At 42.7% G+C, this 53193-nt stretch overlaps 1 protein-coding gene and 1 pseudogene across 1 annotated transcript; both read left to right on the top strand.

Moving 5' to 3' along the window:
* The first annotated feature begins 8162 nt into the window (after positions 1-8162).
* On the top strand, positions 8163-52982 carry LOC147919745 (uncharacterized; annotated as a pseudogene).
* LOC147919746 (inhibitor of trypsin and hageman factor-like) lies at positions 45589-46662 on the top strand. The gene is made up of 3 exons (XM_087505699.1): positions 45589-45663; positions 45757-45823; positions 46384-46662. Exons 1-3 carry the CDS (start codon positions 45589-45591, stop codon positions 46590-46592), a joined length of 351 nt encoding a protein of 116 aa, XP_087361825.1. The 3' UTR covers positions 46593-46662.
* Positions 52983-53193: the final 211 nt, after the last annotated feature.

Below are 53193 nucleotides of genomic sequence, written 5' to 3'. Positions count from 1 at the left end.
TAGGTAGATATATTTTAGGAAATTTGAAATTAATATTTTCAAATAAGGAAATGATTGTGTTTGGTTGTAAGGATTGTAGAGAATTTAGCTGGGACTTGTTTGGATACAAAGATAAAAAAGATGGCACAAAAATGTACTCTAAAATTGTTAAGATAGATTTCAGCATAAAATGTTTGAAGTATATTAACCTTAATGATTTTAGATTAATAGTGTTTAAGACCATGGTTTTTTAGAAAATCGTTACAAAAAGTTATTGCACAAAAATATACTTCAAACATTTTAAGAAAGATTTTTAAAATATACATCTATTTATAAAAATTCAAATCACATCATATGCTGAAAAAAAATCTAATATTTTATTAACTGTAGAGAAAACTAAGAAATGTGCCATGTATAGTGAAAAAAGTTGTTAAATGTGCCATAACCGCTTCAGCCTTTCCAAATGTGCCATACCGATGGCATTCTCTCCCGTCAAATTACTCTATTGTCCTTTCTATCATCCGCAGTTAATATTCAAAAAAAAAAAAGTTATTGTAACCCGAAGAAGAGAAACTCAAACGTCTCCTTCGACTTCTTCTTCTTCCCTGCTTTCTCTGTCTCCGACATTTCTCCCTCTGTCATAAGCTCCAATCATTCGTCCACTGGTTTCTATTTTACGCTTTGCTATCGGCCAGTAACCTTCCCCCGTTACCGCAAAAAACGCTGATGAATTTCTCGACACTGTTGGCCGCCGTCGGAGGGTAATTTTCCCAATTTCTATCCTCTTAATTCGATAATTTTTTCTTCAAATTAACTGACGAAAATGTTTCGTCCACAACAACGCAGCGTGATGTGACCCGCGGACGCGGCTATGGATCGATGGAGGAGTGTGTCTTCGGTCAAGTCAGAATCGGTGGGACTTTCCTCAGCCAAGCATCAAGGGTTCGAATCCAGAAAGGATTCAAACGACAGAAACAAGAGTTGAGGAGGTTCCAACGAACGGTTTGTGAAAACGGTCGTGAAGCCTTCTCGGAACATACGGACGCGGCTGAGCGGATACGGCTAATGGCAGGACTCGGTGGGAAACGGAGGTGGAAACGACGCGAGATGGTACTGGGAAGTCTCGAGGACTGATGGTAAAGAACTCAAGGCTGGCGAAGTGGAATCGATGATAGAATCGAGAGCTGGCGGAAGAGAACTCGAGGTTGGGACGGTGGGACGAAAGAGATGGGCGATGGATAGAGGTGGTTTGATGCGACGACACAAGAGGGTTGGCTCTCCTCTTGATACGGTCAACTAAGAGATTACAAACCCGGTTTGTGAATCTCTTAGGGTTTCTCAAGAGCCAAGTCCCGGACTTAGGCTAAGGAGAGAGGTAAGACAAGAACAAAGAATCTCTCTTTGTGAAAATTTCTATTTCTTTCAAGTCTGCCTTTTACAATGAGGGTAGATGCCTTTATATAATGAGGCTTACATAAGGAGACTCTAAAACCCTAGAGACGTGGCCATGATCTAAACCATACACATGGCCAAAAGCAAAAGCAAAAGTAAAGTAAAGCAAAGACCAATCCAACGGTCAAAGAAGGTTCAAGAAGAAATTCAAAAGAAAAGAAGGGAAGGGGATAGGGTGGCCACGTCATTGGCTGAACGTGGATATGATCTTCACTTCCTTGGCTCCCAAGCATGTCAATAAGTGTTTCCAAGTCATGAGCCAAGTGGGATCGAAGTGGAGATGCACTAGAGTTTGCTGCCTCGTTAAAACCTCTTTGGTAAACCCATTGGGACAAACCCAAAGTAGGAAACAGAGTACAGCTCCTTCTAATGGCTTAGGGATGTCTTCACACTGGCGTGATGGTGAAGACACTCAATTCAAGCTTCCCAAAGCTGGTCGCGGCTCAATGTGCCTAAGTGGTGATGCTAAACTTGGGTCCTTTGTGCGTAGGTTGAAGCTCGGCCTTGAAATACTCAAGAGGTGACTTTGTCTTGTTCCCCCAAGTTGATTCTTCTTTGGTCGCCTTGTTGGAGCTCCCTTGGTCACGTTGAGGCTCCTAGGAGGGTCGCCGGTGCCTTGGCCGCGTTCGAGATAGGCGTTCTGTCCATGTCCGAAGCTTCTCGGTCATGCGTCTCGGAGCCGTCTGGGACGTCTCGGGCGTCTTGGTCAGGGGGTCGAACCCGTGATCACATCATTCCCTCCCTCTTCTAGAAGTTTTGACCTCAAAACTTTGCTTTTCACCTGATTCAACATAAGAAGGCCCAAATCAGTAGCATCACAAGTTCATTCGCGGCTTAATACCGGGATCAAAGGAAAATAGTAGAGCCTTAAGAGTAAAGGATAGGACTCCCCTGATAAGGCTAGCGGTGAACGGTGTTTTGATTCCTTCGTAGGCCGCGGTAGGTTGTAGATGCTCTCCAGGATGCCACACGTAGTTTTGGTCCGCACCAAAGTTGATCAAATGCACCGCCATATGACCTTGTGTGGTAAAGGTCTTGGCGCTAAAAATGGAGAGAGATGGCTCGGTCTTGGCGACTCCCAGCTGGAGCGTACTACTTGTAGTAGTCAATAATTTCACTGGATGGACAGACCTTTCAGTGGCCATCTTCGGTGGCTCAGCTTGCTTGAAACTCTCCATTATCAAGCACTCGTCGGTTATGGCGTTAAACACACGGCCTGACTCCTCTTTGGCCTCGCCCAGAGACTTGTCACACTCCCCGAAAGAGGACTCTTGCTCCACGCCTTGCTCCGAAGGTGGTGGTTGAGCGTCAAGTCGGCCTTGGTCTGTGTGATGTTCGATGCTCGTTCTTGGCGCTTCCGGTTTTGGCTTATCCTCGGCCCAAACTCCTCCTTTGGCCGGTCCCTTGCACAGTGTGGGCAGCTCACGGTGCTGAACTAGCGGCACATAGCTCCTTGGACTTGGTATGGTCGCGGCGCTGACTACTTCCTGGAATGGTTCCTTGTATCGTACTGGCGGCTCGCGGAACGGCACTAGGGGCGCATAAGTCCTTGAACTCTCGGCAGGGGCCGAGTTACGGCTTGTTTGCGGGGCCGGCATTGGAACTGGTGCACGGTATTGAGCGGAACGCGCATACGTCCTGCTTGGCTGCTCAACATAGGCCGAATGATGCCTTGATCGCGGAGCCGGTGTAGGAGGTGGTTCATAGTGCTGGCACTGTGGAGTCTGTCTTCGCGTGGGAGCACTTGGAGACCAGGTAGGGATGCCTAGGTCACGGCCTCGATGATCACGCGGCCTTCTTTCGGCCCGTTGACGAGTTGTTGATTCAATCCGGTCGAGTCTATCGTTGAGGTCTCGAAGCGTGTGTTGGAGTGAGATCAGCGCGTCTGCTGTGCTGGGTGGCTTGGGAATAGGCTCCTTTCTTCTTACGGATCGGTGCCTCGGCTTCTTGGTGTACGCAACCCAGTCATCACTATCGGAGTCTTCATATAGATTCGCCCTTGATTCTTCAACGCGGGTAGCTCGTGACAAGGACGGCCAATAACAGTCTGGCGGTCCACGTTCGAGCTCTCCTTGATCTAACTCCTCGCCATAGTCTTCCTCGGACCAATATTCATCTCCGTTGGCCTCTTGCTCCAGTTCCAGGCCAAGTTCTTCATCACACCACGATCCTATTTCAGTTTCATTCTCATCAAACTCCATGCTAGATCAGTGAGTGATCAAGCGATGCATGTCGTTCGCGATCTTGGTGATGGCTTTGGAACAAGGTGCGGTTGATGGTACGGACGGCTGTCGGAAATCGTCGGTGTTACGGTCGGATTGGTCGGATTGCTAACGATGGCACGGCAGAGAGACGAATGGCCAACGGTGGTTGGGTGAAGATTTGCTGACGCGGCTACACGACCGAAGGTTGATCCTTGGTTGTTGACGCGTCTTGGTCCGTACGTGATGTGCTGGCCGAGCAAGTTGTGTACCTCGTCAAAACAAAAGAATATTCGTGAGTATATTTAAATTCAAATGGACCACAAGGAGAAATTTATCTCACCAAAGCAATGATTGAGGACAGCTCACGAAAATTCAAACCTAAGACCAAACAAAAGCAAAAGAGAAAGCAAAAAGAAAAAGAAAAAGCACAAAAAGACAAGAAATGCTTTAAGACTAAAGGAAAACACAAATCCTAAACAAACTCTAGCAATTTCGATCTAGATGCAAACAAGATGAACAATGATGCAACAAAGATGAACAATGATGCAAGCTAACAACCTAGATAAAAGAATAAACAAACTCACACATGCACAAAATAAATCAAATGACGAAATGGAACAAACTAAACAAGATGATGCGAGCTAGACTAATAAACAACCTAGAGAAAGAAGCAACTCTATCTACTAAAGCCAAAAAGCAAAAGCAAAAGTAAGTTGCTAAAAGCCAAGAAGACAACTCTCCCATGGACCACAAGGTTCAAAGGAAGGCTATCCACGTCCACATTTGTTGTGGTCTTGACCAAAAGCACTTTAGAGGTGGCTAATCTCTCTACACACAAAAGCAACTAATCCTAGACCACACAAGAAAATTCAACACGGTTTTGACCAGTTTGAATTTCAAACGCTTGGCTAAAATTGAAAGTGAAAAGCAAGTGGTAGAAACCAAATGACTTTCACTCCTTTAAAAATACCAAAAGCGAAAGGTAAAAACACCAAAACACAACTAAAGCAAAGCACAAACGAATCTAGCACCCTAAAACAACAAAACAAAAAGCAACACAGCCTTTAAAAGATCTAGACAAGACAACTAAGAACACTCAAGAACAAAACAAGAACAGAAAGAACAACTAAGAACAAAGCTAGAAACGAGATGGAATCTAACAACCTAGAACACAAAACGAAACTAACAACCTAAAGATCGAAGCTTTATACAAAAGAGAAGAGTTTTAGATCGACACAACCTTGTAGGAGCGTTTGAAGCTCTGATACCAAGCTGATGTGACCCGCGGACGCGGCTATGGATCGATGGAGGAGTGTGTCTTCGGTCAAGTCAGAATCGGTGGGACTTTCCTCAGCCAAGCATCAAGGGTTCGAATCCAGAAAGGATTCAAACGACAGAAACAAGAGTTGAGGAGGTTCCAACGAACGGTTTGTGAAAACGGTCGTGAAGCCTTCTCGGAACGTACGGACGCGGCTGAGCGGATACGGCTAATGGCAGGACTCGGTGGGAAACGGAGGTGGAAACGACGCGAGATGGTACTGGGAAGTCTCGAGGACTGATGGTAAAGAACTCAAGGCTGGCGAAGTGGAATCGATGATAGACTCGAGAGCTGGCGGAAGAGAACTCGAGGTTGGGACGGTGGGACGAAAGAGATGGGCGATGGAATAGAGGTGGTTTGATGCGACGACACAAGAGGGTTGGCTCTCCTCTTGATACGGTCAACTAAGAGATTACAAACCCGGTTTGTGAATCTCTTAGGGTTTCTCAAGAGCCAAGTCCCAGACTTAGGCTAAGGAGAGAGGTGAGACAAGAACAAAGAATCTGTCTTTGTGAAAATTTCTATTTCTTTCAAGTCTGCCTTTTACAATGAGGGTAGATGCCTTTATATAATGAGGCTTACATAAGGAGACTCTAAAACCCTAGAGACGTGGCCATGATCTAAACCATACACATGGCCAAAAGCAAAAGCAAAAGTAAAGTAAAGCAAAGACCAATCCAATGGTCAAAGAAGGTTCAAGAAGAAATTCAAAAGAAAAGAAGGGAAGGGGATAGGGTGGCCACGTCATTGGCTGAACGTGGATAGGATCTTCACTTCCTTGGCTCCCAAGCATGTCAATAAGTGTTTCCAAGTCATGAGCCAAGTGGGATCGAAGTGGAGATGCACTAGAGTTTGCTGCCTCGTTAAAACCTCTTTGGTAAACCCATTGGGACAAACCCAAATTAGGAAAAAGAGTACAGCTCCTTCTAATGGCTTAGGGATGTCTTCACACTGGCGTGATGGTGAAGACACTCAATTCAAGCTTCCCAAAGCTGGTCGCGGCTCAATGTGCCTAAGTGGTGATGCTAAACTTGGGTCCTTTGTGCGTAGGTTGAAGCTCGGCCTTGAAATACTCAAGAGGTGACTTTGTCTTGTTCCCCCAAGTTGATTCTTCTTTGGTCGCCTTGTTGGAGCTCCCTTGGTCACGTTGAGGCTCCTAGGAGGGTCGCCGGTGCCTTGGCCGCGTTCGAGATAGGCGTTCTGTCCATGTCCGAAGCTTCTCGGTCATGCGTCTCGGAGCCGTCTGGGACGTCTCGGGCGTCTTGGTAAGGGGGTCGAACCCGTGATCACATCACAGCGCGTCAAGACAAACGCCACAGTCACGCGCCCTTCCCTACGCACCATCGAACAAACATAATTCAGGGGGCATAGGAGTAAAATGCTACACTGCCATAATCTATCAATATGGCATATTCCAAAAGTTTTTTTCAATATGGCACATTTTGTAAGAAATTCAAAAAATATGGCAAAATTGCCAAAAATCCCTTAACTGTATGTATTAAATAATAATTTAAATAATAAAATATAAGATTAAATAAAAGTGAAAGAAGAATTATATTTTAATCTAACATATTGCTTTAAATTTAGGTAGATATATTTTAGGAAATTTGAAATTAATATTTTCAAATAAGAAAATGATTGTGTTTGGTTGCAAGAATTGTAGAGAATTTAGCTGGGACTTGTTTGGATACAAAAATAAAGAAAGATAGCACAAAAATGTACTCTAAAATTGTTAAGATAGATTTCAGCATAACTATTAATTCCCATATAAACATAACTCTACTAGGACTAAATACTAAATATATGCCTCTATTTTTTTTTTCCCAAAATTTGATGCCCTAAGCGAATGTTTTTTTTTTCTAACTATCGCATGGCTTTGTTTGGAATCTGTGTTTCTTCTCGGATCTCTTCTAATTGGGTTATTGTGTTTTGTTTGTATTTTTGATGTTCTTTCTGTTTTTTGGTCTATTTTGTTACTAGTATATTTTTGTATCTTCTTTAATTTTTTTGACAATAGTATAAATACTATACAATGATAATTTATTTTATATGATTTTTAAGAAAAGAAAAAACATAAAGGCCCCATTGGTGGTTAGACTTTCAAATATGAAGATTTTTTTTTTCTTTTTAAGTCTTAAAAGTATATTTTTTTTCATTCTAATCATGCTTTTTATCATCTTAACAACCTTGTAAGTGTATCTAAAATTTCTCAAAGTCTAACTTCTTTAATTTGTCTTACAGTGAGTCTTGTTTTTAAAAGCCAACAAAATGTGACTTTGTTTTTCAAAAAATCAATATTCACAGTTCTTACAAATTAGAAATAGTTTTCCGTAAAAATCTCTACCAATCAAACCCCTAAGAATATAGACTTTTTGTGGAATGTCAACCTCAAAGCATTTTAAAAACCTATTAGAGCATAACCATTGGTCATCCTATGAAAATGGGTTCTAAAATAGTATTTTAATATAATAATATCATTTATTTTAAATCTGGTTTGTTTTTTAAAAACCAACCAATCAGATGATGACATTTAGTTAAAACGATGTGTGAGAGTGTCTCTACAAGTGTTGGCGGAGACCTTGTGTCTTTCTCTCTCATCACTTTTTAATTACTTTTTTGTTTTTATCAGTTTGACACCCACCATCACCATAGGATGACCAATGGTTATGCTCTTAATATCTTATACACTGGACAAAAACACAAAAAAACCACAACATATTAGATAAAAGTCCAATGGGCCTTTTTCCTATTAAGCCTATCGCAACAGCTACAAAAAAAACTCTTCGTCCCTCCAATTAATCTTCAGATGCCTCTTTTTTTTTGTTTTTGACAGTCTCTCTCTTAGACTCACACTCTACACGTGAAAGTTGCTACTGCTCAATTCTGCAATTGTCTCTTTTGTACGTCTCCTTTGCTCCTCCTGTTTCATCTTTATTTCCGCTAATTTTGTTTAAAAATTCCTACTTTCGTTCAAAAAGTTAGGATTTTTCAAGAATTGTTCGTATGATATTCACTTTGGTGACATTGTTTGATATCTACCTAAAGTTTTGGTTTTTGTTATCTTTTTGAAGTTTAAGCTTCTAGGGTATGTTCGATTTCTTGTTATTTCTTCGTTTAGAGTTTAGTTTCTCACATTAGTCTAATTTTTTTTACTCTGTTCGTCATTTAGTTAGGAACTGGAAAAAATGATTTCACTGTTAATCGTTGCGATGGAGCAGCATTGTGTTGAGGATGAGTTAACACTCACTGTTACTAGACTCAACAGTGAGTCCAAAAGACAGAAAATTTGCAAATCTTTGGAGAACTACAAAACCAATTCGGCTGGGATACTGAAGAGTTTACTGGACCATATCGATATGCTTGAATCCAATATCGAGAAGAGGGACTTGATTGGCTTAGGAACCATGTCAAATCAGATAAAAACCAGCTTCAAGTTCTGAGCTTATGTTTGGGGAAACTCAAAAACCAGATGAAGAAACAAACCAATGCACTTGACGAAAAGGAGAAAGAGATTAAAGCAGCAGAGATTGAAGCATGTGACAAGAGAAAGGAGCTTGGTTTGATAAACAAACTTGAGTTGGAGAAGAAAGAGTTGAGACAGACGACTAGCATTGTGTTTGTTAAGAACTGTAACATCCGCGAACCAAATATTGCATTTTTGGTCTGAGTGTCGATCGACACTACGTGTTATGGTTTGGTCGTGTTTGTTTTAATTGCTGTTTTGTTCGGTTTGGTTCAATTAGAAATCCTTAATTCGCATTTATAAGTGAAGAAGCGACGAATTTAGGGTTTTGGAAGTTTTGTTTTGTCGCCGTTAAGTGAGAAAGAGAGAAAAAGGAGAGAAAGCGTTGGAGAGTTTTTTGTGAGTTTATGAGTCTGTTCTTGGCGTTTTTGGAGGGATCTGTAGCTGGAGAAGGGAGAGCTGTTGCTGGGAATGAAGGAGAAGGTTCCTAAGGTGTTGTTTCCACCGTTTCTCAACCCAATCTTCCTGTAAAAGGTAAAGGTAAAGTGTGATCGTGGAATCAAGGCGATGAGGAGGAGGATGTTCTAGAGGCTTAATTGACTGTGGTCTAGCTATTGTTAGGTTGCTAGTGTTGAGTTGATAGAACATTGTAGGATGTTGGAACTTGGTTATTGCATTGTTGATTTTGGATTATTGCATTGTTGGTTATTGGATTATTATTGTTGGAATTCTTATGGGTTTAATGGAATTGTTTTCTTTGGTTATCCGCTGTTGTTGATTGTTGCTAGGTTGATAGTGGGTATGGGACCACTAGTGAATTAATATTATTTAAAAAAAAAATGGGAAGGGTTGTTTCATTTTGGTATCAGAGCCCTTACGGTTCTAGGTCTAGGGTTCAATGTGCTTTTGCTGTTGATGTTTAGGATTTCATGCTAGAGTTGATTGTGTGAGTTAGTCAATTGTGTGTGGCATGAGGTCCTAGAACATCCTCTTCGAGCCTGCTTTGTGATTCCACGGTGAGTTGTGTTCTTGGTGATACAGATGGTTAGAGGTGAGGATGCTGTTGGTCGCGGTCGTGGTCATGGTCATGGTCGTGGTCGTGGTCGGGGACGAGGTCAGGTTCCCGAGGCCAGTGAGAGTGTGACCCAGAGCATGGCCAGTGAGGAGGTAGCAGAGTCACAGGTTCATCCTAGTGTGTCTAGAGACTAGGCTGGTTTGGGTGACGGCAGGGCGGATGGGCCCAGTGTCGGTCACGGTGTGGCCCTGGGTGTGGGGGTTGCAGCAGGGGTGCTCCAGTCAGGGAGGATGTCTTGATGGGCTTGCTAGCTCAGGTTTTGGAGCGACTTCCAGCAGTAGTGCCACCAGAGGTTGGTGGGCAGGTTCCAGTGGTGCCGCGAGTGATTGGTGGGAAGGTTCCAGTAGTGCCGCCAATGGTTGCTGGGCAGGTTCCAGTAGTGCTGCCAGTGGTTGGTGGGCAGGTTCCAGCGGTGCAGCCTGTGGCGGGTTTGCAGGCAGGTGTGCAGCCGGGGACCAAGGTAGTGGACGCTCAGTATGTGCAGATGATGGTGCAGCTGCACCGAGTGGGAGCGGGGTCTTTCTCGGGAGGTACAAATCTGAGTGTAGCGGATGAGTGGAGAGAGCGAATGGAGGATCTTTTCCTTTTGCTTCGGTGTCCCAACCAGTTCAGGGTGGATTTGGCAGTGTACTACTTGTCAGGTGATGCACGTGTGTGGTGGAGGTCGGTGACAGCACGGAGGGTGCAGCGGGATATGACTTGGCGAGATTTTATGAGGGAGTTTAACTCCAAGTATTTTCCACAGGAGGCTCTTGATCACATGGAGGCACGGTTCTTGGGGTTGACTCAGGGGGACCATACAGTGCCGGAGTTGGATGCAGAGTTCAGTCGACTTGTGGGGTATGCAGGCCGGGCATGGGAGCTAGAGTCGACTTAGGTGCAGAGGTTCTTGTTGGCTCTGCGGGATGATCTGAGGACTCGGTGCAGAGTGAGGAGCTATGCTACGAGAGTAGAGCTGGTTGAGGTTGCAGCGGGGATAGAGGACGACTTGAGGTCACAAGTGGTTGTGGTCAGTCCTTCGGTACAACCACATTGGTCTCAGCCGCATTCTGTTCCTAGTAAGAGCGGCAAGCCTGCGCATGGGCATAAGCGGAAGTTTGATGATATGCAGAGATCGAGGTATGGTGGTGCGAGATGCTTTGGGTGTGGTAGGAGGGACCACAAGGTGACCAATTGTCCGCAGAGACGTAAGCAGCGGGCAGTGATGGAGCAGCGGGCGGTGACGGAGCCGTGGACAGATACCCGAGTGTGTTACTACTGCAGAGAGACTGGGCATATCAAGCCTCGTTGTCCCAAGTTGCAGCAGATGGCAGTAGCAGCGGTGCAGGCTGGAGGTCAGTCATGAGTGCAACAGGGTGTCCAGCACGGTGTGCAGCCGGTGGGTTGGATTGATCCGACGTTACGGGTGTACTCGACTGTGGAGACCGGTGGCACAAGTGCAGGAGCGATCATAGGTATAAATTCTGAGATTCGAACTTGGTCAATTCAATAGTTCAGATTATGTTTGTTTTTGCTTGTGTTCGAATGTTAGGTTCTCAACACATGAGGTTTGTGTAGGGACCTTATTGGTGGGCGGCTTTAATTCCATGTTATGTTTGATTCGGGAACTTCTCATAGCTTCATCACTCCGGAGTGTGCAGAGAGTGCGGGAATCAGAGGGGACTCTGGGGAGCGTACAGGAGTTGTCAGGGTTGCGGGAGGCAAGTTCCTGAGAGTTATTGGACGAGCTAGAGGAGTTGATATTCAGATCGTGGAGGAGTCGTGGCCAGCAAATTTGCTTATTAGTCCAGTGAAGTTGTATGATGTTATTCTCGGGATGGATTGGTTGCATCGGCATAAGGTGCATTTGGATTGTTATCGGGGTACAGTGGAGGTTGATCGTCCAGGAGTGAAGTTGGTTTTTCAGGGTATTAGACCGAGTTGGGGAGTCTCGTGATCTCGGCCATTCAGGCTGGGAAGATGATCAAGAAGGGCCGTGAGGCTTATCTGGTTACTATATCTATGCCAAAGTCAGTGGGGAAGTCTACGGTTAGTGGTATTCCAGTAGTGGAGGATTTTGAGGATGTGTTTCAATCATTGCAGGGATTACCACCATCTCGGTCGGATCCTTTTACTATTGAACTGGAACCGGGGACGATGTCGTTATCCAAGGCTCCTTACAAAATGGCTCCAGCAGAGATGGCAGAGCTGAAGAAGCAGCTGGAGGATTTGTTGGGTAAGGGATTCATCTGCCCTGGTGTATAACCGTGGGGAGCGCCGGTATTGTTTGTGAAGAAGAAGGATGGGAGTTTCCGGTTGTGTATTGATTCTCGGGGTTTGAACCAGGTCACTGTGAAGAACAAGTACCCTCTTCTCAGGATCGATGAGTTGTTGGATCAGTTGAGGGGTGCTACTTGGTTATCTAAGGTGGATCTGGCATCAGATTATCATCAGATACCGATAGATGAGGCAGATGTGAGGAAGACGGCTTTCAGGACGAGGTATGGGCACTATGAGTTTGTGTGGATGCCTTTCGGGTTGACTAACGCGCCAGCTGCGTTTATGAGATTGATGAACAGCGTGTTCGAGGAGTTTCTGGATGAGTTTGTCATCATTTTCATCGACGACATCCTGGTATATTCCAAGAGTCCTGAGGAGCACGCAATACATCTGAGAGCAGTTCTGGAGAAGCTGCGGGAGCAGAAGTTGTTTGCTAAGCTGAGTAAGTGTAGTTTCTGGCAGCGTGAGATGGGGTTCTTAGGCCACATTGTTTCTGCAGAGGGAGTTTCGGTGGATCCCGAGAAGATTTAGGCCATCAAGGAGTGGCCGAGGCCGCAGAGTGCCACTGAGATTCGAAGTTTTCTGGGGTTAGCAGGTTACTACAGGAGGTTTGTTCGGGGTTTTGCGAGTATGGCACAACCGTTAACTAAGCTTACAGGGAAGGAGGTCCCATTTGTGTGGTCACCAGAGTGTGAGGCGAGTTTTGCAAGCCTCAAGCAGATGTTGACTACCACGCCGATGTTAGCACTGCCTGAGCAGAACGAGCCTTACATCGTGTATATAGATGCTTCTGGAGTGGGAGGTTTTGTTCTTATGCAGCAGGGGAAGGTTATAGCCTATGCTTCGCGGCAGTTGCGGAAGCACGAGGCAAATTATCCTACTCATGATTTGGAGATGGCAGCAGTGATATTTGCTCTGAAGATTTGGAGGTCTTATCTGTATGGCGGGAAGGTACAGGTATTTACAGATCACAAGAGTTTGAAGTACATTTTTACTCAGCCTGAGCTGAATTTTAGGCAGAGGCGTTGGATGGAGTTAGTAGCGGATTATGATCTGGACATAGCTTACCATCCTGGTAAAGCTAACCTAGTTGCAGATGCCTTGAGTCGGAAGTGGGCGGATTCGGCTCAGGAGCAGGATATGAAGGCGTTGGTAGGTGAGATTAGTGCATTGAGGTTGTGTGCTATCTCACAAGAACCTTTGGGTTTGGAGGCAGCTGATCGAGCACATTTGTTGGGCAGAGTGCGGTTAGCTCAGGAGAGCGATGAGGGGCTGGTGAATGCCTCCAAGGCTGCGGGTTCGGAGGTTCAGGTCTCTGCTAATGGTACTATCCTTGTGCATGGTCGGGTCTGTGTGCCCAAGGGTGAGGATTTGAGGCAGGAGATACTGAGAGAGGCTCATTCGAGCAAGTTCTATATTCATCCAAGAGGGACCAAGATGTACCGTGACCTCAAGCGGTATTATCACTGGGTTGGGATGAAGAAGGATGTGGCCGACTGGGTGGCAAAGTGTGATACTTGCCCATTCCAGAGTGGAAGTGGGATTTGATCACGATGGACTTTGTGGTGGGATTGCCTGTGTCGAGGATGTTTGATGCGATTTGGGTCATTGTGGACCGTTTGACTAAGTCTGCGCATTTTCTGGCCATCAAGAAAACTGATGGAGCAGCGATTTTGGCCAAGAAGTACGTGAGGGAGATAGTCAGATTGCATGGTGTGCGTGCTAGTATTGTGTCTGATAGAGATTCCAAGTTCACCTCGGTGTTCTGGAAGGCGTTTCAGGCAGAGATGGGCACATATGAGTACGGCCTACCATCCTCAGACGGACGGCCAGTCGGAGAGGATGATCCAGATTTTGGAGGATTTACTAAGGATGTGCGTGTTGGATTGGGGTGGTCATTGGGCAGATCATTTGAGCTTGGTGGAGTTTGCTTACAACAACAGTTACCATGCAAGTATTGGGATGGCCCCTTATGAGGCATTGTATGGGAGGCCGTGTCGTACACCGTTATGTTGGACTCAGGTGGGGGAGAGAAGCATATATGGTGCGGATTTTATTCAGGAGACCTCAGAGAAGATTCGGGTTCTGAGGCTGAACATGAAGGAAGCTCAGGATCGGCAGAAGAGCTATGCTGATAAGAGGAGGAAGGATCTTGAGTTTCAGGTTGGTGATAGAGTGTACCTCAAGATAGCCATGTTGCAGGGTCCAAACAGGTCATTGACAGAGACTAAGTTGAGTCCAAGGTACATGGGTCCGGTCAGGGTAGTTGAGCGGGTGGGACCAGTGGCATACCGGCTGGAGTTGCCTGAGGTTATGCGTACGTTCCACAAGGTATTTCATGTGTCGATACTAAGGAAGTGTCTTCACGAGGGTGATCGGTTGTTGCCTACGATTCCTGAGGATCTTCAGCCCAACATGACTTTGGAGGTGAGACCGTTGAGGGTGGTTGGGAGGAGAGTCAAGGAACTTCGGAAGAAGAAGATTCCTTTGATGAGAGTCCTGTGGGACTGTGATGGAGTAGAGGAGCAGACTTGGGAGCCCGAGGCGAGGATGAAGGCAAGATTTAAAAAGTGGTTTGAGAAGGATGCCGCGACTTGAGCTTGTCTAGCCGGGTCTAAGTTGTAGTCCGTGGCTGGAGCGGGTATGGAGTATTCCAGCCCATCTCTCTTGATACTTGGTCGCTTAGGGGTGGTTGGTTGTGCGACTAAGTACCAAGATGAGGTGGTGTTCGGGATGCGGATTTATGGCTTGGATTGTTGTATCTTATTTTTCTTTTGTATTTCGTTGAGGTTGTAATGATTATGACATTTTTGAGATTAACAAGATGAGTATTTTTCTTTATGTTTGACTGTTGTTGTCATGGGGAAAAAGAGAGAAATAGCTTGGGTTTCTATTTTTGGAAGTTTCCATAAATAGAAAGTTTCCACAAAAAGGAGGTTTCCAGATTTAGAAAGTTTCTAAAAGGGGAATTTTTGTGGGAAGTGTTGAGGTAGATCTAACGGGAGATACTCTATGGCATCAGATTTGTTTTTGCTCAAGGCCGTGTGGGCCCAACTCATGTGATACCGATAGCTCGATGAACTTTGTGGCCAGAGAGTGGGAGTGGTATGTTGCTTCGGATGACAATCCGAGAGCGCGCTTTAGGGTGACGACCCAAGAGCGGGATATTTAAGACTCCCTGGATACCGTAGCTGTGAGCCGCGGCTCGGTAGTGAGCCGGTATGTCTCGATGGTTGCGACCCAAGAGCGGGGGGAGTGTGTGTGAGTGACTTCCTGGATGCCGTAGCTTAAGGCGGTTGGCCTGATAGCGAGCCGGCATGATTCGTTGGTTGCGACCACGAACAGGGAAAGCACTAAGTTGTGAGCAAATAGTGTATTTGATGTGAGTATATTGGCTAGAGGGAGACCTCATGGTTCAGTCGGAGGTGTGCTGGCTGTTGCGATAGTTGCACGGGAAACCTTGGCTGACGGTGTTTAGTCTGTCGGAAGACGTGCGGGCCGTGTTGACGGTGGCACGGAGGTCCTTGACGGATGGACGGTGCTGCGGGTTTCGAGAACGAATCCTTATTGGTGGAGGAGAATTGTAATATCCACGAACCAAATATTGCATTTTTGGTCTGAGTGTCTATCGACACCCTTGGTGTATCGATCGACACTATTTGTTCCGGTTGGTCGTGTTTGTTTTAATTGCTGTTTCGTTCGGTTTGGTTCAATTAGAAATCCTTAATTCACATTTATAAGTGAAGAAGCGACGAATTAAGGGTTTTGGGAGTTTTGTTTTGTCGCCGTTAAGTGAGAAAGAGAGAAAAAGGAGAGAAAGCGTTGGAGAGTGTTTTTGTGAGTTTATGGGTCTGTTCTTGGCGTTTTTGGAGGGATCTGTGGCTGGAGAAGGGAGAGCTGTTGCTGGGAACGAAGGAGAAGGTTCCTAAGGTGTTGTTTCACCGTTTCTCAACCCAATCTTCCTGTAAAAGAGGTAAAGGTAAAGTGTGATCGTGGAATCAAGGCGATGAAGAGGAGGATGTTCTAGAGGCTTGATTGATTGTGGTCTAGCTATTGTTAGGTTGCTAGTGTTGAGTTGATAGAACCATGTAAGATGTTGGAACTTGGTTATTGCATTGTAGGTTTTGGATTATTGTATTGTTGGTTATTGGATTATTACTGTTGGACTTCTTATTGGTTTAATGGAATTGTTTTCTCTGGTTATCCGCTGTTGTTGATTATTGCTACTTGCTAGGTTGATAGTGGGTATGGGACCACTAGTGAATTAATGTTTTTTTTTTTTAAAAACGGGAAGGGTTGTTTCAAGAACGAGCAGCAGCTTCTCGTAGTGGAGACTGAGCAGTTTATTGGAGATCCTCTCATGCGTTATAAAATCTCATCAGCTTCTCTTGGTCACCATGAAGTCTCCATATTCTTAGAGCTAACCTTAATCCAGCAGAATATGTTCTTGATCTAGTTGAGGGAGAAGTTAGGGATGCTCATCAAAGAAAAGAATCTGGTTTACGGGAGTTAGTAGTGGAGAATTTGGTTCTGTTTTTTGAAAGGCTAACCAAAATTGGAGGATTGGAGAAGCCTCATCTGCAGCTTAAGGCTATGTAGAAAATGATAACTGATAATTCTTATTGAACAAGGTGATCACATATTTATACAATCGGTTGTTAGGATTGCTAAGCTAAGATCACAATCCTAAGATATTCGAAGTTATCTTTACATGATAAATACAAACTATAGATAAACACTATCTATACTAATATGCCCCCTCAAGATGGACAGCAGCGACAGAGTCCAATCTTGTCTGAAAGTTCCAAGAACCGAGCACGAGGTAGGGGCTTTGTGAGAGCATTAGCGAGTTGATCAGCGGAGCAGATGTGAGCAACACGAAGATGCTTGCCTTGAACTTGTTCCCGAACGAAGTGATAGTCCAATGCTAGATGCTTCATGCGTGAATGAAACACCAGATTCACCGAGAGATATGTAGCTCCAATGTTATCACACTAGATAATAGGAACATCAGTAGACTTAAGACCAAGTTCTATCATGAGGGATGTGAGCCATTTAATTTCAGAAGCACCCGCGGTAAGAGCACGATACTCTGCTTCTGTCGAGGACCGAGCAACACCAGTCTGTTTCTTGGAGGACCAGGAAATTGGCTGTCGACCTAAGTAGGTAATGTAAGCTCCCGTAGAAGTGTAGTCATCACGATCAAGCCCAATCAGCATCAGAGAACGCATGGAGATTTTGAGGAGACTTAGCAGAGAAGAAGAGTCCCATGTTCGTTGTGCCTGCAAGATATCGCAAAACACGTTTGACTGCCTCCCAGTGAAGAGTGTGTGGCTGATGCATATACTGAGATAACCGGTTGACAGAAAAAGCAATGTCAGCCCTAGTCAAGCCAAGATACTGGAGGCTCCCAACTGTTGCACGATACATGGAGGGATCAGGAAGAATGTCTCCAGAAGAGAGAGTGATAACCTGACCAGAAGACATTGGCGTAGCAACAGGCTTTGCATCAGCCATTTGAGTTTTGTGAAGAAGTTCAGTAATGTACTTCGTCTGCGTAAGATGAAGACCCTCACTTGTGCGATAGGCTTCCATGCCAAGAAAGTAGGAGAGCTCACCTAAATCTTTGAGGGAGAACTTGTCAGCAAGAAGATCAGTCACACGTGTGATGGCAGAGAGGGTTGTACCCGTTATAAGAATATCGTGGACATAGATAAGTATGTAGACGAAAGAGTTACCAGAGTGGAGGACAAAGAGCGATTCATCAGCAAGCGACTTGATGAAGCCAAGACTCACCAGAATTTTTTTGAGGGCAGTGTACCAAGCACGAGGCGCCTGTTTTAGGCCATACACCGCTTTGTTGAGACGACACACATGATTTGGGCGATCTTTATCGACAAAGCCTGGAGGTTGGAGCATGTAGACCTCTTCTTCAAGTGGTCTCTGCAGAAAAGCGTTGTTAACATCAAGTTGTTGAAGAGGCCAGTTAGAAGCAACAGCAGTACCAAGAACAAGACGTATAGTAGCATGTTTGATAACCGGACTAAAAATTTCCTGAAAGTCGAGTCCATGACGTTGATGAAAGCCTTTTGCCACAAGACGGGATTTGTATTTCTCCACCGAACCATCAGGCTTGCGTTTGATCCTATACACCCATTTATTTCCAATGTTAGTGGCAAGAGATCTATCGACAAGATCAAGGTATGGTTGCGGATAAAAGCATCATATTCTGTGCTCATAGACCCCCGCCATTTCTTGTCTTGTAAGGCTTGTGTGAGATTTTCGGGTTCCAGTTCTTATAGAACTGTGTGAAGACCGTATTTGGTGTTTGGTTTCTTGATGTTGTTCATAGAGCGAGTAACCATTGGATGAATGTTTGTCACTGGCACTGGTGATGAAGTTGATTCAACCGGAGCAGTCGCTTCCTCTGTTTCAGCAGTAACATTATGATCCGACTTTTGTATTGTAGATGCCGCTTCAGCTGGGCTTATAGACAGGTTTTCACCCAGGGTATCGATTTCCTATGCAGTTGTAGTACAAAGGATTATCAATCCAAATGGTTGTCTATTGCTAGCAGGAAGGATATGATCAGAACATTACAAGTCAAGCCAAGCAGATAGGGTTTTGATCTAACAGTCCTAAAATAAATGAAAGACAAGAATATAAACAAAGAAACCACACGACCTAAGCACTCGATGCAAGCAATCGAGTACAGGATCGTGTGGGGTGATCGAGTAAGCAATTGTGATATGAACAGCTCGAGGTATTACTCGATGCAGGTTATCGTGTACCTGATCGGGTAAGTGATCGAGTAAATAAAGGAAATGCATACAATTAAAATATGAAAGCTGCTAAGGATGGGGTAATCAAATCCTAAGTATTCTTGACCATTACAGACGCCTTACATGCCTCAAGCAAATATTTCCTAGACAATGAATCTCTAAAACTTTGTCACCACACTCTCGCACTAGCAACAATCAACCTTGATCATTTCCCTACCCAACTCTCGTTGGAGAAACATGATGAAGCATGCATTAAGATCGATTCATTATTGTCAGTAAACCCTAACTCATCTAATCTCTTACTCAGAGCGAGTGCACCTCTAGCATTGGTTGATTCAAGCATCTCATCTACACCTCTCGGTGGTAAAACACCCTTGATCTAATCTCAACCTCTCGGTCTGTTGACAGCATTAAGAACACCAACCTAGAAGGAAATCTATCAAACATATACAATCAAACTAAGGCATCTTAACCGATCAAGAACACAAAATCATCTATCCCATCCCTAGAAACTTGACTACACTACTCGGACATAACAACAAGAAACAAAGCAACGAATAAGAATGAAAATTACATTATATTAAACGGTAAAATAGAGTAGAAAGAGTACAAGATAGAGATATAAGAAAAACGATAAAAACTATGAAAGAAAATGTAAAACAAAAAGGAAAAACGTTTGAGTCGCTCAGTTCTCTCACAGAAGCTCTCGCTCTCTGGGTTGAGGGTCTGCGGCGTGCTCGTTTGCGAGCTAGGAGAGAAGGGGGTTTATATATGGAAACCCTTTTGACCTAGCTTCCCAGACCTGCCCGATGGTCTACTCGATGGGGTACACGAGGATGAAGTCAGGTTACACCTCAGGTGGATCTTCGGGTTGTTCTTCATGCTCTTGGATCATCCTCGATCATGTTGGGGTTCGGACTTGTTCTTCTAGCTCGATGGCTCCTTCGGGTACATTCTCGGGTTTGTCCTTGTTTTTCCCTATTTTTGGCTCTTTAGCACCTTTTTTCATCCAAAGCATGCAAATGCAAAAATGCAACACCCTAAATGGTCTAAAAGTGAATTCCTACAGTTAATGACCTAAAAATGCTAAGTTAGAGGTATGAACAATGCAAAATATGGACAAAACATGATGCTAAAAACATATAAATTAGAGAGTTATCAGACCCCCAAACTTAAATCTTGCTAGTCCTCTAGCAAGGAAGTAAGAGGATACGGTTTGAAAGTGGGGACTCATAACCTTTATATGCTAAGCGAAGAATTCATGCTATAGTCCTTAAAGATAGTTTAATGGTGCTAAGATCAATCAACATACTTACAAATATTTTTCTATGCTTATTGCCATGCATCGATCTAGTTCAACCTCCAACTAAAGATAGAACAAATCTCTTTCTAATTCAATTAAGTGTTTGGCAAATTCTTGCAAATGGAAGGTGAATCAAGCTCAATCGGTTTCAAGGGTAAGGCTTTTTAGTAAGGTGGTTTCAAACAAGTTCTTTGGGTAGTTTTCTCTCAAAAGAAGGAATGCTAGACAGTTGTAAAAACTATCTAAGAATGAGAAAAATTTGGGCATACAAAGCTTAACTCTTGATGATCTACCCTTTTCTCATTCAATTTTTTTTTTGTTTTAATTATTAAACCCCCTAGAATTAAACTACCCACATCCTTGATTTTTAACTCTTTTTTTTTACTCCCTAAGGTTTAGACTTTTAGACTTTATACTTCTAGCTCTCTTTTTTTTTTTTTCTTTCTTTGCTAAACTCCTAATATATGTAATCTTTTCTTTCTTTCTAGGAGACTATAGCAAGATCTTTTCTCTTTTCTTTTTTTTTTTTTACTTAGAGACTTAGAGCTAATTGATTGTAACCTTAGGACTTTTTTTTTTTTATATTCCATAACCCAACCCCAAATAAGCATACTAACCACCTATCTTTCAAGACCAAATCTATTAGCTAGTTCAAATTCTAACTTAGCTAAATCAAGAGGCAGTTCTTTGTCGTTCTCAATACTTTCAAGGTTTCACAACCTATAGCACAATGAAAAAGGCCTCACTCAACAATTCACAACAAGGTTTGGAAGAAAGGTTTGGGTTCATGGGTAGGACAAACAAATCGGGTTAAACAAAAAGATTGGTAAAAATGGAGTGCTAACCCGAGTTTAGAGTTACCATGAGAAAGTATTCAAGTTTTATAAGCAAGACAATTAAAGTTCAAATTAAGTCCAATAATATAGAGATGTTCTAATGTTCAAGCAAGTGGAGGAAGCATTCAAACGACACAAGGGTCTAAGCAAAGATTTTTCATTTTTTTTTCCAAAGATTGATCTAGCAACAATAAACTGTGACTAAGGGCTATAGCTTCAATCCTAAGGTTTGATTTTAAACAAGGTAGTTTTAATCATTGTCCCCTAAGATGCATATGCAATAATCCTATATGAAACAAACTAGACTGAATCCTAATATGTAAATGCAACTAGACGAACACTCTTTTTTTTTTTTTTTTTTTTCAAAAAAAATCTCAAATTTTTTTGGGTTTTTTAGTGCACATAGATGCAGACTCAAATGAATGAAACTAGCATGCAAAAATTTGAAATAAGAAAAATAAAAAAAATAAAACACAATGTTAAATACATTCTAGGACCCTCTCCCAAACTTAAATTACACAGTCTCTGTGTATATAAAAGTTGGAAAAAGAATCCAAGAAGCACATAAAATGAATTAAATGAAATGCAATGTTATATACAAGGGTTGGATGAAATTGGTACCATATGGGTTGGTGAAGAAGGAGGTTGCAGCAGCCTCCATACTCGCCAACGTGTAGCTAGGGTCGTCTCCGGCTTCAGCAGGTGCCGGTGTTTGCTCGTCAGAGAGCTCAGAAATACGCACAGACGATTTACTCGGACCAGCATCCGAGGGGTTGATCGAGGGTGGGATCACGTAGCTCATCGGGTAGGGCATCAGGTAGTACGATGGAAATGGCGAAAGAGGTCCAGAATGATCACCCGTGTATCCACTTGCAGGGTGCATCGTGTACGGCATCGTGAATAGCATCTGGTAAGGCGGAGGGAAGATACCTGCGTAATCACCCGATTGGGTGCTCGATGGGTGCATCGGATAAGGCATCGTGTATCCCATCGGGTTGGGCATCGGGTAGGCGTCTGAATGGCTTCTCCGCGATGCTTCAGGTCGAGTGACATCTCCCTCTGCTTGGGGCTCGTATGATGCTGCTCTGTAAGGTTCTAGAGGTGGCAGTCCTCGAGTTCCTCCTAGCGGTCCGCTTCTCCCCATCCAAGTTGGTGCTTGTGCCGAGGTAGGAGTTGAGGCACAACTTGCCTTGTCTTGCAGCTCCTTGATCTGACCTCCCATTGTCTTCACCAAACCGGCAAGATCTTTTACCTTCTACGCCAGAAACTTGTTCATCCTCTTCAGCCATTCGATCCTCTTGTGGGCTTCCCTTACTCCAACCGGTTGCTTTTGAGAGCACACATACTCTTCAAAATCGAAATCCTCCGAGCTATCTCCCTGTCTCTGCCCGGTTTCCTCTCTCCTCTCAGCTTTGGACTCCGCCTCCGGGTTGTACAGCTACTCTAAAGGTGGTGCAAAGTCAATGTTGTCTCCCAGCCGAACCTTGGTGCATATGACATTAGGTAGGATCATTTGGGCAGTACAGACGCCTTACATGCCTCAAGCAAATATTTCCTAGACAATGAATCTTTAAAACTTTGTCACCATACTCTCGCACTAGCAACAATCAACCTTGATCACTTTTCTACCCAATTCTCGTTGGAGAAACATGACCAAGCAGACATTAAGATGATTCATTATTGTCAGTAAACCCTAGCTCATCTAATCTCTTACTCAGAGCGAGTGAACCTCTAGCATTGGTTGACTCAAGCATCTCATCTACACCTCTCGGTGGTAAAACACCCTAGATCTAATCTCAACCTCTCGGTCTGTTGACAGCATTAAGAACACTAACCTAGAAGGAAATCTATCAAACATATTCAATCAAACTAAGGCATTCTAACCGATCAAGAACACAAAATCATCTATCCCATCCCTAGAAACTTTACTACACTACTCGGACATAACAACAAGAAACAAAGCAACGAATAAGAATGAAAATTGCATTATATTAAACGGTAAAATAGAGTAGATAGAGTACAAGATAGAGATCTAACAAAGACGATAAAAACTATGAAAGAAAATGTAAAACGAAAAGGAAAAGTGTTTGAGTCGCTCAGTTCTCTCACAGAAGCTCTCGCTCTCTAGTTTGAGGGTTTGCGGCATGCTCGTTTGCGAGCTAGGAGAGGAGGGGGTTTATATATGGAAACCCTTTTGACCTAGCTTCCTAGACCTGCCCGATGGTCTCCTCGATGGGGTAAGCGAGGGTGAAGTCGGGTTACACCTCGGGTGGATCTTCGGGTTGTTCTTCATGCTCTTGGATCCTCCTCGATCATGTTGGGGTTCAGACTTGTTTTTCCAGCTCGATGGCTCCTTCGGGTACATTCTCGGGTTTGTCCTTGTTTTCCCCCATTTTTGGCTCTTTAGCACCTTTTTCATCCAAAGCATGCAAATGCAAAAATGCAACACCCTAAATGGTCTAAAAGTGAATTTCTACAGTTAATGACCTAAAAAAGCTAAGTTAGAGGTATGAACAATGCAAAATATGGACAAAAAAAGATGCTAAAAACATATAAATTAGAGACGCAGGTGAAGAAGCAGAACACGGGATAGTGGCCAGGATAGGTGATTGAGGAAAGATTGGAACAAGAGATGTAGTCACATAATCAGAGGAAGTAGTGTTTGGAGTAGAGGAATGTGTTTGAGCAAGGAGACGAGAGAAGGGAAATACCGATTCAACAAAGTGGACATGAGGAGAGATGTAGACACAAGAAGTATCAACATCAAGGCATAGATATACACTCTGTGTAGGAGAGTATCCCAAGAAGACACACGGTTTTGATTTTGGATCGAACTTGTTGTGACCATATAGCTTGATCTAAGGGTAGCAGAGGCATCCAAAAGTACGCAGCTTGGAGTAGTTTGGTGTATCACAAAATAGGAGTTGGTAAGGAGTGTTGTCAGCTAGATTCGGAGTAGTGAGACGGTTTATGAGGTATAATGCCGCCGCAAAGGAGTAGGTCCAGTAGGAGTGTGGTAGTTGAGCGTGGGTGAGTAGAGAGAGCCCTGTTTCAACAATATGGCGGTGTTTTCGCTCTGCCATTCCATTTTGTTATGGAGTGTGAGGAGGACTGGTTAGATGAGAGATCCCGTTATTGGCAAGAAACTGACGCAAGGCAATATACTCACCACCATTATCGGAGAAGAGAGTAACAATCTTGTTGTTGAATCGATTGTCCACAAGAGACTTGAAAACATGAAAGATATGAGCAACTTGAGATTTGGTTTTGAAAGGATAGAGCCATGTATACCTAGTATAATGGTCGACAAAAATAACATAATACTTATAGCCATCTACTGAAGTAACAGGAGACGTCCATACATTAGAATAAAGAATTTCAAGTGGTTTAGTAGTTGTAAGTGTAGAAGTGGAGAAGGGAAGTTTGTGACTTTTATTGATGGAATATAAATTGCAAAATAGGGAAGACGATACAGAAGAAGAACATGGTAAAGCAAATTTAGAAAGCATAGTACGAAGAGTTTGAATGTTTGGATGTCCTAAACGAGAATGCCATTTAAAAGGAGATGACTTTATTGCAGAGAAAGCTGAAGCAAAAGGCTTGGAAGAGGAAATAGGCCACTCATACACTCCCTCGTTGGCTTTGCCTTTGAGCAGTGTTGTCCCCGTGTGAAGTTCCTTCACCTGAAAATCATACGGACAGAGTTGAACCATAATATTATTTGCTTTGCATAACTTATTCACCGAAATAAGATTATTTTTCATATCGGGAACACATAAAACATGTTGAAGTTGCAAAGTTTTGACATGAGAGGGAAAAGAAATTGAACCAGTGTGGGTAATGGGGAGTCCGGTACCATTACCGATCATGACATTGTCGTTACCGCTGTAAGGTGTCTGCAGAGAGAGGTTTGCAAGATCACTTCTGATGTGATGCAATGTAGCACTATCAAGGAGCTAAGGGGTGTGGTCAGGTGGGTAACCGCTGGTAGTATGATGAGCTTGAGGTCGCCACTTTGTAGCAGGAAGCGGCAGATGTGGAGCCAGGGAAGGAGCAGACCCGCGAAAGGAGTTGGATGAAGGAACTGGGTAAAAAAACTTTTGTGTGGGTTGCTGATATTGTGGACAGCGCTTAGCACCATGCCCTTGGACACCACATAGTTGACACCTGCCAAGATACGGTCGTGAGGGATGAAAACCACCATGAGAGGAATGAGAACTACCACGATATGACTGGCGAGAGAGATGTGTTGTGTTTGCAGTTGCAAGAACAGAGATGATGTTGGTTTCTCCTGCAGCTTTCAAGGCATTTTCCCGAACAATGAGTTTTTCATGGAGCTCATCAATGGAGATAGGTGTGTCACGTCTTTGAACCAGTTCCACAATGGCTATGTAGTCTTCATTGAGACCGGTAGTGATGTAGTCCAGAATATCTTCATGTGGTAAAGTTTCATCAAGCAATGCGATCTGATATGTTTTGTCAATAATACCACGCATGTAGTCATTGACAGACTTGTTACCTTTGAGACTGTCCTAGAGTTGATCCCTGATCTGATGGATGCGACCACGTGAAGACTTCCCATATGTGTTGGAGAGAATCTCCCAGATGTTGCGAGTGGTTGTGGCACGAGTAACAATTGACTGGACGGGAAGCGAGAGAGAACCAAGCAGGACACTGAAGAGAAGCTTGTCTTGTCGCTTCCATGCAGCAAAGTTAGGATTGACCTGGTTGGCAGCAGTAGCAGTGGTGATCGTTTCTGATGGTGTGTTGTTTTCATCAGCAATAAAGCAGTGAAGCTCATGTGCTTCAAGTAAGGAGCGGATCTGAAGGCGCCAGGTGAGGAAGTTGTTGGGTGTGAGCTTGGTGATGTTGCTCATGTTAAGAGAGATCAACGTTTTTTAAGGTTCAGTAGCATTGAAAACAGGGGCTGATTCAGAAGAGGTAGAGGAGGCGTCAAATGACATAATGAGAAAGATGATAGATGGAACAAGAGATTGATATGAGAAGAACAAGGAAGAAGAAGAAGAAGAAAGCGTAAGAAATTAGATTTGGATCAGTTGCTCTGATACCATTTAGAAAATGATAACTGATAATTCTTATTGAACAAGGTGATCACATATTTATACAATCGGTTGTTAGGATTGCTAAGCTAAGATCACAATCCTAAGATATTCGAAGTTATCTTTACATGATAAATACAAACTATAGATAAACACTATCTATACTAATAGGCTATACATGTAGCCAATTTATGGAAAAATCTGATTATAGTTGAATCTCCAAGATCATCTCTTGAGGCTTTGGCTTTTTTTGTTGTTCACTGTGGCATATGAAATAAAGAGTGTGATCAATGAAGAAGAGACTGCGCTACTTGTCACATCTGTTTCTCATTACAATCAGGGTACAAAGCTATTTCATTCGCTTGGTCTCGAACTTAATATATCAGGTTAGGTTCTAAAACATTCATGATACAAAAAGACAGAAGTATGAAGTAAAATCTTATTAAACTTTTTCTATCTTTTGCAGATTATGTTCTAGGTCTCATAAATGACCGGCATTATATTCCTGCAGTCCGACTTATATGTTTGTTTAAGCTTAAAGACTTCTCAGCTCAAAACCTATTAATGAAAGAGGTCATCAATTTAAGACGGCCAGCGCTGGGAAGAGTAAGAAATGGTTTCCATTTGTTTGATCTTTGATATTGATGTAGAGTAGAGCTTACATATGTTTGTTGTGGTATATCTTTTAGGTTAGTGTTGTAATACTAATCTATATTTGAACCGATTAGAACTTACCGACTTTAATTCCATGAAAGAACTAAGATCAGAATGTGAAAGTGATGTTCATATATTTTACCCTGTTTTCCCTTAGTAAATTCACATCTTTTGCATCTTTTGCTATCCATTTTGACAATTATTGCATAGCTTTAGGACCAATCATGCAATAGAGTATAGTTGCATTGCATTTGCATCTTTTCATGCATAATGAGGTGATTTTGGAGCTTAAGGAGCATGGAAGCAATGCTGAGGAGAAGTGAGGCAATCATGAAGGGAAAGCAAGAGAGTTATGGCTGAAGAACTAAGGTCCAGAGTCCCACTCGACCGCCCACTCGACCAGACACTCGACCGTGTGCAGAGAGGGACTTGACCGAGTGGAAGCTGCACGAGAGAAGCCAACTCGACCGGTCACTCGACCGAGCACCGGGTCGAGTTGGCCGAGCCGCCTAGCTATTTTGTCTTTTAGCATTTTTAGGGCTTCCACTACTTTTTCTATTTAAAGACCTTGTACCCATCAGCCACCAAGAGTCCAGCTTTTTAGAATAGTCAGAAACCTAGTTTTTACCCTTTTGGGAATTATTCCTTTTGCACTTTTATTTTTCTTAGATCTTGTTCTCTTTTAAGAGAGAAAACATAAGATTCTTGGATTTTGTTGGTTTCATAACTTTCAAGATATTAAGAATTCGTGTTTGATTCCTTCTTGAATATTGTAGATCTTTGCTTTATCTTTCATTAGATGCAAGTTTCAGTATTTTCTGGGTTTATGACTTTGATGTTCATCATGTGTTCTTGTGAGTAATAGCTTAGGATCTTGAGGATGGGTTAGGCTGGGCTGTGTTTGAGGTTTGTTTGCTTTGGTCAAGCTTGATTGTGGTAGAATCTCTTCTAGGCTAGATGTTCTTAATGCTGATCCTATAACTGAGAGGGTAGGGTTTGATTTCAAGCATCTTAGCATCACACCAATGTTTAAGGAGCATAGATAAGGCTAGATCTAGAGCTTACCATTAGGCTTGCTAAGAGATTAGAGGTCTTGTTTGGTATGAGACATATTGCTTAATGTCTGCTTGTGTAGATTCTTTACTTTGTGAGAACAAGTCTAGAGATGCATAGGTTTGATTGTTTCTTGCCATGAGAGTGGATTAAACTTGTCTTAGAAATATATGTCTAGAGATTAGCTCAAAGTTTACTTGAGATTTGTTGACCAAGTTAGATGACCTCATTCATTAGTCCAGCCCATGAATCCCTCCTCAAGGCCTTCCTTGTTTATTGATTTTTAAGTCTTAATCCAGCTGTCTGATCGATGTTTGATTCGCTTGTGTATTGCTCTGTTTTTCTTGTATTGCTCTGTTTCACGGATTTACCCAGCTCGACCCTGCACTCGATCTACACTCGATTGAGTGCTTGCTCGAGTTCATCCCAAGAACTTTGGTTTATGATTTGTAGTTGTCTTTTCTTATCTCTTGTCCAATTCCAGTTGCATTTCTGTTGCATTTACTTATTGTCCTGTTCATTACTTGTCTTGCATTAGTTCATTAGTATAGTTTCTATTTATGTTCTAGCTTCATATTAGTGATAATCATTATGTTCCATTTACATTTAGCATCTAGTTCTAGTAGCTTTACTTTCTGCTCTTTTCATTTCATTAATAGGACTGTTAGTGACAAACATCCTTTGCATTTTTGGCTTAACTTAGGCTCATATACACATCTTGATTGTTCACAACTCTCAGATTGGATTGACACCTCTTATACTGCAACTGTATAAGGGGAATTGAAACACCTTACCATCTGAAACGACCGATCTTTTTTCTAATAAATAATAAATAATATAAATATATAAATAAACTACAACTAGTGATCCCATACTCACTAGCCACCTAACCACATTCACAATCAACAACGGAAATAATAAACCAATAAATAACCAATAAAACCAATAACCCATAACCAATAAAATAATAACCAGTATAGATTCCAATCTCAATCTAATAGTCCAACAGCATAAAACAAATAACCAGCAATCCTAAACAATGCTCTAAGACTCGACTCTAGCAACCTAACAATGTCAGGTAAACAATCAATCGAGTCCCTAGAACATCCTCCTCTTCATTGCCTTTGATTCCACGATCACACTTTGCCCTTACCTGCACACCACAAACAACAATTGAGATGCGTAAGTATTATCACAAATACTTAGTGAGGCAATCCTCCCATCTACTGGGCTATACACACAAGCAACAATGATTCCAAAGTTCCAAAACAAGCAACAAACAAACACACAAACCAGGAAATCAAACATCGTCTCGCTGGAAGGGAGGTGTCGACCGACACCAGCCAAGTGTCGACCGACACTGGCCTTGGTGTCGACCGACACTACCCCACAGTGTCGATCGATTCCCAATTTGCTGGTGTCCACCGATACCAAGTGGTGTCCATCGATACCAAGTGGTATCCATCGACACCAAGTGGTGTCCATCGACACCCCTTCTGCAACTGCGATCCGCGCGAAGTTGAGAGTCGAATCTGACTCCCATATCTCCTCCAAATCGTCCAATACTCGAAACCCAGGCCTTATACCACCGTAGAAACCTGTATCAACCAATCTCAGCAAGAAAAACACACAAACAAGCAACAACAAGCAAGAACAAGGGAATCAAGGGCTTAGATCAGCCATGGTCATGCACTCACCTCTCTGCAGAAAGATTCTGACCAATAAGAACGAATTCCCTCACTCCTAGCAAGCTCCTAGCACCTTCCCAGCCTTAGATCTCCCAAGAAACAGCAAGGAATCTCACCAATCTCACCAAAATCTCAAGAACACTTGTTTTCTCTCTTTTCCTCTTTCTCAAATGAAAACGGCGAGACAAACAGCAACAACACGACCTAGGTCGTTTCCTTCCTTTTAAGACTCGGTTCAATGGTTTCCTTAAACCAAACCGAACCAAATTGATCAAAAATCCAATCTGGTCGAACAAGAAATAAGCGGTGTCGCCCATCCCCAAAAACCAATTTTTGGTTCGCGGATGTTACAATTCTCCCCCATTAATCTAGATTCATCCTCGAATCTCGAACAACCATCAGCCAAGGACTCCTGTGCAGCCGTCTCCACGGCCCGCACTCCTCCGACCGATCTACAGAAGATCACCTCTAGGCGATAGACTCACGCTCCAGGTGTCATTTGCTCTTGACTTTTTGGACTTTCCTTTACTCATAGGCCTAAACCTTGAGTTTTATTGGCTCCTCATCAGACCTAAGTCTGCATGCCAAATGTTGGCTCCTCATCGGGCCTAAGCCCGCATGCCAAAATATATAAGGAAAAGTCCAAACTCGTCTCTCGGGTTGCCACCCTACAGCGCGCCCCCGGATCGTCATCCGAAGTCGATATACCTACCATACTCCCGAGCCACAAAGTCTCTGAATATGGCAGTACTAGGAGAACCTAAGTCCCCTAAGAGTCGCGAGCAAACGATTCTGAACACGTCTGAATCTTATCCCTATCCAGGTTTCCTTCCCGTGGCTCGCGTAAAAACATCTCAATGTCCTACCAACCACATATCCCCTCACCGGGATACCCCATGACCACAACAGGATCATATACACGCCACAAGGGCCGCCACAAAGGCCAACAAAATGTCCTAACGAGGACCGCCACCAAGGCCAAAACAAATGTCCTAAAGACGACCGCCACCAAGGCCACTCGTCCCGAAGGACCGTCACAAAGACCATCTGTCCCGAAGGACCGTCACAAAGACCATCTGTCCCGAAGGACCGTCACAAAGACCATCCGTCCCGAAGGACCGTCATAAAGACCATCTGTCCTGAAGGACCGTCACAAAGACCATCTGTCCTGAAGGACCGTCACAAAGACCATCTGTCCCGAAGGACCGTCACAAGGACACTCTGGCTAAACAGCCCGCCATAAAGGCCAACAAATGGCTAAAAGCCCGCCACAAAGGCCACACAATTGGCTAAAAGCCCGCCACAAAGGCCACACAATGTCTAAAAAGACCGCCACACACAGGCACACTGACTCGAAAGTCCGCCACAAAGGCCACAAAAGCCCCTCCAAGGCTTCCCACCGCTAAAATGGACAAATTCTAATTCCCGTAAAACTTTCCATATTTAGCACTTTCCATTTTTGGAAACTTTCCACTTGAAGAAACCTCCATTTTAGGAAACTTTCCTCCAAAACTCCCGCCTCACGGAAACTTTGTACCCCGAGCACCACCTCATCTTGTTACTGAGTCGCACAACCAACCACCCCAAATCCTTCTCCTGAGCCAACCACACCCTGCTCAGAAGATCCGCTCCATAAGCCGCCTCCTAACCCAATGGTTCTCGAGAAACCACACACAAGCTCAACGCACTGATCTCTCCTACCAGAGACTTGATCTCATGGTCCTGTAGAAACCTGTCAAACCAAGGAAACTCCTGATCTTAGTAACATTTTGTTGTCTAGGCCAATCCCTGATAGCCTGAATCTTCTCCAAATCTACAGAAACTCACTCTGCAGAAACAATGTGACCCAGAGAACCCATCTCACGCTGCCAAAAACTACACTTGCTCAACTTAGCAAACAACTTATGCTCCCGCAGCTTCTCCAGAACTGCCCTCAAATTCACTGCATACTCCTTAGGACTCTTAGAAAATACCAGGATATCGTCGACGAAAGTGATGACAGACACGTCTAGAAACTCCTGAAACACACTGTTCATCAATCTCATAAACGCTGCTGGCGCGTTAGTCAATCCGAAAGGCATCACCACAAACTCATAGTGCCCATACCTCGTCCTGAAAGCAGTCTTCCTCACATCTGCCTCATCTATCGGTATCTGATGATAACCCGACGCCAGATCTACCTTAGAGAACCAAGTAGCACCCCTCAACTGATCCAACAACTCATCGATCCTAGGAAGGGGATACTTGTTCTTCACAGTGACCCGGTTCAAACCCCGATAATCAATGCACAACCTGAAACTCCCATCCTTCTTCTTCACAAACAACACTGGCGCTCTCCACTGTGATACACTAGAACGTATGAATCTCTTGCTCCATAAATCCTCTAGTTACTTCTTCAGCTCAACTAAACCAACACTCAAGTATGCCGACATCAACTCGCCCCCACCTGAATATCAACCCTCTTGTTCCTCCAAAAACCTCTAGTAACTTGCCAGTTAGGGAAACTTCCACAAGTTAGCTTACTCCAAAGATAGCTTTCCGGTTGGCAATTCTCCACAGCAAATCATCAATACGAACGTAATAAAACAAACAAGTACCATACGCTCGCATATTCTGATTCACCGCTTCAAATGCTTTGCAGGCTGCTAACTCAAACCACTTGACTTATTCCCTCCAACAAGCTTACCAAAACCTTGAATCTAGCAACCCTGTCCATCTCCAATGAACTTCATCCAACATCGTTGCAACGATTAGTTTATCCTGCCATGAAGGCTTTTCGTGAACTTTTGTATCTGGCAAACATGCTTCTCCCGGCTCAATCCTGCTGTAACTCCCCTTCCCGGGAATCCGGCACCACCGGCCTCACAATCCTGGCAAAACAGCCACACATTCATAACCGCTCTAGTTCATAAAACCCTGGCCCAACGGCCAACATAATCCTAAAATCCAAGATTAAACCACCATCACTCTCGAGGTCTACATTCCATCGTTGTGTTTATACTCACCTTCTATACATTGCTTGCTCCCACCACCTCCACTCTTAGGTCGCAACCTTCGAGTCATACCGATCTCACTCTCAGACCAGCGTCTTCGAGTTATACTGTCTCACTCTTGGACCACAATCCTCAAGATCTCGGTATCAGGGGAACTATTCATCCCTTCAGGAGAACAACGTCCCCTCTGCCACTCTCGGAGCCCTTAGCCCCTCGAGCTATCGGTATTCAGGGGAATCACCATCCCCTCAGGAGCAACAAACCTTAACAACTATAAACATCTCCCAACACAAGTACCTCCTGTGGTCCGAGTATAACATTGCAATGTTACACCTGCCCACTAAAATTCTAATATCCAACTGGATTAACCCCCAAACAGAGAAATATCTGCTCCAACTGCATATGTCCACCTATCTGCCTCTCTAGGCTCGATACCTCTTGAGAATAATCTCATACTGGTCATCTACAACTGCTCATTCTCTTAACATAATATGGAAACTCCTCAACATCCGTAGCCCTCGGTTGCACCCCGCCACATGCGGCACGACTGGAGCCTACACTAGTACCCCTCTCGGTAACCGCTCCAACAGCACGCCAGTAGATCCACCAAGCGATCATCTCGACCCCGGGCTCCACCTGCTGCAACCCCACACCTGGGTTCCCAGCACCCCCAGCACGCTCACCGGCTAACCCCCTCGGGTCCCTTCTGATACGCTTGCGACCCTCCGACATACCTCATCATGAAACTCTGGACCACACACTCGCTGGCCTCGGGACCCGCCCGACAATGACCACGACCACGTACCCGTCCACGACCAACAACTCAAACACCTTAACCACTGATGTTCCAAGAACAGAGGCTAACAAGCATAAAACAAATCAATACCACACAAAGAAACATAAACTCACCGTGGAATCACATAGTCGGCTCGAAGAGGATGTTCTAGGACTCCATGCCACACACAATTGACTAACTCACATAATCAATCAAGACATGCAATCCCAAACATCTACAACAGAAACCTAGTAAACCCAAAACCTAGAACCGTAAGGGCTCTGATACCAAAATGAAACGATCGACCTTTTTTCTAATAAATAATAAATAATATAAATATATAAATAAACTACAACTAGTGGTCCCATACCCACTAGCCACCTAACCACATTCACAATCAACAACAGAAATAATAAACCAATAAATAACCAATAAAACCAATAACCCATAACCAATAAAATAATAACCAGTATAGATTCCAATCTCAATCTAATAGTCCAATAGCATAAAACAAATAACCAGCAATCCTAAACAATGCTCTAAGACTCGACTCTAGAACCCTAACAATGTCAGGTAAACAATCAATCGAGTCCCTAGAACATCCTCCTCTTCATTGCCTTTGATTCCACGATCACACTTTGCCCTTACCTGCACACCACAAACAACAATTGAGATGCGTAAGTATTATCACAAATACTTAGTGAGGCAATCCTCCCATCTACTGGGCTATACACACAAGCAACAATGATTCCAAAGTTCCAAAACAAGCAACAAACAAACACACAAACCAGGAAATCAAACATCGTCTCGCTGGAAGGGAGGTGTCGACTGACACCAGCTAAGTGTCGACCGACACTGGCCTTGGTGTCGACCGACACTACCCCACAGTGTCGATCGATTCCCAATTTGCTGGTGTCCACCGATACCAAGTGGTGTCCATCGATACCAAGTGGTGTCCATCGACACCAAGTGGTGTCCGCGCAAAGTTGAGAGTCGAATCTGACTCCCATATCTCCTCCAAATCGTCCAATACTCGAAACCCAGGCCTTATACCACCGTAGGAACCTGTATCAACCAATCCCAGCAAGAAAAACACACAAACAAGCAACAACAAGCAAGAACAAGGGAATCAAGGGCTTAGATCAGCCATGGTCATGCACTCACCTCTCTGCAGAAAGATTCTGACCAATAAGAACGAATTCCCTCACTCCTAGCAAGCTCCTAGCACCTTCCCAGCCTTAGATCTCCCAAGAAACAGCAAGGAATCTCACCAATCTCACCAAAATCTCAAGAACACTTGTTTTCTCTCTTTTCCTCTTTCTGAAATGAAAACGACGAGACTAACAGCAACAACACGACCTAGGTCGTTTCCTTCCTTTTAAGACTCGGTTCAATGGTTTCCTTAAACCAAACCGAACCAAATTGATCAAAAATCCAATCTGGTCGAACCAGAAATAAGTGGTGTCGATGGACACCACCTTGGTGTCCATCGACACCCATCCCCAAAAACCAATTTTTTGTTCGCGGATGTTACATAGACCGATACGGATGCCTTACATGCCTCAAACAATTATTTCCTAGACAGTGAAGCTCTAAAACCTTGTCACCACACTGTCGCACTAGTAACAATCAACCTTGAACATACTACCACACTGTCGCACTAGCAATATGAACAAGCAGGCATTAAGAACAATTCGTTTTTGTCAATATACTTAGACTTATCTGATTTTGTCACTCAAAGTTAGGTACACCTCTAGTATTGACCTAATCAAGCATTTTATCTACTCCTTTCGGCCTGTAGCATTATAAACGCCCTAGATCTAGTCTCAACCTGTCAGTCTGTTTACCGCATTAAGAACATCAACCTAGAAGGAAATTTATTTATCATAACAATCAACTAAAACATCCTAACCGATCAAGAATACCTAATCATCTATCCCATCCCTAGAAACTTTGCTACACTACTCGAACATAGAAACGAATGATAAAGCCATAGAAATAAACGAAAACGACATTAATAAAAAGATAGAGTAGAGTAGAAAAGAGTAGGGGTCAAAGATCTATGAAAAACTACAAAATAAAAGTGCAAAAACAAGAAAAATATGTTGAGTCACTCAGTTCTCTCACAGAAGCTCTCGCTCTCTGGTTTGAGGGTCTGCGGCGTGCTCGTTTGCGAGCTAAGGAAAGAGGGGGTATATATATGGAAACCCATTTGACCTAGCTTCCCAGACCTGCTCGATGGTCTACTCGATGGGGTGCACGAGGCTTGAGTCGGGTAACTCCTCGGGTGGATCTTCGAGTTGCTCTTCGCGCTCTTGGATCCTCTTTGATCGTGTTGGGGTTCGGACTTGTTCTTGTAGCTCGATGGCTCCTTCGGGTACATGCTCGAGTTGTCCTTGTTTTTCCCCATTTTTGGCTCTTTAGCACCTGTTTTCATCCAATATATGCAAATGCAGAAATACAACACCCTAAATGCTCTAAAACTTGATTCCTACAGTAAATGGTCTAAAAATGCTAAGTTAGAGGTATGAACAATGCAAAATATGGACAAAAAAGGATGCTAAAAACATGTAAATTAGAGTGTTATCAGCACACGAACGGTGGAGGAATATTATGAAGAATTTGAACACCTGCGCAACCGTTTACAAGTCGACGACTCCAAGGTGTCACTCATGGCGCAGTTCTTGGACAGACTACAAGACCGCATCGCACGCAAGGTCGAGCGCCAGCCCTATCAAACATTTGAGGAGTTGTTGCATCTTTCGGTGCAAATTGAGAGTCAGATCAAGAAGAAGAACGCCTCCGTGACTCACACCAGGACTCAAAGAACTCTGAATTGGTCTCCTAACGCGTCATCATCAAACCGTCTCCAAGAGAAGCCGAAGGCGACCAATGCTGACACAAGGTTCAAACAAAGAGAACCAGCCACCAATGAGTGCCAAGATCCGCGACGCAACACTACCGACGTCTGGAGCTGCGCTATTCTGTGCTTCAAATGTCAAGGGAGAGGCCACTACGCTCGAGAGTGCCCGAACGCACGCACCATGATCCTTACCAAAGCCGTAGCTGAGCTCGAAGTTGGAGAGCTGTTGATGATTCTCCGCATCCTGAACGCAAGCGTAGCCGCCGACGATGCCAAACAGCACGACAACATCTTCCACACCCGATGAACTGTAAGTGGGAAAGTTTGTGGCTTGATTATAGACGGTGGATCTTGCACCAATGTTGCAAGTTCTAGTCTTGTCAAGAAATTATCTATTGAGACCACAAACCACCCTTGTCCCTATCGATTGAAATGGTTAAATGACAAGATTGTGATCATGTCAAAGAACAGGTCATGGTCTCGTTTAGTGTCGGTCCGTATAAGGACCAAGTCCTATGCGATGTAGTGCCTATGCAAGCTAGCCACCTCTTATTGGGGCGACCATGGCAGTTTGATAAGCGCACCATGCATTACGGCCACACAAACCAATACTTCTTTGTTCATGACAACAAACATATTTGCTTGAAACCCTTGAGCCCCATGCAAGTACATGAAATGCAAAACAAGTTGTCTAAAGATTCGGATGATAAAAGAAACCTTTTGATTCAGTCTGGTGATGTTAGGAAGTCCCTTAAGGACTCTGCCTAAATGTTACTGATGGTTTTTCGAGATGTGCTGCTTTCAGGTCTCGAAGGTTCGATCGACGCCTTACCGGAGGTGATCCGTGACGTCCTTAGCGCTTTGCCGACGTGTTTCCGGAGGAGCTCCCTGAAGGCTTACCACCTATAAGAGGCATCAAACACCAAATTGATCTCGTTCCAGGAGCACAGCTTCCTAACTGGCCAGCCTACCGAGTCAACCCCGAAGAGGAGAAGGAGCTCGAGCGCCAAGTAGTGGAGCTTATGTCACAAGGATACGTCCGGGAGAGCTTGAGCCCGTGCACAGTTCCAGTCTTGCTCGTGCCTAAGAAGGACGATTCATGGCGCATGTATGTTGACTGTCGAGCCGTCAACAACATCACCATCAAGTACCGACATCCCATCCCGAGGCTTGATGATATGCTCGACGAACTAAGTGGCGCCAGCGTCTTCTCAAAGATCGACTTGAAGAGTGGCTATCATGAAGTTCGCATGAAGGAGGGCGATGAATGGAAGACAGCCTTCAAAACAAAACAGGGTTTGTACGAATGGTTAGTAATGCCATTCGGTCTTTCTAACGCCCCTTCTCCATTTATGCGTCTCATGAACCACGTTTTAAGAGCATTCATCAATAAGTTTCTAGTGGTTTACTTTGATGACATCCTCGTGTATAGTTCTAGTCTGTCCGATCATGTTAAACACTTATAAGCTGTCTTGTTTACTCTCCGCGAAGAGCAACTGTACGCCAACTTGAAAAAGTGCGTCTTTGCTGCTGATGAATTAGTGTTTTTAGGTTTTTTTGTGAGTTCGCAGGGCCTTAAGGTTGATGGAGAGAAGATACGCGCGTTAGAGGAGTGGCCCACGCCAACTAGCATCACACAAGTTCGATCGTTCTACGGTCTTGCGAGCTTTTACTGGAGGTTCGTGAAGGACTTCAGTACGGTGGCCGCGCCCCTCACCGCCGTTATCAGAAAGAATCAAGAGTTTAAGTGGGGAGAGGAGCAAGACCGAGCGTTCACTGAGCTCAAGCGCCGCCCCACGCAAGCCCCCTTGTTGTCCTTACCCGACTTCAACAAAACATTTGAGGTTGAATGCGATGCTTTGGGAGTTGGGATCGGAGCAGTTCTTACTCAAGGAGGCCGACCCGTGGCGTATTTCAGTGAGAAGCTTAGTGGTGCGGCGCTCAACTACCCGACTTATGACAAGGAACTATACGCCCTCGTCCGTGCAATGGAGGTTTGGCAACATTACTTGTTGGCGAGAGAGTTGGTGATTCACACCGATCACAAAACGTTGAAGCATCTTCGCGGCCAAACCAACTTGAAGAGGAGACACGCGAAGTGGTTGGAGTTCATAGAGTCATTCCCTTACGTCATCAAATACAAGAAGGGGGAAGGAAAACGTGGTGGCCGATGCTTTGTCAAGAAGGCACGCTCTCATCACCACCATGGACGCTTGTGTGTTGGGCTTTGAAAGCATCAAGGATGCATACGCTGGAGACGCTGAGTTTGGTGACTGTTTCCAGAACCATGGGAAGGGAATTTACACCGAATTCTATCTTCATGAGGGGTTCCTGTTCAGAGGGCGACGGCTATGTATACCAAATGGTTCTATCCGAGAGTTGCTTGTGCGAGAAGCCCATAGCAGAGGCTTATCAGGTCACTTCGGCATCACTAAGACATTGGCCGTGCTTCGAGAGCACTTCTACTGGCCAAAAATGCGCAGTATGGTGGAGAAGCATTGCGGTCGTTGCATCGTGTGTCGTACTTCCAAGTCGACAACACACCTTCACGGCCTCTACATGCCTTTGCCAGTGTCCACATCGCCTTGGATCGATTTTTCAATGGATTTCATCCTCGGCCTACCTCTCTTGGCGCATAAGGATAGCATCATAGTTGTTGTGGACAGGTTTTCGAAGATGGTTCACTTCATACCGTGCAACAAGAACAATGACACTATGCAACTAGCGAATCTGTTCTTTAGTTAAGAGATCAGGCTACACGGCGTACCCTGCACCATCATATCCGACCGAGATCCCAAGTTTCTTGGTCACTTCTGGCGCACCATCTGGAGGAAACTAGGAACAAAGCTCCTCTACTCCACCGCCGCTCACCCGCAGACCGACGGCCAAATGGAGGTTGTTAACCGTTCAATAGGCGCCTTACTTCACACAGCAATCGTAAGTAACAAGGGCTCCTAGCTTGAATGCATCCCTATTATCGAGTTCGCATACAATCAGGCGGTGCACTCGTCTACGAAGAAGTCTCCTTTCAAAGTCGCATATGGCTTCAAGCCACTCACGCCATTGGACCTTCTACCGTTACCACCAAACGAAGCCGAGAACCAGGACGGAGCCGCAAGAGCAGAGCTAGTCAAGGCGTTACACGAGGAGGTTCGAGCGAACATAGAGCGAAGGAACGAGCAGTATGCGCGCTTACTCAACCGCGGACGCAAACCGATGTTGTCCAAGCCTGGCGACTGGGTTTGGTTGCACTTAAGGCCAGAGAGGTTCCAGCAGAAACAAAAGGATAAACTCAGCCCGCGTGGAGACGGTCCTTTCCGAGTCGTCGAGAAGATTAATGACAATGCCTACCGACTCGAGCTTCCAGGTGAGTTTGGTACATCTACCTCCTTTAATGTTACTGATCTCGTCCCATTTGATGTAGGTGACGACGAGGATGTTTTGGGGACAAAACCTTTTCAAGGGGGAGGGAATGATGTGATCGTAGGACGGGAGCTCGACCAAGACGACCAAGACACGGTGGACGCGACCGAGACGCCTGACCAAGACGCACCGGACGCGGCCAAGACGCCTACCTCGAACGCGGCCAAGGCACCAGGAGCCATGACTCGATCAAGGAGCTCAGCAAAGGTGGCCAAGCAGCGGATCAACCTCTTCGTTCGATCATTCGTCCAACATCAACCGACCGATGAAGACCTCGAAGGTTCAGTGAAGACAACAAAGTCACTTAAGCAAGGATTTGTACTCTTTTTCCTTACTCCAGGTTTTTCCCATTGGGTTTACCGGAGAAGGTTTTAACGAGGCATTGAGCTTGGTGCAAAATGTTCTAAGGCTAAGGCGTTTCCCGCGTCAAGGCCAAAGGTGGATCTTTCTTCCTTTTGTCTTTTGGTTTAATTTCGAACTTTGGAATATTCCTTTTAGAACGTTGAGAGTTTTAAGTTGAAAGTCTTAAGAGGCGACGTGTTCCATTTACAAGGAGAACACGTCTAAGGACAACTGTGCGGATCAATATGAATCCACGTGTCCCTAAGCCCTCTCTTGACCTAAGTATTTAAACCCTCTCTTAGCTCTTTGTTCTCCTTAGACTTGAATGAAAATAAGACTTTTCTCAAAGAGAGATTCTTTGATCTTGTCTCAATCCTTTCTCTAGTTCAATCCGGGATTTTCCCAAGGAAGAACCCTAACGACTCCAAACCGGGTTTGACGTCGTTAGCTTGGCCGTATCGAGAGGAGAGCCAAACGTCTCGTGTCGTTAACTCGATTCATCCTTCGTTCTCCATCGACTCATCTCCATATCGCTTTCATCTTCGCATCTCACCGTAACCACTCTTAGTCGTTTCCGCATCCATCCGTCCGTACCGCATCCGTTTGATCCGATAGAGGCTACACGACCGTTCTCTCAAACGGCTCATTGGAATCTCGCCATTTTCCGATTCTCTCGTTTGAATCGTCTCTAGATTCGAAATCTCAAACCTTGTCCGAGGAAAGTTTCGCGTGCCACGTTTTGTCCGAAGACGCTTCCTCCGATCGTTCCGCATTTGCGACCTTTGGTCACATCACCTATCCTCTCCTCGCCTTTAGTCTCAGTGGTTCAACCTGATACTTCCATCTCAAACCTTTTTGAGCTTTTATCAGTTGAGGATAACGCTATGGTGTTAGGTGAGTCGTCTTCTTCTCTGGTTCTCTATGGGTCTTCTGCCTCTTCAACCTCCTCCAAAGACAAGAAATCTAAGAGAAAGAGGTATGACCAAATCTCACCTGCTCAAGGTGGCATTCTCTCCCTGCAAAGAGGGAAGCGTCACACTCAATAATCTGTGTATATGTCAGACAACTTTTTTTGGAATGTGCGAGGTCTTAATGATTTTTTAAAGCATTGACCTCTTTGTAACTGGTTTAGTAGTCGTACAATCACTTTTGGAGCTTTGTTGGAGACACATGTTAAAGAAGCTAGTAAGGATTTTCTTATGTCAGTTTTTGGTCCGGAGTGGTCCCTTTTGTCTAATTACCAGTTCTCGGAGTTAGGTAAGATTTGGATCATTTTCAAAGCTCTGACTAAAGCAAGAGTTCTTTTTGTTGACCTTCAGTCAATTACTTGTGAGGTTTCTTTGGAGGATGGGTCTGTTATTATTTACACAGCAGTTTATGCATCAACTGAGGAAGAGGAAAAGAAAAAGCTTTGGAGTTCACTTCATGATAGATACACATCTCTCTGTTTAGCAAACACGCCGTGGATGATAAATGGGGATTTCAATGAGATTCTTAGTCCAAGAGAAACCTCAAATATTTTTATGGTCAGCTCTACAAGAGGTATGCGTATGCTTGGAGACTGTTTAGCTGATTTAGGTCTCTTTGATCTTCCCTTTAGTGGACCTAAATTTACTTGGACGAACAAAAGATCAAGAGATCCGACTGGGAAAAAACTAGATAGATGTTTGGTGAATGGTTGTTGGCTGCTAAGGTTCCCTTCTAGTTTTTGTACCTTTCAAGCCCCTGAGTTCTCTGATCACACACCTGGTCATATAAAGATTGTCACGCCTCCTCCGTCTTATGGGACTATGCCATTTAAATTTTTTTCACTTCTAACAAAGCATCGAAGTTTTCTGGATTCTGTTATGGAAGCTTGGACACATGTTGGTATTTCAGTCTTTACCCTCAAAGACTTCTGTTTCAAGCTGAAACATATGAAAAAGCCTATGAAAGATTTAATGAAGAACAATTTTAGTGGTTTAGAAAAGCGAGTTGTTGAGGCTCACTCCAAGCTTAATGATCTTCAGCTATTAGCTTTGAATGTCCCTTCTCAGACCAATATTCAGAATGAAAAATTAGCTTTAGAGGGGTGGTTGCATCTTAGTCTTGCGGAGGAGAGTTTTTTCAGACAAAAGTCTCGTCTAAGATGGTTGGGTGAAGGTGATTTTTATACTTCCTTTTTTCATAAGGTTACTGCAGCTAGGAATGCAAGTAATTCCATAAAGTTTCTGTTGAAACCGGATGGATCTTTCACTTCATCTCTCCAAGAAACTCATGATCTAGCTATCGGCTATTTTGCTGGGATCCTTCGTTCAGTTAGAGGCAGGTTTTGTCCTCATTTACCTGAGCTCCTTAGTTCTTTAATCCATACAACTTGTTTGATTGAGCAGCAATCTTCTCTCTCCTCTCTTTTCTCTGCTGTAGCTATCAGAGCTTGTCTTCTCAAATTGCCTCTCAACAAAACACCAGGGCAAGATGGTTTTCCAGTAGAGTTCTTCAAGGCTACATGGACTATTATTGGGAACGAATTAACATTGAGTGTGCTCCAGTTCTTTCAGGAATCCTTTATCCCATCTGCCTTAAATTCTACATCTCTTATCCTAATTCCAAAGTGGCCAGGGGCTGTTGAATTGAAGGATTTCCGACCCATCTCTTGTCTTAAAACAGTTTACAAGCTCATATATCGTCTCTTGCTAGACAGATTAAAGAGTCTGCTTCCTGACCTTATACTTGCAAACCAAACTGCATTTGTCAAGAACAGGCTAATAATAGAGAATGTGCTTCTTGCTTCAGTAGTTATGCAAGGCTATCATCTTAATTCTGGCAGAGAAAAAATCACACTCAAAGTTGACATCTCAAAAGCTTTTGATTCAGTTAGATGAGACTTTCTTCTCGATTCTCTTCAGGCTTATAAGGTTCCTCTTATTTTCATTAATTGGATCAGAGCTTGTGTGTGTTCTCTGTTTTTCAGTGTTAGTATAAATGGGGTTACTTTAGGCTTTTTTAAAGGTAGGACGGGTCTGCGCCAAGGGGATCCTTTATCCCCAATTATGTTTGTTATGATAATGAATGTGTTATCCTTAATGTTGAATAAAGCTGCACTAGAAGGATCTTTCAAGTACCACCCTGGGTGTGAGGATCTTCAGCTTACGCATGTATGCTTTGCCGATGATTTATTAATCTTCTTAGAGGGATCTGAGCATTCTTTAAGAGGAGTTATGTCTGTTTTTGCAAAGTTTGAGGAAATCTCAGGTTTGAAAATGAATATTGAGAAGACCTCCTTGTTTTGTTCTGGTGTAAGTGAGGATACCTTGAACCGGTTGAAGACTGTTTTCAATTTGACTTCTTCCACTCTTCCAGTCCGGTACTTAGGTCTTCCCCTATGTTCCAAAAAGCTTTCAGTTAAAGATTGTGATCCTTTTCTATCTCAAATTCGGAAGAAGCTGAATGCTTGGACTTATGAGTTTAGCTGGTAGGCTAACTCTCTTATCTTCAGTTATCTCCGGAATTATAGGGTTTTGGACTAGTGCTTTCTTCCTCCCTAAGAAGGTTATTAGAAAGATTAATAGTCTATGTAGCTCCTTACTTTGGCACGGAAAGGTAGACACTCCCCCTGGTGCAAAAGTGTCTTGGTTTAACATTTGCTTCCCTAAATCAGAAGGTTGGATTGGTTTGAGGCACATTAGCAGTTGGAACGAAACATGTGCTTTGAAACTTTTTTGGATGCTGTTTTTTAGAGCTGGTTCTTTTTGGGTGGCCTGGATAAATAGTAAGTATCTTTCTAAATCTCCTTTGTGGGCGCTCAATGAAAAGAATGCTTCTTATTCTTGGAACTTTAGAAAATTACTTAAGCTTCATTCCAAAGCTCTTACTTTTCTCAGTATCCATATTGGAAATGGTGATTCAACTTTCTTCTGGTGGGATCCATGGACTCCTTTTGGATCTCTTTACAATTTCCTTGATTCAGATGGCCCTAGTCATTTAGGGATCCCTTTGTTTTCAATTGTCGCTGAGTTGAGAAATGAGAATGGATGGTCTCTTCCTAGTGCCAGATCAGAGAGACAAGTTCTTCTCCACACATTTATCTCTACCATTACTATGTCATCAACAAGTGATTTTCCAGTTTGGGCAATAAATGGTATGAAACAATCTTTCTCTTCTAAAGTTGTGTGGAATGTTGTTAGGTTTTCAAATCAAGTAAAATCTTGGGCTCCTCTTGTGTGGCACAAAGCTGTCATTCCAAAGCATGATATAAATTCATGGCTATTGATACTTAATCGCAACCCAACTCTTGATCGTTTGTCTACTTGGGGAGTTGATATTGAGTTAGACTGTCTTCTTTGTGGTTTGGCACATGAATCTCGAAATCATCTTTTTTCGAATGTGCCTTTTCGGCTGAAGTATGGAGTCTGATAACACAAAGACTTAAGATATCATCTCCTCCGCTACTTTGGGATCAGATACTTCTTTGGTTGCCAACAGTTTCAGCATCAAAGCATACAAAACTTGCTCTCCTTCAAGGTTGGCAAGGTACAATCTATGAACTGTGGAGAGAGAGAAATCGATGATTCCATGAAGGTCTTTCAGTCTCTCCAGTTTCAGTAGCAACAAGCATCATTTCCACCATGAATGTAGTTCTATGTTGCAATTGGGTTTGAAGCGAGGGATCTCTCTTCGTCACTGTTGGATCAATTATTTTCTTAACAAGCATCAGGCTTTGTTTCTCCTTACTTTCTTCAGTCTGTGTTTGTTTTAAATCCTTCACCATTCTAGTTGTTGCTAGTCTTCGTTCTATTTTCTTTATTTGTATTAGCTTTATTTTGTAAACTTGATCTTTTATATATTTATGAAAATCCTTTAAAAAAAAAAGAGAAGATACAAAAAAGCAGAAACTTTGTATTATATAAAAAACATATATATCAATAGTTAGTCTTCGTTCTATTTTCTTTGTTTGTATTAGTTTTATTTTGTAAACTTGATCTTTTATATATTTATGAAAATCCTTTAACAAAAAAAAGAGAAGATACAAAAAAGCAGAAACTTTGTATTATATAAAAAAAAACATATATATCAATAGCATCCTGATTTTTTGTATAAATTTTATAGCGATTAACCTTGGGACTTAATATCCAATATCCGGTATCCGCTCTGGTATCCGGTCCAATCCGCTCCGAAAACCGGATATCCGGTCCAACCGGATACGGATTCGGATAACTAAAATTCAAATCCGTCTAAACCGGATACGGATCCGGATAAGATAGTTTTGACCAACCGGATATCCGGAAATCCGGCTTATTCACTCACCCTAAAATAACTTGACCTTTGAGTATAAAACACATATATATAGGAGGGCTGGGGGAGTAAATATTAAGTGTTGGGCGATGTGGGATTCAATATTTTTTGTCTTTTCCTTTTAGCTTTATCCCACATCGCTTGGGAGACAACTTTTCACACTTAAATGCATCTATAAATAAGTCTGTCTTTACTCTTTCTTTTTACTTTCTTTGAATGGGCCTTAATATATGTTTGAAGGCCCAGTTTTTTTTGAACCGGATACTTTGACGGATATCCGCGGATATTATAGTTTTAGTCGGGTATCCGCCGACCGGATATCCGGAATAACGGAGCCGGATTCGGATAACATAATTGTATATCCGCCGGATTCGGATTCGGATCTGGATATGCCTAAAAAGACCGGATATCCGGCTCCGTCTCAGGGCTAATAGCAATGCATAAAGATTCAACAAGAAATAGTTTGCATAAAAATATAAAAGATATTCCAAAAAAAGATTGAAGTGTTTTCAAAGAATTAATGTTTGCTTGTATTGAAGATCATAGTAAAATTATATATAGTATACAGTAGTAGTTTTCATAAATACTACTAAAGTACGTTGATGTTATATTTACTTATGTTAGAAAATGAGTTACTTATTGATAATTATTAGTTTATTAGTATTATTTAAGCTATCAAACTTTAATATATATTTTATGTTGAGACTATCTTTATAGCTTTGACTTTAACTTATGAATTGTCGTTTCATTTATAAAAATTTATATATTACCGTTTTTTCATTAACTCTGGTCATGAAATCCCTCTTGTCTCTCGATAACGTACTACGTAATACGTACTACATATTTGCTATATATGTTGATCAATACGTAACACGGAAATATATAATACCATTTGAAAGATTATCAATCTTCTTGTTAAGTAACATCTGACGAAAGAGAAACACACAAAATGTCAAACAGGTGTTCCTTGGTCCCAGGTGTGAGTTATGTAACTGCTCAGGCAGTGGATGCCAATCTCAATTCCCAGGTAATGTTCATCTATAACGTTTTTAGTTTGCTACATATCATAACGTGGATTGAGTTGCGAATCGTGCTCAAACTCGAGTTTGATTTTTTTTTTTTTTTTTTCATTTGAATACCAAGTTTGTATGTCAAGCTGTCAACCATACTAAATCGTGTTTCAATGCATGAGTTCACTTCAGAAGAAAAAAAAAAAAAAAAGAAGAACTAAAGATGAAACCGAGTGTAGTCAATTCATGAGTTTCAATAATGTTCCGATTTATATTTGAAAAAAATAGATTTGATTAAGTACATCCTTGTTACTTTTTCTAAATTAATTTACAATTCCACTTTTTCCTTTGCATTGGATTCCACAAAAACCGACATAAATTAACTTGTTTTGATCGAAACTACGGTGGAGTGGACTATTCAAAAAAAAAAGTTAAAAATTCAATCCGAAACCAAACACGTTTTTTTTTGAAACCAAACACGTTTTTAAAAAAACCTAACCAAACACGTTTTTTTTTTTGAAAACTTGAAAACCATTAACCATGTATAATATTAATACGAACGACTAAACATTTGTAGGATTGAAAGTGGAGTGGCCAGAGCTAAAAGGAGTGAGTGGACTTCAAGCAAAGGCAACAATAGAAAGTGACAATCCACGTGTGACAGCTTTCATATACCCTCAAGGTGTTTATCTACCATCCATCAATTGTTGCAACCGTGTCGTTCTCTATGTTCCAGCCGACGATTGTCCCAATGGTCCTGTCCTAAACCGTCCAATCGTTGGATGAGTCTACTACTATTTTGTTGTTGTTCTTTTCATAACTCAAGTTTTTCATCTTGAGCGTCAATAATTTTTGAAGTATGTTATACTTCCTTCAGCTGTTCTCATGAATAATAAAATGAAATTTAATTAAGAGCTAATATTTATAAAATCTTGTCTCATTAAGGGTTATATATATTCTATACGCTATAAGATCTTCAACAATTTAAATGTTCCATATTATATTAAAATTTTAAAAGTAAATGCATATACTTTTACTATTAATAAAATACATAAAAATTTTAAATACTAATATTTGCCTCTTATCTAGCATAAAATATATATTTTAAAAAATAGATTTTCATATAAGAAAACTTAAAAAAAAACAGTTCTTGTCCAAATCTCCAATTCTAAAAAGAGTAATTACGGTGTATTATATAACAGTTAGGAGATATCTCATGCTACAACACAAGCTGATGTTTTTTCAAGATTATTAACTAACTTCAATTTTTAAAAATTAAAAGTTCTTTTAAAAATATTTTTCAAAAGTTAGAAGCGAGAGAAAATGAATTATTCTCTCTTGGAAACTAAAACTTATTAAAAAAATTATTAGCTTAAAACTTAATTTATATTTTTTTCTTAATGGATTTTTTTTTCTAAATGGTCTTAAAACTAATAGTAATGTGATGTAATTTGACTAATTTCTTACAAAACAATGCCATGTTTTATAAAGTGGATTTTCAATCAAATGGAAAGTTTACAAATTTTTCTTGAGGTGAAAGACATATTACCATGTTTTAAAATAGTTAACCAAAATATTAACATCTTCAGTCTTCTCTTTTATCTTTTTTTTCGACAGTCTTCTTTTAGTAATCCGTACACTCAGACTCACACTCTACACGCGAAAGTTGCCACTGCTCAATTCAGTAATTTTCTCCTTTGTACGTCTCCTTTGATCTTCCTGTTTCATCTATATTTTCGTCAATTTTGTTTAAAAGTCCCCTACTTTCTTTCAAGAAGTTAGGGTTTTTCAAGAATTGTTCTTAAGATATTCACTTTGGTGACATTGTTTGATATCTCCCTAAAGTTTTGGTTTTTGTTCTTTTTGACGTTTTAGCTTCTAGGTTGAAGATGTAAACATATAATACAGTTGATGTCCTAGGTGTAAGTAGGACAAGAAGTAATACAATTGAATCAAGAAGAGCCAGAATATGGAAATAAGTCATGGCGGTTAATTTACAACCGATAAGGAAGATTGCAAGAGCTGGAAGGTTGGAGAAAAGTCTAGAAGCTTGAAGATTGTAGAGAAACTTTAAGAAGCTTGGAAAAAGGAAATTTAGAGAAGATGGACAATTTCCTATTCCTAAAAGAACAAGGAAATTGTCAATTTCTGTTAGCATTAGAATATGAAAAAAGTATGTTGTATGACACACCCTGTTTAGTATTGTAACATCCGCGAACCAAATTGGGGATTTTGGGAATGGGTGTCAATCGACACCAAGAAGAGTGTCGATCGACACCATCAATTTTGGTTCGCCCGGGTTGATTTGAATTGTCATTTTGGCTTAGTTTGATTCAATTGATGCTCCTAACCGATGCATTTAAAGAGAAAGTTGACGAAAAGGGTTTTGGGGGAGTGTTTTGTCGCTGTTTAGAGAGAGTTAGAGGGAGAAAAGTGTTCTTGAGAGTTTGGAGACTTTTTGGGAGATTCTTAGCGTGAATTGAGAGATATGTTGCTGTGGAGTGAAGATCTTGTGCTAAGAACAAAGGAGAAGGCTTCTAAGGGTTGAATTCGTCGTTGTTGAGTCAGAATCTTCCTGCAAAGAGGTGAGTGCATGACCATGGCTGATCTAAGCCTGAGAATCCTTTGTTTTGTTTGATTTGTTGTTTTTTGTTGTGTTTTCTTGTAGGTTTGTGTTTGGGATGTGGTTCCCATGTGTTTCCAGGACTTTTGGATGAGTTTCAGATGATTTGGAGGATTTGGGAAGTGGTTCTTTGACTTTCGGCTTCGTGCATAACGCGTTGCAGAGTCGGTGTCGATCGACACCAAGTAGGTGTCGATCGACACCAAAGGAGGAGTGTCAATCGACACTTAGGTAGTGTCAGTCGACACCAATCTGTTCAGCAGCGGCTGATGTTTGTTTTCCTGGTTTGTTTGTGTTTGGTTGTTAATTGTTACAACATTGTTTTCTCAGTTGCTTGTGTGTATAACCCAGTAGATGGGAAGATTGCCTCACTAAGTATTTATGATAATACTTATGCATCTCAATTGTTGTTTGTGGTGTGCAGGTATGTGACTTGGAATCATGGCGATGAGGAGGAGGATGATCTAGGGTCTCATTTGTGTGTTGTTGGTAAAATTGTTTATGTTGGAACATTGGATAGAGTTATGTTAGGTTGTTGGATAGAATGCTTAGGAATGTTATTGTATTGATGATATGTCGGTTCTGTGTTGTTGGTATGTTTCCGCTGTGCATATTGGTTGTTGTTGGTTTATTGTTGAATTGAGGTTTGGTTGGTTTAATTAAGTAGTATGGGATGCTAAGTAGTATGTGATGCTTAATTATATATTGTATTTATTATTAAAAAAATAGGTCGGGTTGTTTCAGTTTGGTATCAGAGCCCTTAAGGTTCTATGATGGTTGAGTGGAAGGTTTAGAGCGGTTTAGGAATTTAATTGGTTGAATTATTTTCCTGTTTCTTGGTGCATGATGTTGTGAATGGGAATTGATTATGAGTAGTTAGTCAATTTATTTGTGTGTGCTTTGTGTGCGGTTTTGAATTGTGTGCTTAGCCTTCTGTTCTTGTAGTGCAGATGGTTAGAGGTAATGATGTTGCTGGTCGTGGATGCGGACGTGGTCGTGGTAGGGGCAGTGGCCCAGAAGTTAGTGATACTGTGGACAAGAGTGTGACAGTTGAGGGTGTTGGCGAGTCGCAGGGCTTCGAGGAGGGATCCAAGAGTGTGGCTGGTAGGGACGATGCTGGTGCTCGAGTGACCGGTGATGCTAGGGTTCCGGGCGTAGGAGTCCCAGCAGGTGGAGTCCCTGGAGGAAGCGTTGATCTTGCGGACTTGTTAGCACGAGTGTTGGAGCGGTTGCTGGCAGTGGCACCGGCCCAGGCTCAGGTAGTGCCACCAGTGGTGGCGGAGGAGCGGCAGCCAGTGGCTGCGGATGTGGGAGCTCATTCTCATTATATGTCTATGCTGAGGGAGATGATCCTACTGTTGCGGATGTGTGGAGGACGAGAGTGGAACGTAACTTCCAGTCTCTCAAATGTCCTGAGGAGTTTTGGGTGGACATAGGGATCCACAACCTTATTGGGGATGCTCAGTTGTGGTGGAGGTCAATGGCTGCTAGGAGAAGAGTGAGATGACTTGGGCTGACTTTGTGGAGGAGTTCAACCGCAAGTTTTCCTAAAGAGGCATTAGACCGGTTGGAGGTGCAGTTCCTTCAGTTATCTTAGGGGACTCGGTCAGTGCGGGAGCTGGACTTAGAGTTCAGTCGACTTCTGTTGATGGGGGTTGGGCGATGGAGTTTGAGGAGGCTCAGATCAGGAGGTTTATAAGGGTCCTTCGTGAGAACTTGAGGGTCCATTGTAGAGGGCGGAGTTATGGTACGCGTGCAGAACTGGTGGAGACTGCAGCAGAGATTGAGGAGGATATTAGGGCACCGGCAGTGACGGTTAGTCCTGCAGTTCAGACGAGTGAAACTCAATCGAAGCTAGGTCAAAAGAGGAAACTGGAGGGTACTTCAAGGGCAAGCCAGGGCGGTCGAGGATGCTTTGGATAAGGGAGTAAGGATCACTAGCTGGCAACTTGTCCTAAGAGAGATGAGCCGCAGGGGAATCTTCGAGTGTGCTTTCACTGTGGGGAGGTGGGACATGTAAAACCTCGCTGTCCTAAGTTGCAGCTGTTGGCGGTGGCGGAAGCTCGACCAGGGGTAAAACCAGGAGCGCAGGCAGGAGGAGCACCGTGAGTTTACACGTATAGGGTGACGGGAGGACCGAGTAGCAGATCCGGAGTTTACCTTTTATTTTATTTTATTTTTGTCGGTTACTTTGTTTTTTATTTCTGGGATTACGAACAATTGCTGCACTTTGAGGTTTTATTGAGATGAGTTTCTTTTATGGAATTTTTGACTTGTGTGTCATATGGGAAAGGAAATAGCTAGAGAAATTTATAAATGGAAAGTTTCCATAAATAGAAGGTTTCTAAAAATGGAAAGTTTTTATGGGAGTTAGAGCTTTGCTATTCTTGGAAAGTGTGTGGAGAATACCCTGAGGGTAGGGTGTTCCACTGTGACCTGGTGGTGGTCATGGGGGTATTTGGGAATAAGTAGATGAAGGTTAGCATGACATTGCGTTGTCTTACGTGGACTATGGAAGTGTCGGGAAGTGCTTGGAGACGTCAAAACTTGTTTTCTCTAGGTTTTATACATCTCCTTATGAGTCTGGGTTCTGAACAACTCATAAGGAAATGGTGGTTCTCCTGAGGGGATGGTGGTTCCTTGTATACCGATAGCTTGAAGGGTGGTGGGCCATGAGAGCAGCAGAGGAGATGGTGGTTCTCCTGGGAGATGGTGGTTTTCCTGAGGGGACGGTGGTTCCCTTGCTCATAAGAACATTTCCAAATTGGCTTTCACTTTCTGGATCTCTCCCTTGGATAGACTCCCAAACAAGATCAAGGCTTCACTCTTGGGGTATAACCACCAATGCGCTCTCTTGTACATGCAATCTTCATAGAGAAATCCGAGTAAATCTCCTCTATTGTTTCCTCTATCTTCAAACAAATTGACAGGAACATTAGGGACACAGTTCTGGCTCAGAGAGAGCACCATGCTTTTAACAATCTTCTTCAACAGTGGTTCAAGAGTAAATCTCTGCATCTTGTACTTCCCTTTTTTCATTACCACTGCTAGGCCAAGCTCTTGTAAAAAAATCTATTCTTATTAAAAAATAATATTTATATTTTATCAAAAAAAAAAAGACATATGGTGTGTTTTGATCAGTATATTCTAAAATCATTTAACAAAATCTCACAGATTCTTATTTCATTTTCGTTAAATTAAAATCTCTAACAAATCATCAAATGTTCTAATATCTTACTCAAATCTCTCAAAATCCTAAAATATTAAATATAACCAAATCCTAGAAAAAACAAGTTGAATATTCCCTCTAAGAATTCCTAGCAATTGAATCTCAAGCTTAAGAAAAATAGCTTAAAAATTCAAAGAGGGCTGAGGGGTTTTTGAGAGAGGTTCTTGATCAAGCTTGTGATCTAAGAACTTGAGATTGAGAGGATAGAAAATAGTTTTAAAGAAAGAATTGTAAACGTATGTTCTATTAATCAAAAAGAGTTTTGAGAAAACACCTGTGTTAATTGTTGATTTAGTTTTTGTACCAATAGCTCTTACACTTTCATAGGTATGTCGATTTCTTGTCATTTCTTCGTTTAGAGTTTAGTTTCTCACATTTGTCTATTTTTTTACTCTGTTTGTCATTTAGGAACCGGAAAAATTCACTGTTAATTGTTGTTGTTGAAGCCATTGTTCGTTGCGAAGGAGCAGACTTTTGTTGAGGATGAGTTAACACTCACTGTTACTAGACTCAACAGTGAGTCCAAAAGACGGAAAATTTTGCAAATTCTTGGAGAAAGACAAAAACCAATTCGGCTGTGATATTGAAGAGTTTACAGAACCATATCGATATACTTGAATCCGATATCGAAAAGAGATCTGAGGAAGTGGAAACAAAGGAAAAAAAGCTTCGAGCTTTGAGCTTGGAATTGGGGAACATACAGCGGAAGATTTAAGATGCTGAGATTGAGTCAAGTGACAAAGAAAAGGAAGTTGATTGACTTAGGAACCATGTCAAGTCTGATGAAAACCAGCTTCAAGTTCTAAGCTTATGTTTGGGGAAACTCGAAAACCAGATGAAGAAACAAACCAACGCACTTGAAGAAAAGGAGAAAGAGATTAAAGCAGCATAGATTGAAGCATGTGACAAAAGAAAGGAGCTTGTTTTGATAAGGAACCAGATCAAGTCAGAGGAAAACACACGCATCGAGGTTAGGACATCAGTAGTGAATACTGTAAACGAACTTGAGTTGAAGAAGAAAGAGTTGAGACAGTCGACTAGCATTGTGTTTGTTAAGAACGAGTGGCGGCTTGTTGTAGGGGAGACTGAGCAATTTATTGCAGATCCTCTCATGGGTTATAAGCTTGACATCGATCTTTCAGCGGACCTTATTGCTAAACTCGTATTTCAAAAAGAAAGCTCTACACCACCTGTGCTTCATTGCTCTGTTAAAGCAACGTGCCCATCAGCCATTGGTGGATCTTCAGGTTCAAGGGTAGGTCTTCAGGTTCCTAAACTTGAGATTGAACCCTTTGTGACTCCATTAAACAATGGTAGTTTCTAAAGTCAGATAGTCAATATGTTTTAAGGCGCTAATAGGAACTAAATTAGCTTGCGTGCTAGGTTCTTAGGTCTTGCTTGTTTGTTTGTTTGATAGAGTTGTTCTACTGTTGGTGCTTGTTAGCTTGAATTTTATTACAGAGAGCAGGTATTTATGACTCTGTAATTTTGGGTTGTTTTGTGGTAGCTTGTTGGAGAAGATATTTAGACATGTT

The sequence above is a fragment of the Camelina sativa genome, chromosome 20 (genome assembly GCF_030686135.1).
Source record: "Camelina sativa cultivar CO46 ecotype springtype chromosome 20, ASM3068613v1".
In the NCBI taxonomy this organism is placed as follows: domain Eukaryota; kingdom Viridiplantae; phylum Streptophyta; class Magnoliopsida; order Brassicales; family Brassicaceae; genus Camelina; species Camelina sativa.
This window is presented reverse-complemented; position numbering and strand designations above follow the sequence as displayed.

Bases quoted from the DNA above. Each gene is read 5' to 3' on its own strand.
- LOC147919746 (XM_087505699.1), top strand. From the start codon at position 45,589: ATGAAATCCCTCTTGTCTCTCGATAACGTACTACGTAATACGTACTAC. The intron at 45,664-45,756 runs GTAACACGGAAA...AATGTCAAACAG, and splicing joins CTATATATGTTGATCAATAC to GTGTTCCTTGGTCCCAGGTG. The intron at 45,824-46,383 runs GTAATGTTCATC...AAACATTTGTAG, and splicing joins ATGCCAATCTCAATTCCCAG to GATTGAAAGTGGAGTGGCCA.